The sequence below is a fragment of the Rhinatrema bivittatum genome, chromosome 9 (assembly GCF_901001135.1).
Source record: "Rhinatrema bivittatum chromosome 9, aRhiBiv1.1, whole genome shotgun sequence".
Classification (NCBI taxonomy): domain Eukaryota; kingdom Metazoa; phylum Chordata; class Amphibia; order Gymnophiona; family Rhinatrematidae; genus Rhinatrema; species Rhinatrema bivittatum.
In genome coordinates, this window is record NC_042623.1 from 191903140 (window position 1) to 191975228 (window position 72089).

Here is a 72089-nt window from a genome sequence, read left to right on the forward strand (position 1 = left end):
GGTCTGCATGGCCTTTGAAATGAAACTGGCCATTTCCACAAAAATTTCCTCTTTCCTTTCAATTTGTTTTTAAAATGAAAACAAACCAAATTTCATTCACTTTTGTTTGTTTGTTTTTTTAAATTAACACAATCACCTCCACAAACCCTCCCCCCCCAAAAAAACACCTGTAGGCCACCCCAAACTACAGCCCCGGCCCCTCTTACCCTGTAGTTGTAAATTACCTTCCCACGGCAGTGCAATCCCCAGTCACTGGTATGGGAAACGGTGCTGGCAGACAAAGGCCGGTGCCATTGTTCATTTTTGATGTACAAAATGGTGCCAGCCTGAGCCTTACCAGCTCCATTTTGTTTGGCAAAATTTAACACTGTGCCAGCCTCAGTCTTCCAGCACCATTCCCCATACCGGCAGTATCAGGGCAAGAGCGAACCGAGATTGCTCCTGCCCTTGAAAACATTCTGAAATTCAAGCTAAGAGAGTCCAGGGGTGGGACAGAAGAATGGAGAAGGCCCTAGGAGGGGCTTTTTTTTTTTTTGACTCAGGACTTAATATTTTCTTTTGGGTTTTTTTTTATTTTGATTGTTGGAGGTTTTTTTCATTTAAAAAAAAAAGAAAATGTTAAATATAACAAAAAAATAAAAGAATAAAAAACAAAACAAAACAAAAAATGTCTGTGTACACCCCTACAATTTATCACATGTGTGGAGCTGTCACAGAAACACTAATATTTCCTGCCCTCACCAGCCAGCATGAAAACGTTGGTCACCCCTACAGCACAGAATCTGACAACGTCAACACCTTTCAACCTGTAGCCCCCCACACTTCTGGTACACCTCTAAAACTGGTGGGTACACTCAGTACCTGACTCATTCTCCCTTACCCTGCATGGATTCTTCAGCAGGGGGAAGGGGAAACAGATTTAATCTCCAAGGCCCAAGGTGCTGAATTGAAACAGTTCCAAGGAGACACTTGATACAAGGCTGTGGCGTTCCAAAATAAAGGGGGTAATTTTCAAAAGGATATATATGCTTGAAATTGGGTTTTACATGTGTAAATACACTTTAAACATGAAGTGGCTTTCGAAAATCGCTATAATATATGCCACTAAATCGTCAATAGGTTTTATCCATGTTAAGTGCACTTTAAACACATAAATAGGCTTTTGAAAATATCTACTAACTATAACACGTTACATCTACATGCGTAACCCCCTTGGAAAATTACCTCCTTAGGGGCAGATGCAATACAGTGTGCTCAGCCGAGCGCAGTGTTTAACCAACAGTTGGACACGGGTTGTGTAGGCGCATCCACAGCCCCTCATGCAATAAGGGGATTAGCGCCTCCACAATGCGCATCCAACGCACCGGAAACTAATGGTGCTCATCACATGCAAATGCATGTGAATGAGGCTATTAATTATTCACTCCCAATGCAAAAAAAAAATAATTGTGCATCCTATGGGGCAGATTTTAAAGGATTTATGCGCATAAAGGGGGGGGGGGGGGGGTTACGCACGCCGGCCTATTTTCAAAAGGCTCGGCGGTGCACGTAAAGCCCCGGGATGCGTGTAAGTCCCAGGGCTTGAAAAATTGGCCGGTCCGGGGCGTGGCCAGAGGCCTCTGCAAGGCCGCTGGGATGGGGGATCGCGTGCCGCAAGTTACGCCTGCCTCTGGGGGGGGGGGGGGGGGGGGGGGCAGGGGGGGGGGGGGGGGGGGGGGGAAGGAAAGTTTCCTCCAAGGCCGCTGCGATTTCGGAGTGGCCTCGGAGGGAACGGGGAAAGCCAGCTGGTCTCCCCGAGGGCTCGGCACGCACAAGGTGCACTTAGTGTGCACCCCCTTGCGCGTACCGACCCCTGATTTTATAACATGCGCACGGCTGAGGAGCAAGGTGGATATGATACAGTCTTTCAGATACTTGAAAGGTTTTAATGATCCAAAGTCAACGACAAACATTTTCCGTTGGAAAAAAATCAGCAGAGCCAGGGGTCACGATTTAAAACTCCAGGGAGGAAGACTCAGAACCAATGTCAGGAAGTATTTCTTCACAGAGAGGGTGGTGGATGCCTGGAACGCCCTTCCGGAAGAAGTGGTGAGGGTGTGGGATAAACACTGTGGATCCATAAAGTCTAGAGAATGTGAATGGAATGAAATGAAGAGAAGAGGCATGGGGGTGGCTTACGGGAATGACAGCCACTACGCTTAGTCAATAAACATACACACGGTTAATGCAACTCCAACATTGCTCTATGCTTCAACGGCAAGAGGAAATGTGGGAAAATGGATCTGCATTCACAAATAAGCGTGGGAATAGCTTGCTTGTTACAGCGGTTACTACCCCAAACCAAATTAGCCTGATACTTCACTTTCAATGCATATCCAAGCAGCTCTCTGCTTCAATGACAGGGGGGGATGAAGAAAAGAGGATTCATATTCAATCAACCAACAAGGACTAAATTGCACAGGCTGGAAAAGCAAATAAGGGTGGGAGTAGCTTGCTTGTTATGGCGGTTACTACCCTGAACCTATCAAGCCCGATACTTCACTTTGAATACATCTACAGCACAGCTCACTGCTTCAATGGCAGGAGGAATGAAGAAAAGATTATTTATATTCAGACAGCAACCAACAAGGACTAAATTGCATAGGCTGGGCACACAAATAAACATGGGAGTAGCTTGCTTATTGTGGTGGTTACTACCCCTAAACAATTAGGGGCGGATTTTAAAAGCCCTGCTCGCATAAATCCGCCCAGATTTACGCGAGCAGGGCCTTGCGCGCCGGCGCGCCTATTTTCCATAGGCCGCCGGCGTGCGCAGAACCCCGGGACGTGCATAGCTCCCGGGGTTTTTGGAAGGGGGCGTGTCGGGGGCGGGGCCGATCGACGCAGCGTTTTGGGGGCGGGGTGAGGCGTTTCAGGGGCGGGACCGGGGGCGTGGCGCCGGCCCGGGGCGTTCCGGGGCGTGGCCGCGCCCTCCGGAACCGCCCCCGGGTCGGGTCTCGGCGCGCCAGCAGCCTGCTGGCGCGCATGGATTTACGTCTCCCTCCGGGAGGCGTAAATCCGTGGATAAAGGTAAGGGGGGGTTTAGATAGGGCCGGGGGGGTGGGTTAGGTAGGGGAAGGGAGGGGAAGGGGAGGGGAAGGGGAGGGGAGGGCGAAAGAAAGTTCCCTCCAAGGCCGCTCCGATTTCGGAGCGGCCTCGGAGGGAACGGAGACAGGCTGCGCGGCTCGGCGCGCGCCGGCTGCCCAAAATCGGCAGCCTTGCGCACGCCGATCCAGGATTTTAGAAGATACACGCAAATCCAGCGTACTTTTGTTTGCGCCTGCTGCGCAAACAAAAGTACGCGAAAGCGCTTTTTTAAAAAATCTACCCCTTAGGCTTGATACTTCACATTGATGCAGCTCTAGAACTGCCTCAATGGCGGGGGTGGAAGGAAATTAGAATAAAAAAGCTACCGGCGGTCAGAGTAACAGATAAGTATGAGAAAAATAAGTATGAAAGCTTGCTGGGCAGACTGGATGGGCCATTTGGTCTTCTTCCGCCGTCATTTCTATAATCTTTGCTGTTACTCCCTCCTGGGATCTCCTGCCTCCTTTTCCTGGGTTTAAGGCTCCTTTAGACAGACGCTGCGCTCCCTGACTCGCAAGGTGAAGTTGCATCTGGATGAATGTTTCAGTCCATCTTGTTTTATGTGTTTTTAATATATTTTTTTTTCTTTTTTTTATACAGAAATAACATGGGTTGGTAAAAATCAAATAAAACATCATTATAATATAACATTTAAAGAAACTTCTTTTCTTTACCTACACCGTTCATCATAGCAAACATAATGGAGAGCGTTCTACTTAGCGACCGTAAACCAAGGGGAGTCTTAACTTAATATTACATAAGTAAATGCAATAACATAGAACCTGCACTAATTACAATTAGATTCTATTGATTAGACACTGCGGAAGAGGCTGGTAATCCCCTCTCTTCAAGAAAAGTATTTAGCTGTTCGGGTATGAAGAAAATAGATAGATCCTCTTGTTTTCTAATCATACATTTACATGGAAATCGCAGCGTAAATGAAAATCCGATGGAAATTACCTCCTGGCGGAAAGTCAAAAAGGATTTCCGTCTAACCTGTGTGGATACGGCCAGGTCTGGGTATATCTTAACAGCTTTTTCCAGAAACATAATAGGATATTTATTGAAATATCTCTTCAGAAGTCCCCCCCCCAAGACTTGCCAAATCCCTGGTGGTCCAGCGGGGGTCCTGGAGCGATCTCCTGCACTCGGGCCGCCAGTATTCAAAATGGCGCCAATAGCCTTTGCCCTTACTATGTCACAGGGACTCCTGGTGCCATTGGTCGGCCCCTGTCACATGGTAGGAGCACAAGATGGCGCCGCCTCGACAGAGGCGCGGATCCCCCATTGAAACGGGGTGGAGCTGGGAGGGCCAGCGGTGTTTTTAGTTGTGCTTATTGGTTATCATTGTGACTTTTGTTTTTAAAAAATTATGAGGTCATATGTTATTATGATTGTTTTTATGGAGACCTAGAACTGGTGATAGAGTGGTCTGCAAATATTTTAAATAAAGAAATAAGATAAGATTTATACACAAAGCATTTTCCCTGTGCATAAAACATGCTTTAAGAACAGAAAACTTGATTTGTGCACACAACTGTGTTTTATGCCCATAAATTCTGAGAACAGGAACCTCGCACCACGAACTCCAGATTCATCCCCACAGACTAACATTAGCATGGAGTAACTTTACTCCAGCTCTGACCAGGACTGTAAGGTCAATGGGGAGTCCTGTATCCTTGACCCTGGAGGTATGGGTCTGAAGCTCTACCCGATTACTGGGGGTACCATTGGTCTCTAGGTGTTCGGGGGTGGAGTTATGACAAAGCAGGTGGTCACTGGTTAGCAGGTGGGACCCACCCTGCCTGCTCGGAGAAGTTCCCTGCTGGCGCAATGTCTGGGTCTGAGCTGGGTCAAGCAGGATACTGGGGGCTATGCTGGATCTACCCCCTTTGCCTGTCTGGCAAGAGAATCCACATTACTAGACTATCTTGATTTGTTTTCGGGGAGTCAAGGGACCCATGTTTCGCTCTGAACGTTTTGCTGCTTCCATTAAACCTTACTGGAAAATGTGACTGTTGCATGGTATTTGAAGCAGACCCTAACAAGGAGTAACATTTCCAGCCTTAAGAAACCCCATGTTAATCCTCTCTGATCAGGATGTAATGCCTTCATTTACACAGGAGTGAAATGAAGGAGTGCTAATAATTTGTGCAGTTTTACAGGGGTTCATGCTCACATTTTCTTTTTTTTTTTTTTTTTTTTGCACACAAAAACTCCTTGCTAAGCCAGGAATAAAATCTGCACAGAAAGACTGTGTGTGCATTCACGGGCAGCAGCGAGGGCACAGGCCAGGGCACCTTATTATTACATTGGGCCCTCAATATGTCCTCCCACGGGCAAGGACCCCAGAGCGCCTTTTGCAAACGCAATCAGCTCTGCTCCCTGTGCCCTGCTCGACTCTTGATGTCACAGGCACCAGTATCTGCTCTTCAGGTATCTCCTGGGCTGACAGAAATAGCCTACAAAAACAGCACCAAGGATAACGATTGTGTGATTCATTCCGCGCTGGGTCGCAGACAAGAGACTGCTTAACACTCCCCTCCTGAGACGCAGAGGCCTGTAAGCCCCACCCTCGGAAAGTCCCTTTCCTGGGAATCATCTGAGCAGAAGGCAGTAATTCTGGGGAGGGTTTACCGGGGACCGCTTGGTATATAAAACAAAAAAGGGCTTGTAAACATGAACTGGATCAGACTAGAGAAGGAACTCTCATCCAGCTGATTCTGAGGCCTTGTCATGTGCGGACGCTCTATTTTAAACATAGCTGAAACTTGGTATTTTGTGAATTTTCTTTTCAATTCTTGGCTAGTGCTGACTTTTCTGGGTTTCGGGCCAGAGCCGTAAGCCAGGCAATTTGGGGGCCTACGACTCAACTGAAAAAGTGCGCCCTCACCCTGTGCACAACACGACGCCACGAGCTGGAAGACTTTTACATTTTTTTTTTTGTTTTATTGAAGGCATAAAATACTTTTACTATTATAATCTATAAGTAAACACAAGTGCGCCCTTGGCTCCCAAAAGTGTGATCTTCAGGTCTGTAAGGATGTGATCCTCATTTTCTACATGGACTGACCCTTAGTTCTTGCTACATGAAAGATAAATAAATAAATGTAACATGAGAAAATAAATAAATAAAACCGAGAAATAAATACAAATAAAGTAATAAAAAGCACTAACTGCCAGTACTTAAACAGTAACAACCTTACTCATAAAAAGGCAACACTGCAAATATTACACCAGGCCCTAAAACACTAATACACCTCTTATTAGGAAAGCAGAAAAAGGCAGGCTACTATAGATCCCTACACAGAAACTACAGACTAGCAAAAAATGCATAATGCAGGTAGACCCTCACCACATGGAGAATAAAAAGAACATAACATATAAACAGAAATGTGCAGACAGCAACTGAACTGGAAACCACAAGAAGCCACTCTCTGTATGCAATGCAATAATGGAAATACAGAATAATCACTATTCCTCAGAAAACAATAAAATCAAGAATTAATCATTAATAGTACATTTCCTGTTCAATGTTTGGCACCATAATTGATATGTTAATGCACAAGATATTTGTCATATGTTCACTTGAAATGCTGCTGGTGAGAAGTCTGTTACACAAATAAAACTGCATTTAAATCCTTTAGAAAAGTGCATATTTCAAAACAGCTGACCAACAGAATAATATCCAATAATTAAAAACTCATTTAGATAGTTTTAAAAAATTTCCCAAACACCAAGAAAATATTTCAATACACATCAAATACCCAATAAGTAAAACTAATAAGGATTTTAAAAAGCTCTTTATACCTGGGAACTTGTAATTTCAGCCACCGTGACCCTGAGATTGTTGTGGATTAGTGTGTGCGTGTGGTATGTGGTGTATGTGTGTGTGTTGGAGCATGCACAAATTTTCTCCTCTCTCTCACATACACACACATGCGCTTGCTCTCTCTCTCTCTCACACATGTGCTCGCTTTCTCTCTCTCTCTCTCACACACACACACACACACTGCTCTCCCTCCTCACAGACACATGCTTGCTCTCTCTCTCTCACACATGTGCTCGCTTTCTCTCTCTCTCACACACACACACACACACACACACTGCTCTCCCTCCTCACAGACACATGCTTGCTCTCTCTCTCTCACACATGTGCTCGCTTTCTCTCTCTCTCTCTCACACACACACACACACACTGCTCTCCCTCCTCACAGACACATGCTTGCTCTCTCTCTCTCACACATGTGCTCGCTTTCTCTCTCTCTCTCACACACACACACACACACACTGCTCTCCCTCCTCACAGACACATGCTTGCTCTCTCTCTCCCCATACACGCTCATGTTATTTCTCTCTCCCACAGGTGTGTACACACACACACATGCTCTTACATCATCATCCCCTCCCCCAACCATGTCCCCTTCTCTGTTCCTGCCTCCCCCCAAGCAGTACCAGTATCCCTCTCTCTGTGTCTCCATTCCCTTCCAAGCCAGCACCAGCAGTATCCCTCATCCCCCCCATCTGTTCCTGCCTCCACGTTTCTTCACACTACCAGGAACTTTCGCCTCTCTCTCTCTCCCCCAGGAACATAGGACAATACTAACATCCCTCCCCTCCCGGACAACTTTATGTCTCGCTGCCCTCTCCTAACATTATGAACATCCCTGGCTTAAGTTACCCTCCCTCCCGAAGTCTTTTCTTACCGGGTGGCCTGCACTGCAGCGCTCTCTGAGCCGGTCTCCTCCGAAGCCGTTGCTGCAGTACAGCCTCCCCTGTCACTTGCTCCGTTTCGGCGCTCGCTGCTGGATCGGTTGAGCCTAGGGGTTTCGTTTTTGAGGCTGCAGCCACCGTATCCACTTTGCTCCCTTGCACTGCCTGCCCTGCCTCTGCGCGCCACCAGCTTCGCCCTGTGCCCGCGCGACTGCAAACGCCTCAGCACGCCACGTGGGAAGCGCCATTACTTTTGGGAGGCAGGGACGTTGTGGCAGGCGCGGCACGAGCCGCCGCGCGGGAGTCTCCACCGTGGCTGGCGGTAGTGGTGCCGACGCAGCAACGTCCTTTGGGTCTGGCACCTATGGCCACTGCCATATTGGCCATAGGCTAGCTACGGCACCGTTTTGAACTGGTAGCCTCTGGGATTCCTAGTTGGTGGCCCATGTACTGTAGTATGGGGCCTGGGGTGTGGAGGGGAAAGGTGTATAACATCACTTGAAATCAGCTGAACAGGCTGATCCAGTCCTGAGTTTTGCCCTGCTGTTTGCAAGGATTTGTAATTCTGATTTTCTGGTTCTGCCTGTGGTTGACCTGGAGTGTGATGGTGCCTCTAGGCCTGGGTCTTGTATTTTGTTCATTCTCTATCTTAAGGGCAATATTTGAATTTGCTTATAATTTTAACAAACCGCCTCTATAGCTACCCCTGTTAGTCACGTCTGATTTACAGATAATTAAGAAAATTCCAGTCTACCCCCTTCTCAGAAAGCAACCAAATGCTTCCCCAGATTGTCTGTTGTGTTGCTGGCTCGTTAAGATAAAAAGTAGATTTAATTCATTTCCATGTGTATGCTCTAGGTTATGACCTCCTACAGGGAGCCATAGCCTGACAGTGGCCCTGCCAGTGATATGCAAAGGTTACTCCTAGTATGCAAAGCCTTGAAAGCCTGAAGCTTAACCTTGCTATGCCCTCACCTAAAGCCTTTCTGGGGCTTGAGATTAAGGAGATCTGGGTTTTGGCTGGATTACTGGTCGGACGGGAATCAAGGATGAGGATGGCAAGGCCCGGAATGGCCTAAGAGTAGAGGTGGTGGAGGCCATCACTCCAATGGGTTTTGGACATGGACGGGACAGATGTGGAGGGCAGCGGTGGAAAATGGGTTGAGAGGTTGGGTAAAAGACAGGAGGATGGAAAGTGGACATATTCCATCTGGGCAGACCGGATCTTTACCTGTTGTCATTTACTTTGTTCCTATCTACCCCAATAACTTTGTAGCATCCGAACTCTGATCTGGATGATTTTGGCTGCTAAGCCTACGCTGACTTAAAATGAAGATGAATGTTCCTTTCCATACAGAAAATCTTTGTGTAGTCTCTTTTTAAAGCTAATTTAAGTATCTAATTCAAACAAACAGGTGCAAATTGAGGGTTAGAAGTTTCTACTAGAGTAATAAACAATAACGGAAGGAAAATGAATATTAATTTTTTTTTCTTTTACTTCGTTTTAAAATTGTACCACTGGCCAACAAAAACTCCCGAGCTGAGTCTCCAATCCCCTCTTACCATAAATTTTCCACAGGGCAAGAGCCATCCCTGGTCACTCGTGCTCTGAGGGAAACAGGCTTAAACTGACACCATGAAAGGAAATGAAACAAACAACAACAACAAAAAATTAAAAAGGACAACACAATGAAATAAAACAATCTCTGCGCATAAACCTATTGTAGTACAGCAATGCCTTAATGTTTGTATAGCAGGGATGGCAATTCAGTTCTTTCATTTTCGGCACATTTTCCAGCTGAATTTCGTTTAGTTTACTTTTTCTTCTATGGATTTTTGGGATAATTCATTTCAGAAAATTGTGTGCACAATCTGAAATTTATGCATGCAGTTTGTCAAAATGAATGAACTAAAAAAATGTTCTGAATTTTGGGACAGAGTTAAGTTTCGGTTTGGTGGCAATAAACAGAGCCAAATATTGGATCGTTGGAATCAATTTTCAATTTTGGATCATCCGCATGCACATCCGTATTGGAGAGATTTGTAGACAATGGAGTTGGTGCCAAAGTGAAAGCAGTCCCCTTTTGTTCACCGCGGTTTCTAAATATTTTTTTAATGAAATAAACCTGACACTGCTAACTCTGAGAATTTAACTGTAGCTGTCTTTCTCTTTATTCTGACGCCAGTCCATGTCTTCTCCGAGGTATCTCCCTCACTTATAGTGGGAACAATATTCCCAATAAACTTCCCTCTACTGATACAAGGAGCAGGCCCTGCCAGAAAATTCTTTACTTCTCCTGTCCCTGGAGTCCTCTTTCTGCATTACAGCGGATCCTGGTGCCAAATCCAGTAAGAATATTTGTAAGAGAAATAATCTGGACATTTGCTGTTGGAATAGCTAGAAATCTTTCATTCTATGAGTAAATACATTTTGAGGGTCAATGAGCTGTAGTGAGTATCTGTGGTAAGAAATAGCTGATCACCGTATCTCCTGGAGGTCACCATATCACCAGGCATAAGAAATAGGAAGCCAACATAGCTTTTGGAGACCTCCATAACTCCATGTGTAAGAAACAGACTGGCTTAGAAACTCTAGGTATAAGAGACAGTATAAAAATATAGACAAGGTCTGTAGGTCAATATCCTCCTTGTTCCTATAATCTTGCTTGTACAGGGTTTACTTCCTTGGCGTGATTTTGAGAGCAGCGCGGTAAGGTGGGGGTTCCAAGCTGCAATGGAACACTATTCACTATGGGGTAGATTTTAAGACCTGTGCGCGGGCGTACATGTGCGCGCACTACCCGGCGCGCACACGTGTACGCCCGATTTTATAACTTGCACGCGCAAGTTATAAAATCGGGGGTCGGCGCGCGCAAGGGGGTGCACACTAGTGCACCTTGCACGCTCCGACTCCTGCGGGGTTCCCCCATTCCCTTCCCTCTAACCCAGTGGTTCTCAACCCTGTCCTGGGGACCCCCCCAGCCAGTCGGGTTTTCAGGATACCCACAATGAATATGCATGAGAGGAAATTTGCATACTAGTGTATGCAAATTTTCTCTCATGCATATTCATTGTGGGTATCCTGAAAACCCGACTGGCTGGGGGGGTCCCCAGGACAGGGTTGAGAACCACTGCTCTAACCTAACCCTCCCACCCCGTCCCCTAACCTTTCCCCCCCCCCAGCCCAACTCTAACCCCCCCCCCCCCCAAATTCTTAGCAAACCTTTTGCGCCTGCCTGGAGGCAGGCGCAGGTTGCGCATGCCAGCAGCTTGCCAGCATGCGATCCTCCAATACAGCGGCAAATGGTCACTGTGTCGGAGGCCTCTGGCCCCATCCCGCCCCGCCCCTTTTTAGACGCGTCCCGGGGCTTTACGTGCATTGCCAGGCATTTATAAAATAAGCCCGGCACGCGTAAGGCGATTTACGCGTGTAGAGCTTTTAAAATCCGGCCCTATCTGCGTGATCTTTAAACTAGAAAAAATCACAATGAACAAAGCAAGGCAGCAAGAGTACAGTTTGCTAATTATTTTAATAAACAACAGTAGACCTGTAGAGAAAGCATGCTTTTTGGTCTTTATCTGCCGTCACTAAGTTTCTGTGCACCACTCTATTCTACCTCTCTCCTCTTGTACAGCTGGTGAGAAGGCAATGCTTTCTGTGGGGTCTTAGAGAGGCTTAGCCAGGAGCTGCTGTGCAAAAACAGAGGGTTCCCTCGCAATGAAGACAAATTTCCCAGAATACACTGGTTCCTGCCTTAGATTTCACCAGTCAAAGTAAAGGTTACAATCTGTATGGATACCTACACAAAGCAAGTGCAAAGGCAATTTCCCAAAACAACCATCATGTGGCAACATAACACATAACTACTACTACTACCAAGAATAGCGCCATCAAATGCACATAAGGACAGTTCTCTGCTCGTGGAATTTACTATAAAATGAAGACATACACATAGGACAAGCAAGAGGCTTTGGAAATGTTAGTATACAAACATGGATACAAAGCCAACAAAGGTTATCATCGGCTAAAGTTAGGGTTGAAGACAAAAGCAACCTTGAAAATGTGCAGTTTTTGGTGGGATTTGAACATGGCGAGCGAGGGAGCACGACGCATTGACTCAAGAAGCCTGTTCTGAGCATACGGTGCAGTAGGGAGGGAAGCACGGGGCGGGAATTAGCGGTGAAGGAGAAGGGCACAGATAAGAGCGAAGGGTGTATGGAGAGAGAGAAGAGGAGAGGTAAGGAGGAGCTGCAGAATGAATGCATTGGTAGCCGAGTAAAAAAGCCTGAACCGTATGCAGAAGTGAATTGGGGAATTGATGTAGTGACTTGAAAGGTCGAATGACTGTGGAAACGTAGACATAAGATCTGTGCGTACGGGACAATAATTTCTGTGGAAAGACGCATTTCCACACATAACTGCAGGGTCGCGGAGCTCCAGGCAGATCAAGCTCCTTGCTCAGCCTTGTTCTTCGACAATGGGAAGTTTTATATTTTCCCTCCCTCGTTCTTTGCCATTCTAGGCTGCTGACCTCCAGGCCAGGAGGAAGGGTTTATTTAGCCTTTTGTGTTACTTTCTAGGAATGCAAGGAGGTTATCAGGGATGGTGATTCGGATGAACTGAACCAAATCACGGTGAACCTGGAAGATGTGGTAGGCCAGATTGAGAAACTGAAGAGTAATAAATCACCTGGACCGGGTGGTATGCACCCCATGGTTCTAAAAGAACTACAAAATATGAAATTTCAGACCTACTACAATTAATTTGTAGCCTATTATTAAAATTATCAGTTGTACCTGAAGACTGGAAGGTGGCTCCAGGGGCGATCTGGGAAACTATAGACCGGTGAGCCTGACTTCAGTGCCGGAAAAAGTCATGGAAATTGTTGTAAAGAATAAAATCACAAAAGATTTAGATAGACATGGTTTGATGGGACACAGCCAACATGGATTTACCCAAAGGAAGTCTTGCCACACAAATCTATATTTTTTGAAGGGATGAATAAGCATGTGTACATAGATGAGCCGGTAGATGTGGTGTATTTGGATTTTCAGAAGTCCCACATGAGAGGCTTCTAAAGAAAACTAAAAAGTCATGGGATAGGAGGCGATGTCATTTTGTGGATTGCAAGCTGGTTAAAACTCAGGAAACAGAGAGCAGGATTAAATGGTCTGTTTTCTCAGTGGAAAAAGGTAAACGGTGGAGTGGCTCAGGGATCTGTACTTGAACTGCTGCTTTTCAATATATTTATAAATAATCTGGAAAGGGGTATGATAAGTGAGGTAATCACATTTGCAGATGACACAAAATTATGCAGAGAGGTTAAATCTCAAGCGGATTGTGATAAATTGCACGAGGATCTTGCGAGACTGGAAGATTGGGCATCCAAATGGCAGATGAAATTTAATGTGGACAAGTGCAAGTTGATGCATTTAGGGAAAAGTCACTCATGTTAAAGGCAGATTTTAAAAGCCTTGCGTGCGCAAAAACGGCCGTTTACCCGCGTAAGTGGCCTGAGCGGGAGCTACACAAATTTGAAATAGCCGAAAAGGGTGTGTGTGTACATCAATGTACACACGGCCAGAAAAAGGGGCGGGGAATGGGTGTGCCAGAGGCGGAGCCAGCACAGACACATGTAGTCTCTAATTTTCCTCAGCCAGCACGTGTACAGGAGAACATCGGAGGAAAGAGAAAGAGAGAGAGACTCTGATTATATATGGACCATTGTAAGGGGGCACTTTGATTCGGGCTGACTTTTTTTTTGGATGTGGTTGATATTAGGGGTGTGGTATTACAGATACATTCAGAGGTATCCCCTGTAAAATTGATCTCATTAAAGATTGACTTTTTGACTCAGTCTGTTCCTGAGTTCTAGTTCATTCTTACCCCCTGCCCCCCCCTCCCCCCCCCGATGTTCTCCTGTACCTAACAAGGAGCAGTAGCAAAGTGGCTTGCATATGTATGTGGAGAGTATTTACACAATTACATAATTTTAGACCCATTTCAAATTTGTCTTTTATAGCAAAAGTTTTAGAAAAAGTTATTCAAAAATAAATTGATAATTTTTTTAGAGTCTAATAATATTTTATTCCCAAATCAGTTTGGTTTTAGGAAGAATTTGAATACTGAAAACACTTCCAATTGCATTGACAGATACGGTTTTAAGAGGTTTTGATACAGGGCAAAGTTCTTTTTTTTTAAATTCTTTTAGATTTGTCGGCAGCCATTCGATACCGTCGACTACGAAATTTTAATCAATCGTCTAAGAGAAACAGGAATCACAGATCTAACTCTAAAGTGGTTCACCTCTTTCCTTAATAACCGCTCGTTTCAAGGAAAAATAAAAAACTCCATTTCAGATAAAATTCCCCTACAAACGGGAGTACCGCAAGGGTCAACTTTGTCAGCTACCCTTTTTAATATTTATGCTCTACCAATCTGTCATCTTCTTACCGGATTAGGCTGAGAATTTTACATATACACAGACGACGTACAATTCTTGGTCCCTATTGAAGATTCAATTGAACACACGTTTAAAATTATCAAAGTTTACATAATCGCCATAAAACAATTATTACAGCACATGAAATTGATCTTAAATATGGAAAAAAACTGAAATAATTTTACTTGAGAGTAAATGCAGTCATAATAGCATTCCAGATTTGATTTTTGAAAATAATGTTAAAATAAGACCATCCTTTTTTGCATGAGATCTTGGGGTCATCGTAGACACAATTGAGTCTGAAGAAACATATTGCCACTAAATTCAAAGATGGATACTTTAAATTACCGACTCTATTGAAACCATTTTTAGAATAATATGATTATAGAACTGTCCTCCAAGCTCTAATATTTGCAAATATTGATTATTGCAATACTCTGCTTTTAGGCTTACCGCAATCTACTATCAGACCCCTCCAGGTTTTACAAAATTCCGCTGCCAGAATCCTGACTGGTACCAAAAAAAAAATGTGATCATATCACACCAATCTTAATCTCTTTACAGTGGCTTCCGATAAATTACTGGATACAATATAAAACAGCATGCATAATACATAATATAATCCATGGTAAAAGAACCGAATGGTTAAATTCAACTATACGATTGCACATCCCACAAAAAAAAATTGAGATCAGCAAAGGACTTTTGACAATTCCGACAATAATGTCCGCCAGACTTAGGCCTGGATTCACTAATGCCGTAAGGCTTAGTGAATCCCGGCACTAAGGGGGGGGGGGGCAAAGTGGGGGGTGGTCTTGCGCGGTGCGTTCACTGCCAGCATCGCGTCGAATAACTACACCATAATATTGAACTGCGCTAAGGTTTCTAGCTATCGCACGCTTGCGCTGGTAGTGCAAGCATGCGATAGCTTTAGAAAATAACCCCCTTAGTCAAGTAAGGAACGAGTAATATCAATAGCAGGACCGAAGGTTTAGAATACAATACCAATGCAATTAAGATTACAAGCAGATAAGAAGAAATTTAAGGCAGAGCTTAAAACATGACTTTTTAAATGCACTTATACAGAAAACGAGTAACAGGCACACGTGCAGGCATAACCCTTGCTTTTCTTTTTATTGTCATATCTTTTAATTCTTATTTTTGATACTAATATTGAAGTCTAATGTTTTGTGTGTTCTTAGCATCTGCTTTTAGGAATAGTAATGCAGTATGTTTTAGATTTTTAAATTTCTATTTTAACAGCTAAACTATAAAATTTCTGTACTCTTCTTTTAAAATTATTTTTAGCTGTTATTACTATTTATTGACTGTATTATTGTATTTGTCTATTTTATTCGATTGTAAACCGTTGTGAAGGCTGTTCCGATGTGACGGTATATAAAAAATAATAAAACCATAAACCTACGCGTAGGTTATAAAACAGCGTGTATTTTTGTGCGCGGTGAGATGTGTGCATTTATGGGCATGCGCGGGGCACTTTTAGAAGCTACCACGCAGGAAGGAGATCTAAGTGTCACAGGGGATAATGCATTGAAATCGTCGGCTCAGTGTACTGTGGCAGTCAAGCAAACAGAATGTGGGGAATTATTAGGAAGGGAATGGCAAATAAAACGGTGGATATCATAATGCCTCTGTATCGCTCCACGGTGAGACCGCACCTTGAATACTGTGCACAATTCTGGTTTGGATAACTTCCTAGAGGAAAAATCCATAAACTGCTATTAATCAGTAAAGAATAGTAGCTTGAGATCTATTTAATGGTTGGGTACATGCCAGGTACTTCTGACTTGGATTGGCCACTGTTGGAAAACAGTGGCCAATCCAATGGACCCTTGGTCTGACCCAGTATGGCATATCTCATGTTCTTATGAGGTAGATGAGTCTACCACTAATACAATTTTTGTATGATCCAGTTTTCACAGGCCTTTGTGACTTAACCTTGTGAACCATGATCAGTGTTTCTCTAATCCACAGAACACTCGTGGTGGCAGCCGCCCCTACTGTTTGTGGGTAGCATCCCTTCACGAAGGTGAGAGAGAGTAGATTTATTTAATATTCTTATTAACTGCCCAAAGTGGTGAACAAAAATCAATAAAAAGTACAACATATACAACAGACCCTCATGATGCATTCACAACATCAACATTAAAAACTGACCAGGGACTGGACAAAGAATCCTCCACCATGCTCAGGAGCTCATAAAGTCAAAGTCGTTCCCCACAGTTTCCGTAAACTATCCAAACCAAAACCTGACAGAGAACATTCCTGGAGATCTGATATCCAGGATGCCCCCCACCACTCCCACGAGTTCCTTCAGCCTCGAAGGACTTGCACCAGGATCCCTGGCCTACAGCCCTACATTTCCACAATGACCACTCAAAGTCTCAAAGGGCGAACTCCACTGTACCTCACACCCCCATTGTTAAATACATCTCTACCCCAAGGGGCCATAGCAGATTATTAAACCCAATCCCCAAGGCACAGATCTGGAAGGATCCACGTCTTCAGCTTTTCTCTAAATGACAGGTAATTCAATCCAAGCCTAATTTGCACTGATAGGGTTGTTCCACGGCATGGGAGCCACAGCTGAACAGTAACTCCTGTTGTGTCTAAGGCAGTTTTGTTTGAACGGAGCTCTCACCCTGAGCTATAGCAATGACGTTTCCTCTTATTCTGCTTAGGGTTCTGGGTTCAAGGCTTTAAAAAAAAAAATCTGATGATTTTTAGATGCTGTTTAAAGATGTGATTGATTGCTTCACCACAATGAGAAGACCAACTCTTTTTTTTTAATTAGAATCTGGATTACAGGATGGAGCCAGCAGAAATGGCAGGCCCTGGGTGCACCACAAGAAGTAATGAATCAATAACATTGGGAAGGGGAGGGTTGGCCATCGGCTGCTTTTACAGCTTGGATGGCGCCTCCTTACCCTCCGGGTAACCCGCATGGAGCAGAAGTTACAACCCCAAACACCTTGCTGGGCAGACTGGATGGACCATGTTGGTCTTTGTCTGTCGACATTTACTATGTTACTATGTATTAATTAGATTTTTCCTACTTTAGTTTTTCTCTAATTGTGGAATTTGGTTTAGACTTACTGTTGTCTTTTTACTGAATTTGATGAATTGCCTTTCATTTCAAGTTAATGAAAGCAATTTACAATAAAATGACAAAAACAATGTTTACAATTACATTAAATAATAAAACAAATAAGACATAAAAGAGCATATACTTTGAAACATTTGATAATAAAACACGCAGAACTGATAAAAATAAAAACGTAGTACAGCAAAACAAAATAAAACCATAAGTAGACTAACAACACGGAATCTGTGTTACGGTTCTGGCTGCTGTGCAGCCTGCCTTCCAGCAGGGGACGCCAGCAAGCTCCTCTCTGAACTATACTCTCTGATACATCCCTGGTCTCATGTCTCTGCTGGCCCTACAGCCCCCGCTTCACCAGGGGACCTCCACAAGCTCACTTCCCCGCCTGGCCAAGCTCCTGCCTGCACCACACCCAGTCTGCAGCACTACTTAACCCAGTCCATCCCTTGCCTCAAGGCTTCAGCATCGAGTTCCATTGGCTCCTTGATCTAGCCACTTCTGCCTTGCGGCCTTCTCAGGATTTTCCTTGTTTTGCTTCAAAGCCTTTGGGCCTTCTGATCTCAGCTTTGCCTCGTCTTACCTTGTGGCCTCTCTTGGCTGCTCCCTGTCTCTAGGCCCCTCCTGTCTTGCCCCTTTGGGGCCTCCCTTGTCTCCACTGCCTTTGGACTTTCTTGTTCCATATTCTATACTGTTGTCTTGTCCTGTCTGAGTCAGTCCCAGCTCCAGTCTCCTCCTGAGTTCCAGTTCCACTCTTACTGCACCCAGCTCCAGTCTGTCCCTGAGTTCCAGGTCACTCTTACCTGCACCCAGCTCCAGTCTGTTCCTGAGTTCCAGTTCCATTCTTGCCTGCACCCAGCTCCAGTCTGTTCCTGAGTTCCAGTTCCATTCTTGCCTGCACCCAGCTCCAGTCTGTTCCTGAGTTCCAGTTCCATTCTTACCTGCACCCAGCTCCAGTCTGTTCCTGTGTTCCAGTTCCACTCTTACCTGCACCCAGCTCCAGTCTGTTCCTGAGTTCCAGTTCCACTCTTACGTGCATCCAGCTCCAGTCTGTTCATGAGTTCCAGTTCCACTCTTACGTGCATCCAGCTCCAGTCTGTTCCTGAGTTCCAGTTCCACTCTTACCTGCATCCAGCTCCAGTCTGTTCCTGAGTTCCAGTTCCACTCTTACGTGCATCCAGCTCCAGTCTGTTCATGAGTTCCAGTTCCACTCTTACGTGCATCCAGCTCCAGTCTGTTCCTGAGTTCCAGTTCCACTCTTACGTGCATCCAGCTCCAGTCTGTTCCTGAGTTCCAGTTCCACTCTTACGTGCATCCAGCTCCAGTCTGTTCCTGAGTTCCAGTTCCACTCTTACCTGCATCCAGCTCCAGTCTGTTCCTGAGTTCCAGTTCCACTCTTACGTGCATCCAGCTCCAGTCTGTTCCTGAGTTCCAGTTCCACTCTTACGTGCATCCAGCTCCAGTCTGTTCCTGAGTTCCAGTTCCACTCTTACGTGCATCCAGCTCCAGTCTGTTCCTGAGTTCCAGTTCCACTCTTACGTGCATCCAGCTCCAGTCTGTTCCTGAGTTCCAGTTCCACTCTTACGTGCATCCAGCTCCAGTCTGTTCCTGAGTTCCAGTTCCACTCTTACGTGCATCCAGCTCCAGTCTGTTCCTGAGTTCCAGTTCCACTCTTACGTGCATCCAGCTCCAGTCTGTTCCTGAGTTCCAGTTCCACTCTTACCTGCACTCTGTTCCTGAGGTCTAGCATTGCCTGCCTTGCTCCTGTCCCACCAGTCTGTCCAAGTCTAGCCCTAGCCTCATCATGCCACCCTGTGCTACTCTGGAGGTGGTGTCCACCAGGCTCCCCCAGCACCAGAGCCACAACAATCTATACTAGGATTAAAACCACAACAGAACTTATTTATTTATTAGGTTGTAACTCACAAATTTGCAGTCATTAGATTGCTTACTGTGGCTTATAACTGTAACAGCCATAACAGATTAATCCCATACTGACAGACAACTTCATAAAATAAATAAATACGCACATTTAACCATCATTTAATTTCATTAATATGATTTTAAAATCAATTATTCCTCTATATTTGTAAAGGTCTCATGAAACCATTTGCTTTGATTTCTTTGCTAAATCTTAAAATACTTGGCCAACTGATTTCTTGCAGTTCATGTGGGTTTAATATAATATTTCCGACTGCTTGTATTGTTACTGTTGCAGTAGAACTAGGGGTCACGAAATGAAACCCCGAGGGGGAACGACTCAGAACAAACATCAGGAAATATTTCTTCATGCAGAGGGTGGCGGATGCCTGGAATGCCCTTCTGGAGGAGGCGGTGAAGATGAAAGCAGTCAAACAATTCAACGGCTAGAGGGCGGAAACAAAGAAAAGAGTGCATGGGGGTAACCTGCTTGGTACGGCAGTTACCACCCTTAACAGAAGGCTTGGGGATTACTGCTGCCCTTAACCGAGAAGCCTTGATGCTTTTGAAGCAAGTGCAGCATCGATTCGGCAAGGGTGGGGGAGGGTAATTGGGTTCGGACAACAAACAACGAGGGCCCCGACTGATACACAGACATAAGGGAAAATGCCCAGGACTGCTTCTACGGCCAAGTCGAAAAGCAAAGCACATCAACCAGCATTGTTTGATTTTTCAAGAAGGCTCCTCGCCCAGTAAAAAATGTTGCTTGCAGTAATTTTTTGATGGGTTTGTCAGTTGCTTGGTTTTGATTGTTAATATTACTACTCTTGTCATAGGACTTGGGGATAACTGCACAGAGCAGCAGTTACTACCCTTAAGATAAACATGGGGTAACCTGCATAGCGTGGCAGATACTACCATTAGAAATTTGCTGGGCAGACTGGACGGACTATTTGGTCCTTTTCTGCCATTATGACTTTGTTAATGTTACTATGCTACGTCGATAATATTGTCATCTGTTGATCATAGTTATGCTATGATGGCATCTGTTTATCGTGTAACTTTATTTATGGTTTTAAATTCTATTCATTTATTCCTAACTTGCATGTCCATGCCACCTAACACAGTTCCAGGTGGTCTTACATTGACTAGTAACACGGGGCTGCTACCTCCTCCTGCCTTGATCCCGAGATCTGGGAGAGGAGACGCCGCCACAGGCACCATCACGGCTACCCGACTCTGACGACATCCGAGTGCTGGGGGCCTTTAAAGAGCGGCGATGTACCTAGGGCACGCCCCTTTGTGTTGGATTTACCTGCTTAAGAATAGGAAGAAAAGGAAAATGAACGATTGCGACTCCTTCCCAGACATCTACGCCACTTTGAGGGTCTATGGATCTTCATTGTAAATCATGATAGATCATCAGTGCAGCTTGACCTGAGTAAAGAACTGGACATCTTCTTGAGCCCCGGGTCTAATCTGCCTCTTCCCAACCCTCAGCCTCTACTGAAGGTAAATTGTGTTGAAGTTACGAATTCTCCACAACAGCAAGATTTGGTAATTTCTTCACCTAGACAGAGCCGTTGTAGAGGTATCTCCTGGAATTATATCATCTTTGGGTTCTGGAAGGACTTTAGTTGATATCCCTGTTCCGGTATCCTTACCCCAAGAGATACAAGGGGGTGGGCTCTGATGGAATGGGGGACTCTGGAGATAGTTCCTTAAGGGACATCTGGAATGTAGTCACCCCTATAGAATCTAATTTGCTGAATGCAGTTACTCAGCTGTGTGATTACTCTATAGGTGCTTCCAGAAAGTTTTTTGATTTGGAAAATAGGTTGAATACTTTGGAGACACAAATAGGGGCACAGTTAGGGGTAACTACAAATCTGCAGTCATCAGTAACTGCGGGTATTAAAGATAATTTATTTATAACTACAAAATGCTGGAAAAAAAAAGTTAAGATCCAGTAATCTGCAACTGTTGAATTTTCCCTACTCTCGTCTAATTTCAAGGGAATGAATTGTTTAAGAGATTATGCAATTGAAATCCTTCAAATTTCTGCTTGATAAAATCTTTTCGCTATCCGATTGTTGTTATATTTCTGACAAGTAGAGAGTTCTGGCCATTGAGGAGGATGCCACTGATGCGTTGGCTCCCTTCTCGAGTTCAGATCTCACCCCTTTTTCTACAAATGTGATTACCTCTAGATCAACTCTTATCGTTTCTTTTGCTTTGGAAAATGATAGAGAGATTTTCTTTAGACATTATTTTAAGTATAAAGATTCATTGTTTTGTGGTCAAAAAGTTCATATCTTCCCAGGTGTCTCTAAGGAGATGCAGGTGAAGAGAAAATAATTTCTTCAGTTAAACTCTGGCTCTGTCTTAGCAACATTATTCCTGGAATTTCCTTGTAAATGCACAGTAGGCTATCAAGGTAATAAGTTTGTATTTGTAGACCCCCCATGCATCTGAAAACCTTTATTGTGGATAAGTCGGCATGTTGATTATTTGGGGTACTGCGTGTTGTTAAGGTTAACTGATCAGGCATTGTAGTTTCCTTTATTACTATTTAAATTAGTGGCTCCACTGTAATGTGGACTTATTCATGTCAGATGAGAATTGGCATTTGCTTTTATGATCTTTTTCTTGATTTCCTTAGTTTTTGCATCATATATTATAATGATTTAAAAAGCTTAATAAAGTTTAAACAAAAAGAAAATACTAGTAGCACAAAATTACAATAATAAAATAAAGGATCACAGGATTACAGTAGATAAAACATACAAACAAATGAACATTTAAAAAATCAAGTATACAAAAAAATATATTACAATTTTGTACCCCATTCTGAATGTATCATGGCAGGTCAGGAAAGAAAGCAGGATAGATGAAGAACAGAACCATGCCTTTACTTAAGTTGATTTTCTAAGTAATTTTTATCAGTTCCTTCCCACACAGATGAGATACAAAGTGGTAATGGAAACTGGCTGGGTATTAACTTGATTTCCTATCCAGGCTGAGGAAATTACATAAATCCTGGCTGGCTGGCTACTTCTGTGCGTCTGTGAGATGTCTTGTGATGACTTGACTTGTGACCCTCTCTCCGTTTGTCTCTTCCAGCCAGGAAAATGATCTACCTCTGTTTACTGTAATACTGTGCCGGGGTGATATGATCTGGCAACGCGGGGGAATGAGAACAAGCCATCTCTGGCCCCAGACTCTGTGCTGATGGACTGCAGCCTGACGATTCTCCAGCTCATACATCTAGGAGAGCATCTTCTAACCCATTCTAAGGTCTGTTTATGTGCCGGGTGTCTGCCCCTGTTTTATATTATGTAAGGATATTATTAACTGGGAGGGGCAAGACTCGCTTTCCCTTGCACCCCAACTCTCCCCTTTATAATTCCCCCCCCAAAAATCACAACAATATTTGTTTTGGTTACATAAAGGCCGCAGTTTATTATAACATGACCGGAGCCCCTAACAATTCAAAATATACCCCACCCCCATTTATCACATTCTTAATGACTTGCTCCCCACCTCGACCCAGTGGTAGAGCTACCCCGCCTCACACCAGCGTGGGTAAGTACCCTGACCTCTGAGCATCGCCCCCCCCCCCCCCCTTGCTCAATGGCCATCTCATGTAGCAGCTCCACGCTACACAAGATCATCCCCCCCCCCCCGAATGCCTTTTAACAACACAATAACAAAATCAACCATATTGGGCTCGGGTTACCTGCCACTGCGACAATTAAACAAGACAACACACAACACCGAATGATATACAATAATTCCACGATAAGGGAGGGAGGGAAATTATTCTTGCCTGCTCCCTCGGCCGTCCCGCACCCAACCGAGGCGGGAAAACGGCAGTCCTCACCCAATAACTACTCCCCCAGCCAATCCCTGCTCCTCAATTCAAACTGCCTCCTCTCTATTGGCCTCTAGCTTTCTCCTTCCCCACTAACTTTATTACATTAACCCTATCCTACCGCTCTCGCATGCCACCCGTTATCATCGGCTAAGCAATACAAGCTTGCATAGCCTTCGCATATGTGAAGGACAAACCATGTGTGAAAGCCTGAATTTAAAGGGAGGAAAGGAGACTGCAGGGACCCCCCTGGACGCCCCCACGAGTGCTCTGGTCCTGCAGAATGAAGTGGTCTAAACAAGGGGAAACAGAGACTCCTGTAGAAGAAAGAGGCAAGTTGTTAGGAGTGTGTTCTAGGAGAAGGATAGGGTAGGATTTCTCCACTCAGGAGAGGAGAGTGCCTTATCACAGAGAACTGTAAGAAGAAAACCTTCCAGGTGGAGAAGAGGGGTCTGCAAAAGGTCCCCAGGTTCATTCTGGAAGATTCAGAAAGCAGGCCAGCTGTAAACTCAGGTGGTGAAGGCGGGAATTTACTAAGCCGGTCATATTCGACGAGTGCCTATTTGGCACACCGAGTGAGAAAGAGAGAGGTTTTGCCTGCAGCGTGAGAGGAATTCAGAGCAAGGTGTTGGGGGGGGGGGGTCTTTTGCAGGAGTCATGACAGACGAAATCCCTGAATTGTTTCGTTTGGGGAAAGAGTGGCATGGGGGTAGTGGGAGATGCACAGATCCCTAATCACATTTCCCCAGCACGCAGAAGGGTACGCTCTGGGTCCACAGTGCTCCCAGTCGATGGGGCTGGCTCAGGTACCGTGCATGCATGCTGTGGGCGATGGGCGTGGCTGGATGCCACCCGAGATGGAGGGACTGCTGGGAAGGTTACTGCCACGAGAGGCGTTTCTGCTGAGTAAGGCATGCTCCTCGGATGCAGGCCTTGCGTGGTGAGTGCACACTGGCTGCCTTGCCTCTCTAGAGCCCCTAAGTGTAAATCTTCCGCATGACCCCCCCCTCCCTTTCCCTCTTCTGATAAAGGGCATAGGAAGGGGGGGGGACCACATTAATACTGAAAGGGTCTTCAAAAATACACAAGAAAAATACTGCCCCCTCTGCTGTGACTGGGGGAACATTTCGGGGCCTCTCTAGTTAATGGTTCTTCTCCTTTAAAAATCAATCTGCCGATTACTGTGTTCATTGACCCAGAATGTTAATGGATGAAAAAATGTTAACCTTCCCCCCCCCCCCCCCCCCCAGAGACATCCTAGGAAGAAGGTGGGGGAGCACTGTGTGGCTCTGAAAGGTCATTAAGAGAAAAGTCCATGCACAGCCCTTACATTTGTTTTTGTTGGTCCCAAGAATCTATGACAGGCTTCAAAGTACCCTGTGTGATTGCTGTGTGATTAAGGCTTGCTACCGTGGACCAGCTCCTATGGTCAGTGCAAGGGTATTAGAGACCCTAGGTGAACCTTACAGCCTTGCACCTCCCATCCCCCCCCCCCCAATTAAAAATTATGCATTTATAAATAATAGATTTTACCTGAAAAGGGGCATTCAAAATGCAGGTTTCTGAGGTAATAATATCACTTGCAACATATATATTGTATTTACATGCACTGCTGGGGTGCCAACCAGAAAACACTGCACAAAAGCAAGAAAAGACACTTGGAACCCACATGGCATTAGACCTATTGTAACGCTTGTTGGGTGAGAGCTTGGGCCTCAGAAAGCCGTATGTAAACTGAATTACAATATAATAAACCTCCCATACCAAAACAGCACTATCTGCCAACACTCAAACAGAAATAACCCTACCTATGAAAATGCAACACTACAAATATTACACCTGGCCTTAAAGCATCCATACATCTCCTATTAGGAAAACAGAAAAAGCCAAGCTGTTAGATGCCTACACGAAACATACACATTAGCAGAATATCTCGCCTTGGTCATATATGCAGAACACAGACAGACTCTCACCAACCACAGAATAAAGAGACCATACAATATAAATACAAATATGCAAATAAAAATTGAACTGGAAATTACAATAAGGCAGACTCTGTATGCAGTATAATAATGCAAAAACAGAAACATCACCAACAGACAATACAGTCAAGAAACATAAAATCAATAGCAGTATAACCACACTAATAAAATGAATAAATATTTCAAAACAGATGTCAAATAGAATAACATCCAATAATTAAAAACTCACATTTTCCAAACACTTATAAAATATTTCAAAACAGCAGACACAAATGCCCAAAAAATAAAAGTAATAAGAATATAAAAAATTCCCCCACTCTCAATACCTGAGAACTTTTGATTTCCAAGTGGCCTGAGATGGTTGTGGATTAGCAAGGGGAGACAAGTGAGGATTTTGCTCTCAAACTGTTCTCTCTCTCTCACATACACACACACATCCTTAATCTCACACACATGCTCTTCTTCTCTCTCACTCACTCACACACACACTCTCATGCTCTCTCACTCACTCACACACACACTCATGCTCTCTCACTCATACTTTCTCTCTCAGTAACTCCCCACCCCCACTCATTCAGAAGTACAAGTGGCAACACAGCCCCCACAGCTGTTGGGGACACTTCCTCTTTCTTTGGCCTGCGAGGACCGGTGCTGCTCTGCCTGCTGCTTCTAAGGCTGTACTGCTCCTCCTGCTGCTCATGACCACCGCGCAGGCTCAGGGCCAGTGCTGCTACTTCCTGTGACAGGGGGCCACAGTGCTGCTCTTCCTCCTACGTCTGATGGTGGCAGCCTGGTCTCTCCTTCTTCCTACCCGTACAAGCTCATGCCACACCACTTCTTCTTGTAGACAGCAAGGGCAGGAAGGAGAGACTATCGTTGTACCACCCCCAGAACAGAAGCATTCTAGGTGGCCACAAAGTGCTTCCACTGGCCTTGCCAGGTCCTAAATTCTGGTCCCCATGCCACTAGTAAGTATCTTTAAACTTTCCCTCAACTATTCTCTTAACCTCAACTTTTGGTTATATTGGGATTAAAGTTGCACAGAAAAAGAAAGGCACTGTTTTGTCTATTCCCGTAAGTTAGTATATGTGCCCTGTACAAATATAATCCCGAGTTCTGAGTGGGAGTTGATGATTCTGCAGTGTGATTCAGAGGGAAAAGACTTGAAGTGATTCTTGGGAATCCCTCTAGACCTGCTGGTTATTTTTGTCTGTCAGGACCATCTGTTACCATGGATGCTGCTGTGCTAAGGGAATACTCCTAGGCATTTGCCAAGTGGCACCTGGGAGAAGGTACGGACACTAACGTACGTTATGAGGGATCGTTTGATCTTCTCTGGAACATATCTCCTCTGAAGAATTCAGTGAATCTGTTTGAGTACTGATTAGATTATGTTTGCAGAATGTCGACTAGTGCACATGGGTTGTTAGGAGATAAATATTGATCCTGATACACTTTACCCTTCCCCTTCCTGTAACAGTGTATTTATTGTTGTTGTTGATGTTATTTCTGCTATGGAATTCCATGATTCATGTTTTTGTGATTTTTTATTGTTGATTGACTGCTGATACTCCAGAAGAACATAAGTTGCGAGAAGTTGAACAAAAGGCCATTAAGTGAATAAGTAACCCCAGGGCTGTGCGTTGAAGGTTTATTGGTCTGCCAATGAATGGAAAAAGAGAAGACAGAGGATTTTGTGCATGGGGGGGTGGGGGGGGGGGGGCAGTCTGATGGTCACAGAGGAAACAAAAAGGCTGATTTGTAATTCCCTTGTCCAGCAGTAGACAATTATGCCCTTAAGCCTCTGAGCTAAGACCAAATCACCATCTGCTTGACCATTTTTTTTAATCCTCAGAACTGCCAGAATCACAAAAACCCAGCATAAGATCGCTTATGTGCCCCTAATTGGAGTTACACTAATAAATAAATAAAAAGAAGTATTTGTAAGCTGAATGGTAAAACAAGGCCATTGTTTACAAAAAGCTTCCTAGGCACTTTTCTGCGCCCTTCCTGATTGGACACAAATCAACCAATCATATGACGTAAAGGTGAATTCCGGGAACTGGAGTGAAGCCGGATCGGTCTATTTGCCATTTTTTTTCTGTACTTCCCAAGTATCGATACCAACAACTCAGCTAATCAGAGCACAGCAACTGATGGATGTGTGTGTGCAGTTAGACTAATTGTCAATAAGGAGTGAAAGAGGTAATGATGAAGATTGGAAACAGCAGCAGTAAGGCTCAGATTGTTGCATTGTGTTATTGTCCCCCGGCAGGGGTTGCTCGGTACTCGGATCTCTACAGCCCCGACCGTGAGGAGAGGGGGGGGTTCCTTGTCGCCGGACCCGAAAAACCAAACAGAAAAACAATCTCTTGTAAACAACAGTGAAACCGCCTATCAAGCAGAGCTCATTTTTAATTGGAAAGGCGAGGTCCTTTCATGGCAGAGGTGTGAATAATTTATCCCTCCCCTCCAGAGACCACGCTCTCTCGTCAGAAAAACAAGTGTTCCCATTAACCATGGCAACCGACCGGAGCCTGGCTCGTGGTTCTCTCCCTGGCTGAAATGTGAGTCAGGAAAGCCACCAGGGGGGGGGGGGGGGGGGGGGGGTGTGACCTGGCGGCAGGACCCGGCCGCCCAACGCGGTGCATCCTCTTCCCGCTTGTACTTGTGGAAATGCTCCAGAAAGACCCAGGAGCGCTGAACGAGACCCCCACATGGTTTCCCTTTATTTATTGGAGCCCGTTTGCGGTGTCATCGTCGTGTGAGGATTTCCCCGAGCCCCCCCCCCCCCCGCCCTTGTGACGTTCCAGAAACGACCGACGGTGAATATCTTTTTACTGTACCACAGCATTCGTCTACGAGCAGGTGAAACAAGGGTGGGGAGGAGGGACACGGGCCAGGCTGCTGGAGGTAGAGTTCCCTTGCCTGCTCAGCAAAGGGGGGAAGTTGCTCTTTCCGTTAGTGGAAAGAAGAGCAGAAAATGGGGGACCCCCCCCCCCAAAAAAAAGTAAGGCCGCTCTATTCCAGGAGTGCTGGGGGAAGAAAGGGGTCTTCTCAAAGAGACCCATCAAGGGCCAAGGGCAACAGGTGTGAAGGTGCCTCGGCTCTCGGCCATCCAAAAAAAAAGCCCCATATTGAGCAGGTCAAAACGATCATGGGGCTCTCTCTGACTCCGTTGCCTGCTGAAGAAGGTGGGGTCGGGCAGGTCCCATGCGGACACCGCTGTGAACGTTGTGGCCGGGGGTTTTTCCGGCCTGGGCCTTTTTCGTGGATCTCTTGCCGCTTCAGCAGGCGAAGGAGTCAGAGAGAGCCCAATGATCATTTTGACCTGCTCAATATGGGGCTTTTTTTTTGGATGGCCGAGAGCCGAGGCACCTTTGCACCTGTTGCCCTTGGCCCTTTATGGGCCTCTATGAGAAGACCCTTTTCCTTCCCCCAGCACTCCTGGAATAGAGCGGCCTTACTTTTTTTGGGGGGGTTCCCCCCATTTTCTGCTCTTCTTTCCACTCACGGAAAGAGCAACTTCCCCCCCCCCCCCCTTTGCTGAGCAGGTAAGGGAACTCTACCTCCAGCAGCCTGGCCCGCGTCCCTCCTCCCCACCCTTGTTTCACCTGCTCGTAGATGAAGCGCCGAAAGCGGGAATGTAAAACTGAGAACTGTTTCCTTGCAGAAAGGGCGGGAAGCTCTCAGACAGCCCCTTCTCCAGGGTAAATGGCTTCTGAAAACTGCCCCCTGCTGCTGCTTTGTATCCAGCTATCTCCACCTTTATTTTTTAGCCCAAATTTCGGCATTTTGCTTTACTTAAAATAATCCAACAGAAAAACTGTATTTTCTTTCACAGGTCCCTTGGTTTTACTAGTCTGCAATACCCAGCACAACCGTTTCCCTGAATCAGGAGAATAAGATTTGCTGTTTCTTTTGTCGTTTGTACCGGGCCTTGATCTCCCTGTGTCAGGTTGGCTAACCACAGGATATTAAACACAGGTTTCTTCTGGTTCAGTGCGGTCTTTAATCATCACATATGGCTAACAGGTTCTCCTCACACTCATTAACTTAAGCGTGCTATAGATTCAGATCCCTAGTACTCAGTCGGGCTTGGTCCGACCTGCGTCAGATTATTCGATTACTTTTATTCAGACCCTCACGTTCAGGACACACAGATTCAAACAGGGCTACGGAGTTTCACGTCGGGGCTCCTGGACCATGACTCACGGCCCCCATGTTGCCAACTGAGGACCAATCTGGATCTTCAAGGCCTGGAAGGGCATGGCCCTGCTTAAGCCCCTCTAGGCAAGCTCTTTCGGGAGGCTCAACTTCTCTACTCAAGCGAGCCATGCTCTGGTTCCCAGGCGAGACACCAGAGCTCAAAGTGCCCTTACAGCCTGCCTAAGTTTGAAGAAAAACAAACTTTAACAAGCTATTTCACAATGGTGTGCCTCAGGGATCTGTACTTGGACCGGTGCTTTTCAATATATTTATAAATGATCTGGAAAGGAATATGATGAGTGAGGTTATTAAATTTGCAGATGATACAAAATTATTCAGAGTAGTTAAATCACAAGCAGACTGTGATACATTACAGGAGGACCTTGCAAGACTGGAAGATTGGGCATCCAAATGGCAGATGAAATTTAATGTGGATAAGTGCAAGGTGTTGCATATAGGGAAAATAACCCATGCTGTAGTTACACAATGTTAGGTTCCATATTAGGAGCTACTACCCAGGAAAAAAATCTAGGCATCATAGTGGATAACACATTGAAATCGTCGGCTCAGTGTGCTGCAGCAGTCAAAAAAGCAAACAGAATGTTGGGAATTATTAGGAAGGGAATGGTGAATAAAACGGAAAATGTCATAATGCCTCTGTATCGCTCCAAGGTGAGACCACACCTTGAATACTGTGTACAATTCTGGTCGCCGCATCTCAAAAAAGATATAGTTGCGATGGAGAAGGTACAGAGAAGGGCAACCAAACTGATAAAGGGGATGGAACAGCTCACCTATGAGGAAAGGCTGAAGAGGTTAGGGCTGTTCAGTTTGGAGAAGAGACGGCTGAGGAGGGATATGATAGAGGTCTTCAAGATCATGAGAGGTCTTGAACGAGTAGATGTGACTCGGTTATTTACACTTTCGAATAATAAAAGGACTAGGGGGCATTCCATGAAGTTAGCAAGTAGCACATTTAAGACTAATCGGAGAAAATTCTTTTTCACTCAATGCACAGTAGAGCTCTGGAATTTGTTGCCAGAGGATGTGGTTGGTGCAGTTAGTGTAGCTGAGTTCAAAAAAGGTTTGGATAAGTTCTTGAAGGAGAAGTCCATTAACTGCTATTAATCAAGTTTACTTAGGGAATAGCCACTGCTATTAATTGCATCAGTAGCATGGGATCTTCTTGGTGTTTGGGTACTTGCCAGGTTCTTGTGGCCTAGTTTGGCCTCTGTTGGAAACAGGATGCTGGGCTTGATGGACCCTTGGTCTGACCCAGCATGGCAATTTCTTATGTTCTTATGTAATGGTGAAAGGAGGTAGACCCGAGAGAAAGCCGAGGCAATATATATTTACAGAAAGGGTGCTAGACGACCTGTGGAGGTGGTGGCGACAAGGACCGTATCAGAATCTGTATCCATACCATGAGACAAGCACGTGGGATCCTCCAAGGAGAGGAAGGCACTATAAAGCTGAATGGGAGATGTGGATGGGTGGATTGGATGGACCCTATGGTCTTATCTGCCATCATGTTCTATGTTTCATACCTGATCCTCAAAAGGGCCAAGGTAGCAAATAGCTGTCCTCTGTACCACAAAATCAATCCTTGCTTTGGTGGTTCCGTGGCTGGCACTGCCATGCAGAAGGCCTGGCTTTGTCTCCCAGAGCTGGGTTTCCACTCCCCAGGCAGCCGAGGTTGGGACTGATGCGCTCACGGTCAGCCATTGCTCAGCAGGGAGCCTGACATGGGGATCACATTAGCTAGGTTTTGGAGGGAGCTATGATTTGTGGCCCCTGGCTGACCCACGTTGAAGGAAGGCTACAAAGTATAGGAATGAGAATCCCTGGATCGTTTGTGGATGAAGACTCTCCGTACTGCAGCCCAATAGAGGCTGGTTCTGACTGAGCTAGAGAAAACTGCCAAGCAAAGAAAAAAAATCCTCGCTTTGTTAATAATTCTTTGCAGCAGTTCTGTTTATAAAAAAAAATTTTTAAAGCCTTAAAGACCTGGCTTTTCGAACAAGCCTACACAGACTATCTCAAGAAAGGCTAAATTAACAGCCAGCTCTAAAGATGAGCTCCATATTTTTTTATTTTTACTTTTATTTTATTTTTTGCTTCTGTATTTTGTTTTGATATTAGTAACATGCGTACTAGAAGTTTTATGATGTACCTGTTGTTTTATGTTTCTTTTATGTAAACCGATGCACTGTGAACAACGGTATACAAAACTTTTTAAATAAATAAATACATTTTCCCTGGGAAATAAAGCAGGATTTCCAAGTCATCTCTACGGAAACGTAGCCAGCTTCTCGGAACAGTGGCACGAATGTTATAATGGCAGATAGAGGCTCTGTTGCTCGTATTCTTTGACTATAAGTGGCTGCTCACCTATATGATCCTCAGGACGCTGGGTGAGGCCAGACTCGTCACTTAGATCCTAGCTCAGGAAGTGCCAAAAGTCGATCTCTCGCTTTGTGGTTAATTATATGAGAATGTCACAGCTTTTTTCCATCCTTTTGTGAAAGTTTTTGCTGCTGTAGTTCGCTGCTGGACTCTTTTTTTTTTTTTGCATAAGCAGTCAAAACCAGGCAAAAAAAATTCATAGAAAAGTTAAAGAAATGACAAATTAAGGCAAGATGAATGAAAACTCCGTGCCAACTTCTCACCAATCCTTGTGAAAAAAATACACCAATGGGGCCATTTATAACGCACGTTGACAAAACGTGAGGCAAAATAAAATGAATGTCATTTTATTTCTTCACAGATAATTTACCAGGGGGAGAAAGCCACTTTGCATTCGTGATGGACAATGTTTCGTCACCTCTAGCGAAAATCGTTGTCATTCATATATTAGAACGCTATATGGACCCTCCCACAGGTGCACTGGAAAAGCAGGTGTGATTGCAGTTTTTTGCCTCTGTTATAACAGTCACTTGTGCAAGAAACTCTGGGTTCTCGTGTGTTCACAAATGACAGCATCCAGTTGGACAACAATGATGATGACCTCATCACCAAACTGTGGCACTCTTAAGACAGGGTGGGCCAACTGCAAGCCTGGAGGGTCGTTAAAAACCATATTCAGGTTTTTAAGATCTCCTCAATTGGTAAGCAATGGACATATTTGCGTGCACTACCTCTGAGGTATGCAAGCAAATCTCCTGCATAGTCACTGGATACATCCTGACAAACAGACTGGTTTGTGGCCTTCCAGGATTGCAGTTATATATCCCTGCTCTGAGTTCTGATAATATTCTAGGTATTATTGTATATTACAGGTGAGATTAAAGTCTAATAGTGTTCACTGGAACCTGATTTGTCTCCCTTAAAGAGAGCAGGAGAGGCAATAAAAGTGAATTAGTGCACCATTAGCCGAGGACTGCTATGCACCAGAAGCACCAATTGCAACTGAGCTTTTATGATCAGGTTAGTCTGAAACTAAGATCAAAGAACATATTTTAGCTTTGAAATATCGTTCCAAGAATGACAAAGTATAGGGCAGTAATTCAATTTCTTTGCATGTTTTGCCCGCACAGTCTTGCTTAGGCTACAATGCAAAGGGGAAAAAAAATGACAATCAGTATAAGTCAGCAAGGCTTTTGTTTCCTTCTAAAAATGAAGCAAACTCTGCATGCTGGCAGCATCAGGAAACAAAGCAAAATACAACGAAGGCAGCTGAAGATGTGCTTTATAGGAAAACACGTCAGGACAGATGTATCCACATTTTGTCCCAGTATAAAAAAAATCTTTCCAGATTTAGCAATGAAAAATGTCACAATGCGGAAAAGGGCAGAGGACAACACTAACGCTAGTTGTCGAAAATCTCCATAGGTCCAAACTGGGAAGCAACTTCTTGCTTTTAGCACCGTGAGAATATCATCCCGTCCATGTCAAGAGCAGGGACATCGCTAGGCACAACGGTTGCCCAAATCCAACCAGCAGTAACCTCCTGTCCCCAATTCCAGCGAGGATAAAAGCACGGGAATTCTCTCTCTCCCCCCTCCAATCTCTGATATGGTTTTGCCTCTTCCCTCCCGCAATCTCCAGGGCAATGCTCTGCCCTCCCCCCCAATCCAACTCTCTGCCCTCACCTCCTCTCCCGATCCTCCCTCGCCCAATGCTTAAAATATAACAATTTTACAGGGGGACAGTTGACTAGAAGCCTCTCCCCGCTTGCTCACCTGTCCACTACCAATGGGATCTGGCCGCACCTCCCACACCCCCTGACTGGAAGCGGCACCGCGGCCCCGCTGCCCCGCACGCACCCCTCCCTCCCCCAGTCTCTGCAGACCCACAACCAGGTAACTCCCTGGGCTCTTCCCTAGCTCCCACTCTCTGCCCCCCTCCAGTTCCTGTGAACTGTTTTAGCCCAGTCGGCTGCAGATGCTCAGTCTCGGTTCCTGACACTCGATCTATATAAGCAAGGCAGTTAAGACTTTGGGAGGAACAAAGTCACAACACCACCCCCCCCCCCCCCCCCGAGGGAGTCACACTGCCAAAGTGCACCGCAACAAGACTCACAACAACACCCCTCCCAAGGGAGTCACACTACCATAGTGCACCGCAACAAGACTCACAACACCCCCCCCAAGGGAGTCACACTGCCAAAGTGCACCGCAACAAGACTCACAACAACACCCCCCCCCAAGGGAGTCACACTGCCAAAGTGCACCGCAACAAGACTCACAACAACACCCCCCCCCAAGGGAGTCACACTGCCAAAGTGCACCGCAACAAGACTCACAACAACAACACCCCCCCCCCAAGGGAGTCACACTGCCAAAGTGCACCGCAACAAGACTCACAACAACACCCCCCCCCCAAGGGAGTCACACTACCATAGTGCACCGCAACAAGACTCACAACACCCCCCCCCCCCCAAGGGAGTCACACTGCCAAAGTGCACCGCAACAAAACTCACAACAACACCCCCCCCCCCAAGGGAGTCACACTGCCAAAGTGCACCGCAACAAGACTCACAACAACACCCCCCCCAAGGGAGTCACACTGCCAAAGTGCACCTCAACAAGACTCACAACACCCCCCCCCCAAGGGAGTCACACTGCCAAAGTGCACCACAACAAGACTCACAACAACACCCCCCCCCCCCCCCAAGGGAGTCACACTGCCAAAGTGCACCGCAACAAGACTCACAACAACACCCCCCCCAAGGGAGTCACACTACCATAGTGCACCGCAACAAGACTCACAACACACCCCCCCCCAAGGGAGTCACACTGCCAAAGTGCACCGCAACAAGACTCACAACACCCCCCCCAAGGGAGTCACACTGCCAAAGTGCACTGCAACAAGACTCACAACACCCCCCCCAAAGGGAGTCACACTGCCAAAGTGCACCGCAAGAAGAGAATCCGTAGGGAAAAGGCATCGCTTGCAGCCTGAAGCCTCCTGGAAGGCACTAGAGGCTGCCAGGAAGTAAGGGGGTTGTGGGGTGGGAGTGGAGGGAATCCCGATTGGTGAGTTAAATTATCAGAATCTCAGGTGGTGGAGAATGTTATAGGGAATCTTCCAAGTACCTAGCCACACCTCTGTTCATTTTAGAAGTTGCTCTACTTTTGTAGCGATCGGCTTGATATTCTGCATCGGTCGCTCCGTTGCCTCATCCAGACGGCTTCCCTCCTTTCATCCAATCGCAGAAACAAATTATGATGGCAGATGAGGACCATGAAGCCCACCCTGTCTGCTGACAATCACCTTCCAATTATAACAGCATAGGTCCCCACTGGATCTCACCTTCACTTCCTAATTATCTTTTACTGTGCTCAGCCCGGGCTTTCTTGAATTCTGTAACTGGCTTTGCCTCCACCGAGAAGTTGGATTCGTGCATCCTCCACCCCTTTTCCATGAGGAAACGTTTCCTAATATCGCTCCCTAGTCTGCTCCTTTCGTATTGCCACGTCTTGCTCCAGAAATCTCTCTTTTCTCCTGAAAATTATTTCTCGTGCGTTATGAACACTTCTTTCAGGTTTCTCCTCTCCCTGAACTCCTCCAGGGCATACGTATTTTGGTTCCTAGCTCTCATGGGGGCTTTCGGTCCAGACTCTACACCATTTTGGTAACCCTTCTTTGTATTCTTTTGGAAGTGTGAGGCGTCCAGATGCAGCATCCTCTCTCTCCTCCAGTCTCTGGATTTGACCCATCAACTTACTCCACGCTATGTTGTCGTCCATTGTGTGACTCTTTTCCTAGCTACTTAATTTTGCCCTCCCCGCCTTTTACCCTTTTAGTAATCACGGGACTAATCACTGATTGTATCGCCACTGTATCTAGCGCTATCACTGTTTCGGTCAGTGTGCTAGCTCCAGCTCAATTCACAGAATGCTCAACAGACAGATATAGTGCTACACATAATCTAAGCACTATATTAAACCTATGTTATATTTCCTGTAGGAAATGGTAAATGGGTTCATTGGCATCTCAGCAACGCAGCGGAAACCCACTCCGTAGCCTTCCTCTAAGCAGTGATGAAAAAGAGGTTGTGGAAAAGCACAGGCTGCCACAGCAAATGCCGGAAAGCTGTATCAGTCAGCGTAGTGAATTGAGTCAGTTTTCCATTCTCCCGGCAACTTTTCCTCATATAACCATCATAGCGATGTGCTAGCATTTCGTTTTCTTACAAGTGCAGCCACGAGATATATTGATACAGGCATGCTTTTATGGCATAGAGCAAAAAAGAAAAAAAAAAAAAAAAAGGAGTAGTTTTTAATTCAACACAGCAAAGAGTTAAAATAATGAAAGCAGCTTTTAAACATCTTGTTATTAAATCACTGGGACAAGAAGTGCAAGGCAGGGGAAAAAATAATGGTACATCAAGGCTTAGTCATACACGCCTAAGTCATTATCAATCAGCAAGTCCAGTGCAGCTTCTGTGCTACAGAAAGGCAACAGCAAATCCTTGTTATACAATTCCTACCCTATACACTCACCAGGAATTTAAAGCACAGGTATTTTCATCAGCAGGGGCTTAAGCCTCCTGCTCTGGAAATGGTCGTTAGTACATTGCAGTTCCCTGGCTCAGCCTGTGGCTCAGAGCATGCACCTAGGTCGTAGCCGAGAGGAGGTCAAGACACTTAAATAGACTTTTAAGAAGGCTGCAAACCAATAATTCTGATTGACTCTAGCTCACCTGTTTCCTATCACACGTGAACGGAGCTTCTGCATCAGCCATTTCTGTAATCTTTTCCATGGGACTGTTGGGATTCTCATGGACATTGTCAAAGGTAACCGAAGAAAGAGCATCAAACATCGGGTCAGTACCCGTCTCACTGTTGGGAAGACCCCCCCCCCCACTAACCGCCTGGGTGTGGTTACTTATATAACGCAGTCTCCTGAGCAACACAACAGCAGGGTTCCCCAATACTTGCATCTTCACCTTTACTGCAGGCCTGAGATTTTAAAACTCTGGGGTAACTCGAGATCCACTAAAGCCACAGAGATAATTCTAGGACCGGGGGACAGACCATAAACTGGTAGATTTACAACAAATTTCAAGAAAGCATTTCTTCAGTCAATGCACAATTAAAATACATTTGCCAGAGGATGTGATCAGGGCTGGCTCTATAGATGGGTTTAAAAAATGTTTTGACAAGTTTCCGAAGGACAGGGTCCAGTGATAAACATTTATTAGCCAGAGAGACTTGTGGGATTGTTAACTCGTACGTTTGGGACTGAGCAATATAGAATGGAACTCCCTATTAGGATCTGTCAGGTACTTTTAACTGGCCTGAATTGGCCACTGTCGGAGACAGGATGTGAGACTTAATGGACCCTGTGTCTGACCCAGTAATGTACTTATGTTCTCATGTAATTCTTGAAAGAAGATGAAAAGATGGTGCACCCCAGTGGAAAACATAGGACAAATGGACTTCTGTTTGTTTTAAGCGAGAGTAAATTGTTAAGGATTACATCATAAGGATTTTTCATTTAACCCTGCAATATTACAATTGTGGTGCGCTATAACTTTCAATATTTATTAGTTTTCATAGTTTACACCCACGGCCCAGCCCTGTAACAAGGAACTCCATTTCCTACCCCCCGTAAAGGAAATGTGAATAATTTAAAACAAACCACGTACTAGATAGAGGCAAACAGAAATTTTTTTTGGCTAACAAAACTGGTGTGTGTGCGTGTGTGTGTGTGTGTGGGTGTGTGTGCGTGTCAGCTATCATTCCAAAACGAAAAATAAAAAAAACTTTTATTTGAAGAAAGCAATGGATTTCTGGAGGAAAGAAAGGGAGCGTCATGCTGAGCAGGATTCTGGATGGGCCTTGTGATCTTTATCCGCCCTCGTGTTCTAGGTTTCTATGGCTGTGACCAGGCCTAGTTTCTGGAGAATGCAGGGACCAGTTAAAGGCAGAAGAGGCAAGACCCAGAGGAAGACTGCCATTCTTGTACCCCCTTAAGAATTTTTACGTAACTTATTTTCGAACAATGCCCATCCGACTTGCTGCCTCTTCTGCAACTTTCTGTATAGCCTCTTGTTAGCTCGATTTTATATTCTTGCTTTTATTGTAAATCACCTTTCACCATGGCAGAAAGCAATTAATACATTTGTAATAAAGTAAAGAAACTCATGTTTAAAATAAACCGCGTGCACACGGAGTGTAACCGAGGCCTAGGGTTGGGCCTAACGGGCCCTGACGCACTAAGCAATCTTCCCACAGATGCAAAACGGAAAAAAAAAAAAAAACCCTAGCGCTGCACTTCTGGCCCTACGTGTTTATTTCATCTGTAGGGAAAACGAAGGTATGCAAGCCCTGATGCAATCTCCACAGCGTTCTGTAGCTCCTTACCGCGAAAGCTTCATTTCAGGAAACTTTTTTTTTTGGCTAGGGGTGGAGGTGAGGGGGGGGGGCAGGTAGGAAGGCTACAATAAGGGAATGCAAGGCTCAGAAGCCAGCAGCAGAATCCTGGCCACTTGGGAGGCTACCTCAGCTGCTGTACTGAATAAAGTGAACAGGAAAGGTAGAGAGAGAGTGAACTTGTTCGACAGATTACCACCAGCCACAAACTGCCCTTTATAGCCCAATGCATCTCAACCTTAGTTCTTTTTAAATCCACTGCTGATCCAGGGCCAAAGTCCTGAAACTCAAGTCACCTCCCAATCAAATCACCAAGACGTCGGGTCCTCCTATAAACATTTTTTCCAGCAGGTTGTTTCTTTAGAGAGTTTTAATATAAACACTCTGAAAGCTTACTTGGGAGTTAACAATGTTCTTTATCTTTAAAAAAAACCCTGCAGTTTTGAATTTAGCGGGACCTGTAATAATGAGTGCTGAATGCAAACTTGGAAACACGGCTGTAGCCTGGCAGCTGGTCTTCTTGTGGTTTCATCTCGGTACCTTCCCTCCTGGGCTGCTGCTCTTTTGGGCTTCCAGCTCAGTCAGCACCAGGGCTGGGATCTGCTGCTATGGAGCCTTCATTCACTCCCACCTGGGGGGAGGGGTCCCCATTTCATATTCCCTCCCAACTCCTTCAGCCTAAAGTCGCTGCGGTGACGGTTCTCAGCCGGGGGCTGCACATAAGTGCAGCGACTGGGACTCCCTCCCCCCTGCCTGCCCCCCCTCCCCCCCCCCCCGAGGACTGTGAGCACTGCCTCTGCAGCATCCCCAGCGATGCAGATCTGCCCTAGGAATGCAACCCAGCCCCCCCCTCCCTTCCCCCGGTGTGGACGTGTCCAGCACTGCCACCAAGTCATCAGATCCACCTCTCTCTCTCCTCTGATAATCATATACTAACTTCTGCTTATCCAGAGCCTTTGTCCACAGCACCCGGCAGACACGAGGGCCTAATGCAAAAGTGGGTTTCTCCCATCCTGTGTCTCCTGGCAAAATCAGGCCGGTAAGACACACAATTCTCATCACACATTTTCAACCGGTGATCATTTTTAGGAACCAGAAATGAAGGTGAATGCATGGACTTGGAACCCCCAGAACCACCAGGTTACGCACCATCTAAACTGAGACAAATGCAGCAGATGCCTCGGCCCCTTCCCACCTAATCTTTAGAGCCACTGGTTCTGTGCCTGCCTATTGTTTACTGTGAAATTTCATTGAGACAGACTGAGGTAACCAGATCTGCCCATGTGATAAGAGAGAGGGCGGGCCAGGTCTGTTTCTTGCTCCCACTGTATCTAGGGACCTGTAAGTTTCCTGTATCTTCTATAAAAAAAAATTGGAACTACAAATTCAGAGATGCAATGGGAACATAAGAACATAAGAAATTGCCATGCTGGGTCAGACCAAGGGTCCATCAAGCCCAGCATCCTGTTTCCAACAGAGGCCAAAAACCAGGCCACAAGAACCTGGCAATTACCCAAACACTAAGAAGAACCCATGCTACTGATGCAATTAATAGCAGTGGCTATTCCCTAAGTATAATTGATTAATAGCCATTAATGGACTTCTCGTCCAAGAACTTATCCAAACCTTTTTTGAACCCAGCTACACTAACTGCACTAACTACCTTCTCTGGCAACAAATTCCAGAGCTTTATTGTGCGTTGAGTGAAAAAGAATTTTCTCCGATTAGTCTTAAATGTGTTACTTGCTAACTTCATGGAATGCCCCCTAGTCCTTCTATTATTCGAAAGTGTAAATAACCGAGTCACATCTACTCGTTCAAGACCTCTCATGATCTTAAAGACCTCTATCATATCCCCCCTCAGCCGTCTCTTCTCCAAGCTGAACAGCCCTAACCTCTTCAGCCTTTCCTCATAGGGAAGCTGTTCCATCCCCTTTATCATTTTGGTTGCCCTTCTCTGTACCTTCTCCATCGCAACTATATCTTTTTTGAGATGCGGCGACCAGAATTGTGCACAGTATTCAAGGTGCGGTCTCACTATGGAGCGATACAGAGGCATTATGACATTTTCCGTTCTATTAACCATTCCCTTCCTAATAATTCCTAACATTCTGTTTGCTTTTTTGACTGCTGCAGCACACTGAGCCGACGATTTTAAAGTATTATCCACTATGATGCCTAGATCTTTTTCCTGGGTGGTAGCTCCTAATATGGAACCTAACATTTTGTAACTACAGCAAGGGTTATTTTTCCCTATGTGCATCACCTTGCACTTGTGGGCATGGGGAGGGGGGGAGGTTTGGAGGGATGAGAGAGGAGGGCCAAAGCTTTAAACCAGAGCTGGTTCAGGTTGTCCCTTATGATATGGAATTATCTGGCCACCTTGATATATCTGTGTACACAAAAGCATAAGCAAGGCCAAAGTTGATAGGTAAATATCTTCAAACACTGAGCGTCAAAAAGCAGAACTTAAGGATGATCACAACTATTAAGTTATTAATGAATTCTGATCATCTATGGAAAAAGGCCACACAAGGATTTGCAACTATTTTGGCCCCCTTTTTTTGGGATACTTCAAAGGGCCAGATGTGGGAAGCATTCTTCCCATAGACACAAATGATGAAAACAACCTCCTGCAGCCGACCCTAAATAAATTCAGCTCTCTGGATTATTCATCTTAGAGAAAACCTAAAGCTGCAAATGAAATTACTAAAAATGTGAATTTAAATTGATAAAGCCTGTGATTATCCTGTACAAACAAACTGAACAGCACCTACTTATCATTTTTATAAATTATGTTTTCTTTCTAGGACACAGCAGAGTTCAGGCATGGCAATTAAGAAACAGTGAGTGTTCAGTAGGTAAGACTCATCAGTAAACACACATGGTTATCTGCACATACTGTGAACATTTCAAAGAAAACGTATTTAAAATGCTTAGGTACCAGGCATATCCTCTTTGGTGCATCAATAAAATCCTCTACCTACACCCTCTCTCATTTTGTCATGCGCTTGTTGGATGAGCCAGGACTTATACACTACAGCCCCACTTATGATACCTAATTTTAACAATGCCATCTAAGTTATAGGTACATTTTATTTGCTATGATTACGAAATGTTTGTGGTTGTCGAGAGCCCTTAGTAAGCGCTCTGAAATGTCCTGGCTGACCCTCAAACATCAACCTGAATAATACTGGGATCATAAAGGAATTTTAATGCCAGAAGAGAAAGCTGACCCATGTTATAGGTCTTGGAATTATGTCTCCAAAGTTAATAAGGTGCCTACAGATTTAGTGGAGTGGAGAAGTATCTGCCTAGTGGTTAGAGCAGCAGGCTGCTCTAACCACTAGGCAGATACTAACCAGAGTTCAAATCCTATTTCCACTCCTTGTAATCCTGGGCATTTCATCCTCCATTTATTGTAAGCCCTCTAGGAACAGGGAAATACTTATAGTATCTGAATGTAACTTGTCTTGACTGTGCAAGCCTATAGATTGCATGTATATGTATGCAGGACCAGTTGCGGTAACAACTTGGTTATACACGATCAGCTATAGCTTTACATAGGAAACAACAATATTTTGCCCTGACCAAAACAGAATCAAATCACAATCAAGGAATACAGCAGGAGTGAAGTAAAATGCACTTCTACATGGCGGACAGCACTTGCAGCTTTTGGACTGTGTGCGACTCTTTCACAATGTATTCTGTGTGGTTAAAAGGCTGCGCTCCCACGAAGCTGCACCCTGAAAGGCGGCCGGAAGAGGAGGGCCACGCCCAAGCCTGGAAAAGCTGCGTGAGGCCGTGATTTCAGCACCATGGAGAGCGACTCGAGCTGAGTGAGGCCGTGATTTCAGCACCATGGAGAGCGACTCGAGCTGAGTGAGGCCGTGATTTCAGCACCATGGAGAGCGACTCGAGCTGAGTGAGGCCGTGATTTCAGCACCATGGAGAGCGACTCGAGCTGAGTGAGGCCGTGATTTCAGCACCACGGAGAGCGACTCGGCGTGCTCTCCCCCCCACCCACCACTGCGCTCACGAGCCCCGGGCCCGGACTGAGAGGCGCTGCAGAGCCAGGCATATTCTCTAGAAGATTACTCAAAAGATCAGCTTCCCTGTTTCTGGGTCCCCCTTGCTTTCTGGTTTGAGTTTACTCCTAAGACAGCTAAAAAAAAACCAAACCTCTTGCATCTCCAAAGTGGATTGTCCTCCAAAGCTCAGGCCTCCTTCAATGTATCAGTCTATAAGGTGGCCAGGGTATATTTCTTATCTTTCTTTATACTTTCCTGGAATCAATGATGATATGGCCCTGTCTGGGCGGTGTTCATGCTTCCCGCACCTCTGCGTGATGCCCGCAGCAGGCGCTGCAAGGAAGATCCACCCGGAGGGAAAACGGCCTAGTGGGTTCGAGCAATGGGCTGAGAGCCCACTGGTGATCCTTGTGAGCCCGGGCAAGTGGCTTCAGCTCTTTCTGGTGGGGAGACACTGTTCCTGACTACTTATCCTCACTGTACAGGGCTGAGTATGCTATAAAAAAGCAGAAGTATTATTATTACGAGGACTACTAAAAATGCAGCAGAACATTCTTTAAACTGCCGATATTGCAGTTACATTGAACGGAAATAAGGAATCTCCATGGCTTTGCTTTAATGGCTAATTACCGTGCAAGACTCTGTTTTAAAAATAAACTTTAGGAGCAACCCACCCCCACCCCACCCCCGGCTGTCCTGCCCACTTCCTAACAAACCACCTGTGGCACAAAAGCCGGGCAATCTCTCTCGTGAACTGTGGGTCTTGAGAAAACCAAGTCGCAACCACGAGGCTAGAAAAAGAGCAACATTAAGAACATAAGCTTGCCTTCCAAGCCAACTCCAGCACCGAAGTTTTAAAATTAAGTACAAAACATCTGTACGGGGGGGGGGGGGGGAGGTGCATGGACCTGTGCATAACCCAATTCTGAGAAGAATCCACTGAGTAAAGATAACAAGGGGACTACAGCTGGAGTCGATGAAAAGTGGTGCCTGTGACTGCCAGACCCATCCAGAGAGAGGGGGGGGGGAGCTAACTCACCACTAGCCTTCTTGCTCAGCTTCAGGCGTTTTCCACATAGACACTGCAGCATATGCACTCCTTTCTCCAGGTAGAGCCGAAGAATCTTCATTGATTGTTTTTGTTTTTTTGTTTTACTTTTGTTCTGATCTCCCGGCAGATTGGCGAGCTCCAGGCTCCGAAGGAGGAAGTTACAGGCGCAGGAGCTGCTGCTGCTGCCAGCTGAGTAACTGAGGCATGGAGGCGGTGGGGGACGGAGAAAGGGGCGAGCGAGATCCGCAGGTAGCAGCCGCCGAGGAGAGAGGATTACAAATCGCTCCAACCTGACATGTTGGGACTTTTCAGGGGGAGGGGGGAGGGGGAGGAGGAGGCAGCTCGCCCAGTGGGGGCGGGGCCCCGGAGAGGACACCGCCCCCCCCCCCCCCCAGCGACGTAAGACGGGAGACACGGCCGAGGCCACGCCTCTTCCACGCTTGCAGCGGGAGGGGAGGGGCTCCTGCCGCCGCCCTGCCCCCAGTCAGGAAGCCCCTCCCCCCCTGGGGAATGCCAGTGCACGATCGGTGGGGGGGGGGAGGCGGCTCCCCCTGCCGGCTCCGTTAACTGTCTCGGGCCTGCGATCTGGTCGAACCCGTCCCCGTTTCGAAACCTGGGGCCTCCCTAGCGTTCCTGGCCTGGGATCACAACCTGCTGCTTCTGGTTTTCCCTGTTCATTGAGAGCTTTGGAAAGGTGCAGGGAGGGATGTTTCAGGCAAGGCATCACTGGAGCTGATTCAGAGAGAAAAGGAGCGACTCTGCTCCTCCCTTCCCACACTATCCAAGTACTGAGGCTATGCGCAAGAGAGCTAAAAGCGTGGCACACTAAGACAAAGGTACACACATATACTAACACACTGCCACACTAACATACCATCACATTAACACACTGCCACACTAACACCCTGCATTATACTGTAAGGGTACATAGGTGCATGCAGGGGTGAGATAAATGGACCTCTGAATATATCCCCAAAACAGAAGCCCATATACCTCCCCTATCCCCACCACCCTCAGAAAATGAAATGCTGCTGGGGTTACCTGCAGAGTCTCCGACCCACTTGGAGGGGAATGCAGGAAAGCAGCTTGGGTTTATTCTATGTAGATCTAGGACAAGATATATATATATATATATATATATATGTGTGTGTGTGTGTGTGTGTGTGTGTGAGAAAGAGAGACTGTAGCTGCTGCTTCTGCCTGTAGGAACTAGGGTTCCTGGGGAATGAGGAGCTGCATGCAGGAGCTCAGCCACAGGAACTTCATTGGGGAAAGTCGTAGAGATGCAGTGTGAGCAAGCAGTCTCCCTCTCCCTTCCTGGGAGGTACTTGGAGCTGGGGGTGTCTCATTAGGTGACGCCTCAGGCAGATCCTGACAGTCGTTTTTCATTGCTGCCTGTTTTCTGCCACTCAGCAGCCCCCGGGCCTGAGTCATTCTGTGATGAGAAGCAGCAGCGAGGGGAGGTGGAGGGAGATGCCGGGGTTGTGAGAGGGACAGAGTCACGCACAGCTTGTGACAGACATAGACTCTTTAATAAAGGGGAGGGACAACCAGAGCACTTATACAACCTGTGGACCTCTTCTACAAGAAGAAAAACTTGTGAAGGTCCACCTGCGTTTCTGTGGGAGGTCGCTGCAGGGTCTGGGGCCAGTCCCGGCTTTTTATATGCTGGTTTGTTGCGGAAGTGGACGCTTAGGCCCAGGCGGGGTTGGCGCAACCTACAGCGAGGAGCCCTGCATGTCCCCACCATCGACAGGCAGACCTGTCTGGAGTAGAGGCCCGACTGGAGCTTTACCAGTACCAGCTCTCATTCCCCTTAGGTTGAGCCCTCGGGTACCGGGGCCGGCTGGACTTTGGCATGGGCCCTGGTGGAGGTGAAAGCCCCAAGTGTGGTAGATGAGGCAGGCCAGTACAGCAGGGAACACAGAAGGGTCAGGCCTCAATCTGGACAGGGGACTGGCAGCGGAGTCTGGGCGAGGCAGAGGTCAGAGGCAGACAATCGAAGACGAGGCACAGGCTGTGGCCAGTGGCAGGAGGAGGTCAAGCAGCGTTGGGGTTTAGGCCAAAGTCAAAGGCAGAAGATCATTCTGAGGAGGATGACGCAGAAGAAGGGAGATGAGGGACCACAGGAACATGAGGAGATGCTGAAGACAAATGACAGGAAGACTAACCACAGACGAAGAGATACAGAGACAAACCAGACAGCTGGAACCAAGGGCAGAAGACACGGACTCGGGAACACCACAGTGGCGACAGGAACCAGGATGAAGGATTAGGAATGCTGGCAATGCCCTTCTCCAGGAGGAGTCAACCTATTGCTGAGACATCTGAGAAGCACTGGAGGGAGCCTTTTATAACCAAGAAGTCCTGACATCATCAGGAGGCGCTGCAGGAATTTTCGCACCACAGGCCCTTTAAGAGACAGCAAGTCCAGCGCACGCGCGCCTAGGGGAAGTCCAGAATAGCTAGCGGCGGCGTCCCTCTGCATGGGTGTGGATCTGTTCAGGCATGGCAGCTTGCCATGCTTCAGCCTGGGGATCTGCCCCCTCCGCTAGGGAACCTAGTTGGGGCTCAGGGCTGGAGGTAGGAGCAGCAGGCCGTGGCACAAGCCCACGGACCGCTGAGCACAACAGTACCCCTCCACTAAACTGCCCTCCTGAGGGTTCAGGTTGCCTGGGGTGTGTGGCATGTAATTCCCTCAAGAGATTCTTGTCTAGGATATTGGAAGCGGGCTCCCAAGTGTTCTCTTCTGGGCCATAGCCCTCTTACAAGATAAGGTACTCCCATTTCTTTCTTCATCAACAGACGTTGAGAATTTCCTTTACCCGATAGCTATCGTCCTTGGAGGAAATTTCTTGCGGTTTGGGTGGTCTCCTAGAGGGCCATGAGAGAATTAGTGGTTTCAGGAGGGAGACATGGAAGACATTGTGGATTCCTTAAGAAGGAAGCAGACGTAGCTGGTAGATCACGAGGATGGGGAAAGGCCCAATGTATCCGGGAGCAAGATGCATAGAGGTCAGCCGGAGCCAGACCTTATCCCCCGGCTTAAATTGTAGTGCAGGCATCCGGTGAGCATCAAAAGTCTTTTAGGATCTGTTGGCCACTTTCTGTATCATCTCCATGGTGCGTACCCAGAGTTCCTGGAGCTCTAGGGCCTTCAGTTGGGCTGCAGGTGATGGAACAGTGGATAAGTGGAACAGTGATAAGGATAGGCAATGGAGATAGTGGTTGTCTTTCATACACACTTTGGAAGGGTGAAGATCCTGTGGTTGTGCTGACATGGGGGAGTTGTGAGAGAACTCTGCCTAGGGCAGAAGGAAGGCCCAATTATCCTGCTGGTCATTGGTATAGGCTCTGAGAAGGCTCTTCAAAGTGCAGATTGTCCGCTAAGCATGGCCATTGGCATGTGGGTGGTACACTGTCATGAAATCCAAAGATATTTTACATTTTTTTGCATAAGGACTGCCAGTTCCGGGCAGTAAATTTGGACCGCCAGTCTGAGAAGACATGCTGGGGTAAGCCATGCAGGTGAAAGATGTGCTGAGTAAAGAACCAGGCCAGCTCTGGCACCATGGGGAGGCCAGGAAGTGGAACAAAATAGGCCATTTTTGAGAAACAGTCCATCACAACCCAAACAACAGAAGCTGTTTGAGAGGGGGCAATCCACCACAAAATCAGTGGACAAGTGGGTCCAGGATTCACTGGGCAAAGGCATTGTCAGTAATAGCCCCCCATAATCATTCTGACAGGGGTTTCTGCTTTGTGCAGGTGAGACAAGAGTCCACATAGGCTTGGACGACACATATGAGACCACTAGTAGTATTGTTGGAGAAGGGCGAGCGTCCAAATCCTGCTACATGGGAGTTGTGGGACCACTTTAATACCTTTTCGCAGAGTTTGCATGGGACAACTGTCTTTCCTGGAGGAACAGGCAGGATGGAGGACAGGAGGACTCTAGCTGGATCAATGATCTGCTTGAGTGCTTCTAAGATGTCCTCCATCTGGAAGGAATGGACAGGGCATCCACCCGAGTATTCTTGAGTGCCGGTCAATACCTCAGCTTGAAATCAAAATGGGCAAAGAATAGGGACCAGCGAGCTTTTCAAGCGTTCAAGCATTGGGCATGCTGGAGGTGCTCCAGATTTTTATGATTGGTGTAGATGGTTCTGTAGTCTTGAGCACCCTCTAACCAGTGGTGCCATTCCTCTAAGGCTAATTTGATTGCCATGAGTTCCCTATTGCCAATTCCATAATTGCATTTGGCGGGAGAGAATTTCCTCGAGAAGAAGGAAATGGGTACAGGGTGCCCTTGGTGGAGTGCTGACTTAAGATGGCCCCCACCCCCACCGAGGAGGCATTCACTTTAACGATGAAGAGGCAAGTAGGGTCCGGATGATGGAGACATGGCTCTCGCAGGAAGGTGTCTTAAGTTACGGAAGGGTGTCACGGCCTCAGGTGGCCAGATCTTGGCGTTAGCCCATTTTTGCACAAGGGCAGTGAGAAGAGTGGCAGTCTTGAGTATTTATTTATTTATAACTTTTCTATACCGAAGTTCAAATAACAGAGTTAATTATCACTCCGGCTTACACTGCAACCATAAAAACAGTGACAAAGTTGTCTTACATAGAACAGGGGGAGAGAGTAGTTGGTAATTAAATGTCTGTAATAGTTGGTGAAGCCCAGGAACCTTTGTAGAGCCTACAACCTGCTTGGCTAGGGCCCACTCCCAGATATTTTTGAGTTTTTCTGGGTCCATGTTGAAGCCTTTACTGGAAACAATGTACCCTAGGAAAGGAAGGCTCTCTTTCTCAAACAGACACTTCTCTAGCTTGGCATATAACTGGTTGACATGGAGACATTGGAGTATTTGGTAGACATCACGGCGATGAGAGATGAAATCCTTAGAAAAAAATAAGGATGAGGGGGACAAGATCGCGGCGTAGAGTTAGGTCAGAGAAACGTCTTCTCTTGTGAATCTGTTTTCCCTCTAAGATGCCTGCGAAATGGAAGGGCAAGGTACGCTTCTACCCCACCGAAGCTGCTATGCCATCCGTACAGCATCTAATAACGTCTTACTGACCTACTCCTGCCTTGGAATTAGGGGGTGAATTCCCCGCTGTAGAAAACACAGAGGGAGCGGCACAGCTACCAGGGGAGGTGACCTTAAGCCCCCCCCCCCCCCCGATCTTCAACCTCCGCAGGTCCCGAGATTGGTTGTTTCCTCCCTTTTCCCTGCGGCGCCGAGAGATGACATCCTTCATGCGATGTGGAAGATGGGGGGCCAGAGGGAGAATTTGTCTGGCCAAGAAGATGTTTCTCCGTGGGCAGTGGAGCTTGTCGATACTGATAAGGGGGTATTGATCCTCTCCTCGACGCCGGGTAGAGACACTGGAGTGAGAGAAGGAGTGGCAAGCCATGGAGGAGGAAGACTTTGCTCTGCTGGAAACTGAGGGTGAGTCTTTCCAAATACCACCTAAACCTGCGGTTGTAACGCTGGAAGCGTTGTGGGACTTGGTGGCTGGGTTAAGCCACTCATTTAAAGAACAAGGGACAAAGTTGGGGCGTTTAAAGAAAAAAATACGCTGGAAGAGAAAGTGGAAAAGCAGGCGGCTGAGCTTAAGGCTTAAATTGAAAAAGTTGAATCAATAACTACAAAGGATTCAGACTGTAATGTTAAATTAATAAAGGACTTTAGTTATGCCAGTAGAAGGCTGGAACAACTCAAAAATTACAATAGACGTTTAAACCTATGTCTATTGAATTTCCCTAGTCCTAGGAGAAGATTCATATATAACATTTAAGAAAATACCTGAAGTTCTGAAGTTTGATGATTCAAAAATACCAGTGGTTAATAAGATGGTCTTTTTGGCATTACCAACTAATAAGAGAAACATTCAGAAACAATCGGAGGCTCTGGAGAACTTAACTCAGTTTCTGGAAAGCTCTTCAGAAGAAGTATATGAGCGAGCTACCTTGCTGATAACTCTTATGACAGAGCATAATGTTAGTCAAATAATGCAGAGATATTTTAAGAATATATCTGCTATGTTTTCTCTCAACAGATTAGAATATATCCAGATTTTACTCGAGTTACCTAGGAGAGAAGGAGGGAGTTCCTCTCTTTAAAGCCTCAAATTATATCGCTTGGTTATAGTTTCTCTTTACGATACCCATGTATGGTTAATCCATTTACAAAATGAATCTTTCATCTTTTTCTTGCCGGAACAACTGAAATCTTTTATATACGTGAGGAACATAGCTACCCCATCCTTAATAAAGATCTGACCTTTGAAGAAATAAATATATATAAATATAAGGCAGGATACGTAAAGCCTGTGTCATTGTAATTGTTAACGTTTCCTTTTTAACTCCCATAAATTCTGTCCCTCACCATACCTGTATTTTCCTTTAAAGAAAGGGGTATGAGCGATAGAAGATATACTGAGGTTTTCTTTATAAATTGATTAAATATAGATGTAATGCTCTGCTTTGGATTATATTGGAATATGGAAATGTAACTCTTGCTCCTTTTTCTTTCTGTGTTTATTACTTAAATGTATTTGAAAATGAATAAAAAGAAAAGAAAAAAAAAAGAAAAAATAAGGATATTGTCAAAGTACACCATGACACAGGGGTAAAGAAGGTTTCTGAAGATCTCATTCATCATCTTTTGGATCACTGCCAGGGCATTACACAATCCGAATGGCATCATGAGCTACTCATAATGCCTGTCTCTCGTTTTGAAGGCCGTCTTCCATTTGTCATCCCATGGATGAAGACCATGTTGTAAGCTCCTCAGGGTCCAATCTGAAAAAAATTCTCACCCCTTGTAAGAAATCAAACAATTATGATTAAGTGCAGTGGGTATTGGTCCTTTCTGATAACTGTGTCGAAGCCCCAGTAATTAATGCAGGGGTGGAGTGTCCCATCTTTTTTGGAGATGAAGAAGAATCCTGCACCAGCTGAAGACATGGAAGGATGGATGAACACCCTGTCAAAGTTTTCACGGGTGTACTCCAGCATTGCCTTTGTCTCTGGGAGCAACAGTGGGTATACCCTGCCACAAGGTGGCTTGGCATCAGGTAACAGCTCGATTGCGCAGTCTTAGAAAAGACGTCTGAGAAATCAGCGTACGGTGGGGGAATGCCAGCCACCGTGATAGCCATGGGCAGGCATGGCGGAACCTCCACTTTTCCTAAGCAAGAGTTGTGGCTGTTGGGACTCTATTTGGAGAGTTGCAGGGAAGTCCAATCGAACTGTGGAGAATGAAGTTGAAGCCAAGGAAACCCCAGAACCATAGGGAGAATCACTTTATCAATGACATGGAATGCAATTTGATCGACGTGTAGAGTGCCAATGCGCAGGTTCACTGGTACCTTAGTAAGTGTAATCCTACCAGGTAAAAGATCTCCATGAATGGAGGACATTTCTACTGAAATCTTCTTGGGGATGGTTGGAATGTGCAGATGGTCCACCAAGGCCTTCATAAGGAAGTTCCCACCAGCGCCAGAGTTCACGAGTGGCCAGAGTGGAGAAACTCAGATTAGCTGCAGAGATGGAGTGTCAATTGGGGAGCTGGAGTCATGAAGCCTTCGGTCAGCCCCCCACTGGACTCTAGGCTCGAGAATTTCTGGTCTGATCAGGCACTGTGATATACGGTACCCTGGACCACCACAGTAGAGCCATAGTCTGGACTGACAACGTCATAGGCGTTCTTCTGGGGATAGGTGTCCACGTCCCAGCTGCATTGGTTCCTCTGTATGCACCACTGGAGGCGGATCCGAAGTGGGTGGCAACAGGGGTGGTAGTAAGCAGGGAACTGCGGTGACGGGCCTCCGAGGCGGACAGAGCTCCTGGGTACACACTTAGAGGTGATCTATCCTGCCAGCCAGGTCAATGAGGCCCTCCAAGGATTCCAGGAGATCCTGATATTCAAGTCTTCATCTCCAAAATTCTAGTTTTGTCTTTGTCTTCAAGTTCCAGTGTTCAGGTTTCCTGTTCCTCGTCTCCAGCCCAATGTCTTGAGTTCCTGGCTGAGTCCAGTTCCAAGTCCCCAAGTCCTTTTTCACTGATTCAAGGCCTCGGAGTACTTCCTTGCTTTTAAAGTCTTGTTCCAAGTTCCAAATTTCAAGGGCCAAGTTCCTAGTTCATGAATTTCCTGGTCTTGTGGAGCTTGTCCCGTCAGTGGTCCTCCTTTTTCCTGGTGCCTGCCCGAACCTCGTCTTCAGTCTCCTCTGGTTCCTAGTCCTCATCTGCATCCCCGTCTTCCATCCATGTCGGAATCCTTGTCAAGCCTGGACCTCCATCAAGCCATGTTCCTGTCTGCAAGCCTTGTTCCTGACTTCCAGCCATGTTCCTGTCTTCAAGCCATGCTTCAGCCTGCATCATGTCCAAGTCTTCAGCCTTCACCACATCCAAGTCCTCAGTGTCTTGTCCATGTCTCCAGAGTCATCTTCAGATTCCTCAGCCTCTGTCTGTCCTCTCGCATGATCTGCTACCAAGCAGTAGACCAGTAGGGCTTTCGGAGAGACGAGCATGGGTTGCTGGTTCTCAGTTCTTGGATTGTGCTGTATGTCAAGTGTTCCTGTTCCTAGTTAAGATGTTTCCTATTCCAAGTCAAGAGTGTTTCCTGTTTCAGCCAGCCCATGTCTGGATGTGCTCACCACAGCAGCGTGGACCATGGCCCGCCCTGGGGTTGTGTCAGTTGTGCCACAGCACAGGGGCTCACACTCTCAAGCGCCTGTCCACCCACAACATATACTTTCCCCAAGGAATCATGCAGTCCAGTAAGTGGAACAATGGTTGCATGAACCAGGACCTCCTTGCCTGCAGACAGGTTTATCCCTAAAAGGGGAAAGAATATCTCACAAACCACCACAAAAGTGTAGCACCTCTGCCAACTGGAACGGAAATTAACCAGAATCTTCCTCATTGAGGTAGGGTCTCGCATACAAGAGTGACTGGCAAGAGCGATCATCCGAGAAAACCACCTACTGTGCTTGGCAGATATCAAAAAGGTTACTCCTGTGTGTGAGAAACCCCTAATCTTTGCAGGGGGACTCCCAGAAGAGGAGACCCTGAATACGACGGGGAGACCAAATTTGGAATAACTCCCTTGTGAAACAGACCTGCTGCACCTTAGGATGATCTAGCTAAGAGCATTAATGCCCGACTTACTCTTGGATCCCCCACAGTGAACAGAGAGTGACCAACAGTCCAAAGTAATAACATTTATTTTTTGGGAAATGGAGAATGACGTCCACCCCTGGTAGGGGTGGACAACTCAGCATCCAAAGGCGAAACCTTAAGTTCTGCCTCTGGAAACCCTGCCACAGCTCTCCTTTCTGATGGAACAGGAAAACAACAGGATTCAGGGCCTCCCAATCCTGAAAAACCTTCCTACTCTCCAGGAAGAGTGGGTTACTGTCACTGATCACTGAGATTCATAAGCGACCAAATCGGCCGCAGGTGGCCACCCCGTCAAATAGCGAGGCCACTATAGTAATCCATGGACCAGCAAGAAAGGTCCAACAACTGATGCTGCTGTCCCTCTAACGCCTGCAGGTCCTGGCCTGCAAGGAGGTACACCTATTTAAAAGAATCGAGGTTCCAGCTTAGTGATGGGCCTGCAAGGGATGGAGCCCCAGAGACTTCCCCCCTAAGGGGATTCAACATAAGCTAATATGGGAAGGATCAAAAGGCATACCCCTCTTCTGTGGGAGGGAAAGACTCCTGACACTACCCTCCTGGTATCCATGCTCCTAGTGGTTCGACCAGGAATGCAGTCTTAGGTCAATCTTGTGGCAGTGGCACACAACCTGTTGTGCTTGCCACAAGGGAAACACACATATACCTACACTAGAGTGCAACTGGACCCTCCATTTTTACAAGCGCGATGACCAGTACTCATGCAACAATTACCCCAACTTGTGGATGGCGGCGCACATATGTACACCATCGCTGCACTTGTGAGTAGAATCCCACAGCACAGCAGGGACCAAACACCACCTCTTAGTTGGGGGCTCTGCACTGTCAAAAACAATCCAAGAGTATGATGGCACCCTTCTCGACAGTGTCCCATTGCATCCTAAGGTGAAAAACAATTGAGGAAACTGATACCTTGACACGACGACGACGGCAGTCTTGCTATCGCTGGCACAGCTGTGCACAGCACTGACAGAGAGAATGCCACCCACCAGCACCTGAGGCATTTGGAGGAGTAGACGACCCCAGCACATACCCAACCGTGCATGATGCACTCCACTGTTGCACTAATCCTAATAGAGTCAGCATTACAGCATAATGATGGTGTCCCCAGTGCCACTGGAGTTCTGACTATGGCCATCCCTGTGGTGGGCAGCATTGCCCCCATGGTGCTCACGGTACCTGATAATGCTCCAAGAGGCTAATCAGAGCCCTTGAATTGGTGTCATGAATGGCTCATTGCCCTTTCTGTCACATAATGGCGGAAGGGAAGCCTATGGTAATCAACGGTGTCTATGGTGCTCTGCAGTGGTACCCTGCAGCATCCAACCACGTCCACCAGTGACCACAGTGGCAACAGCGTCCTCAGTGCTAATAGCACTTTCGGCGCTCATAAGTGATGGATCACATCTATGGCACCAACAACACAGCATCTAGGGATCTGCTGCTGTTTGTTCATGCCACAGGCATGCTTGATGGCATGCAGCATCGTTGATAGCACCCCAGGTGCTTGCAGACGACGACAGCCAGGCAGTACTCATGGCATGCATTTTGCAGACGACGACAGCCAGGCAGTACCCATGGCATGCATGGCATCTGAAGACGCCAATGACTTGCGAAGACCACAGGCCAAAAAAAGCCTGATGGTTAGTGGCACCGATGGATACCAATGCCTGAAGGCATCGATGGTCTGGTGGTACCGATGACACCCATGGTGACCAAAGACAGAGGCCTTATGGCACCAACATACCACCGGGTGCCCAAAGGAAATGTTGACAGTTGGCATCCTTGACGGTTCCCCTTGGCTCAGCAATGCATTGGAGGGTGTCGATGCTGCGGGCTCAATAGCATCGATACCAGTGGCTATAGCTGATTCTAGCCTTGACAGCAATTCTGATGCTCAGCAGCACTAATGGTGCTCAAAGCCCCGTGGGACCTCAGGATTCCAGTGCCTTTGGTGCCGTATGGCAACTCCAGGCACCCAAGAACATCAGTATCCATAGCATCCGACAGTCTTTCGCCATCGATGGCACACCTCAGACACTGCCAAGGGGGATCGTCAGTTCCCCCAATGCTCAGTAGCCTTGAGGGCATCGGGCTGTGGTGTCCCTGGATTCCTTGGCGCTCCAAGGTGCCTTGGGTTGATGGCGACCCCGGCGCTTGATAGTATCATTGCTGTCCCAGGCCCGAAGTCCCTGTCAGTCAAGAACTTGCATGGAGCTCGAGGGCTCCAGGACCCCCGGGCCCCGAAGATTAAGGGAAACCAGGCATTCCATGGTGATCGACATCATCGAGAGCAGCCATGAATGGCATCATTTGGCAAAACACGTCTGATAGCCTCTATGGCATTCAATGGCGGCCCCACACCTCGATAGCATTGATGGTGGCTCATAAGAAGAACATAAGATCATAAGAAATTGCCATGCTGGGACAGACCATCAAGCCCAGCATCCTGTTTCCAACAGAGGCCAAACCAGGCCACAAGAACATGGCAAGTACCTAAACACCAAGAAGATCCCATGCTGCTGATGCAATTAACAGCAGTGGCTATTCCCTAAGTCAACTTGATTAATAACACTTAATGGACTTCTCCTCCAAGAACTTATCCAAACCTTTTTTGGACCCAGCTACACTAACTGCACTAACCACATCCTCTGGCAACAAATTCCAGAGCTTAATTGTGCATTGAGTGAAAAAGAATTTTCTCCGATTAATCTTAAATGTGCTACTTGCTAACTTCATGGAGTGCCCCCTAGTCCTTCTATTATCCGAAAGTGTAAATAACCGATTTACATCTATTCATTCAAGGCTTCTCATGATTTTAAAGACCTCTATCATATCCTACCTCAGCCATCTCTTCTCCAAGCTGAACAGCCCTAACCTCTTCAGCCTTTCCTCATAGGGGAGCTGTTCCATCCCCTTTATCATTTTGGTTGCCCTTCTCTGTACCTTCTCCATCGCAACTATATCTTTTTTGAAATGCAGCGACCAGAATTGTACATAGAATTCAAGGTGTGGTCTCACCATGGAGCGATACAGAGGCATTATGACATTTTCCATTTTATTAATCATTCCCTTCCTAATAATTCCTAACATTTTTTGCTTTTTTGACTGCTGCAGCACACTGAGCCGACGATTTCAATGTATTATCCACTATGATGCCTAGATCTTTTTCCTGGGTGGTAGCTCCTAATATGGAACCTAACATTGTGTAACTACAGTAAGTGTTATTTTTCCCTTTATGCAACACCTTGCACTTGTCCACATTAAATTTCATCTGCCATTTGGATGCCCAATCTTCCAGTCTCACAAGGTCCTCCTGTAATGTATCACAATCTGCTTATGATTTAACTACTCTGAATATGTTTGCATCATCTACAAATTTGATAACCTCACTCGTCGTATTCCTTTCCAGATCATTTATAAATATGTTGAAAAGCACCGGTCCAAGTACAGATCCCTGAGGCACTCCACTGTTTACCCTTCTAGAGATGTGAATCGGAACCAGAATCGGTTCGGATTTCAGTTCCGATTCACATCTCTATAGATGTGAATCGGAACCAGAATCGGTTCGGATTTCAGTTCCGATTCACATCTCTATAGATGTGAATCGGAACCAGAATTGGTTCCGATTTCAGTTCCGATTCACATCTCTATTTTCCACTGAGAAAATTGACCATTTAATCCTACTCTCTGTTTCCTGTCTTTTAACCAGTTTGTAATCCACGAAAGGACAACGCCTCCTATCCCATGACTTTTTAGTTTTCTTAGAAGCCTCTCATGAGGGACTTTGTCAAATGCCTTCTGAAAACCCAAATACAGTAAATCTACCGGTTCACCTTTATCCACATGTTTATTAACCCCTTCAAAAAAATGAAGCAGATTTGTTAGGCAAGACTTGCCTTGGATAAATTCATGTTGACTGTGTTCCATTAAACCTTGTCTTTCTATATGCTCTACGATTTTGATCTTTAGAATAGTTTCCATTATTTTTCCCGGCACTGACGTCAGGCTCAGTGGTCTATAGTTTCCCAGATCACCCCTGGAGCCCTTTTTAAATATTGGGGTTACATTTCCAGTTTTCAGGTACAATGGATGATTTTAATGATTGGTTACAAATTTTAACTAATAAATCAGGAATTTCATTTTTTACTTCCTTCAGTACCCTAGTATGCATACCATCCGGTCCAGGTGATTTGCTGCTCTTTAGTTTGTCAATCTGGCCTACTACATCTTCCAGTTTCACAGTGATTTGTTTCAGTTCGTCTGACCCATCACCCTTGAAAACCATCTCAGAACTGGTATCTCCCCAACATCCTCATTAGTAAACACAGAAGCAAAGAATTCATTTAATCTTTCTGCAATGGCCTTATCTTCCCTAAGAGCCCCTTTAACCCCTCGGTCATCTACTGGTCCAACCGACTCCCTCACAGGTTTCTTGCTTTGGATATATTTTTAAAAGTTCTTAATTATGAGTTTTTGCCTCTACGGCCAACTTCATTTCAAATTCTGTCTTCACCTGTCTTATCAGTGTTTTACACTTAACTTGACAATGCTTATGTTTTATCCTATTTTCTTCAGCTGGATCCTTCTTCCAATTTTTGAAGGGTGTTTTAAAATAGCCTTTTCCCCTCACCTTTTAACCATGCCAGTAATCGCTTTGCCTTTCTTCCACCTTTCTTAATGCATGGATACATCTGGACTGCGCATCTAGGATGATATTTTTAAACAATGTCCATTCCTGTTGAACACTTTTAACCTTTGCAGCTGCACCTTTCAGTTTTTTTTCTATTTTCCTCATTTTATCAAAATGAGGAAAATAGAAACACTAAACTTTTGAAAGTTTAGTGTTAGAGCTGCAGATTTACTTATTGTCACCCTTCTAGTTATTAGTTTAAATTTGATTGTGTTATGATCACTATTGCCAAGTGGCCCCACCACCGTTACCTCTCACCAAATCCTGTGTTCCACTAAGAATTAAATCTAAAATAGCTCCCTCTCTTGTTGGTTCCTGAACCAATTGCTCCATGAAGCAGTCATTTATTACATCCAGGAACTTTATGTCTCTAGCAAGTCCTGATGTTACATTTACCCAGTCAATTTTGAGGTAGTTGAAATCTCCCATTATTATTGCACTGTCAAATTGGTTAGCTTCCTGATTTCTCTAAGCATTTCATCATCTGTCTGACCATTTTGTCCAGGTGGACGGTAGTATACTCCTATCACTATACTCTTACCCAACACACATGGGATTTCTACCCATATAGATTCTACTGAGCATTTAGTCTCTTGTATGATCTTTATTCTGTTGCACTCTATATCCTCCCAGATATACAGTGCCACACCCCCTCCAAGTTGATCCTCCCTATCATTGCGATATAATTTGTACCCTGATATAGCACTGTCCCATTGGTTATCCTCCTTCCACCAGGTCTCTGTGATGCCAATTATGTCAATCTCATCATTTACTGCTATACACTCTAACTCTCCCATCTTACTTCTTAGACTTCTAGCATTGGCATACAGACATTTCAAAGTGTGGTTTTTATTTGTATTAACAACCTGCTTTTCAGTTTTAGGGATAATTTGGAAATCTTTAGCTCAGGTGATTTTTTTACATATAGGCACATGACTAAGTTTGCTTTTATTGGAACTTCTCTGTTGGGATGCCCTAACTCTCCTGTTTCATTAGTATCCTTCAACATTCTCCGAACCATGCACTGCTGAGTAACTGTCAGCTTTCCCCCTTGTTCTATTTTCAAAGTTACTCTATCTCCTTTTTAAAAGTTAGTGCCAGCAGCTTGGTTCCTCTCTGGTTTAGGTGGAGCCCATCCTTTTGGAAAAGTCTCCCCCTTCCCCAAAAGTTTCCCCAGATCCTTACAAAACGGAATCCCTCTTCCCTGCATCATCGTCTCATCCACCATTGAGACTCCGGAGCTCTGCCTGCCTCTGGTGACCTGCACGTAGAACAGGGAGCATTTCAGAGAATGCCACCCTGGAGGTTCTGGATTTCAGCTTCCTACCTAAAATCCTAAATTTGGCTTCCAGAACCTCTCTACCACATTTTCCTATGTTGTTGGTGCCCACATGTACCACGACAGCCGGCTCCTTCCCAGCACTGTCTATAGTCCTATCTAGGTGATGCGTGAAGTCTGCCACCTTCGCACCAGGCAGGCAAGTTACCAGGCGGTCCTCACGTCCACCAGCCACCCAGCTATCTACATTCCTAATAATCGAATCACCAACTATGATGGCTGACCTAACCCTCCCTCCTGGGCAGTAGCCTTGGGAGATTTGTCCTCAGTGCGAGAGGACAATACATCAACTGGAGAGCAGGTCCTTGCTACAGGATCACTTCCTGCTACACCAGGGTGATGTTCTCCTACTGGGAGACCTTTCTGATCCAAGGCAGCACTGGGGCTGCCAGACTGGATTTGGGACTTGGCTCCAATGGCAATGTCTGTGACAGCTGTGCTCAGTAGCAATCCTGGTCCCCAACGTGGTCCGGACTGCAACACTCAAGGTCGGTGCTGCTACTCCACTGCATTGAGGCCCATGGCACTTGGTGACACTTGGATCAATGCCATTTCTCCAGTGCATCGAGAGTCCATGGTGCTAGATAGCATCTATGGCACCCACGGGCACCTGACGCCTACAGCATGGAAGGGCTCCAGCCCCCAGCCAGGGCAATCTACAGCATGCACGGTGCTCGATGGCACATATGATTGATGGCCCTTATGGTATCGAGGGCAGCCATGCACCTCAATGGCATCGAGGGCGTCCTGGCAGTCCTGGTCCAACACAGTATTGATTCAATGTGTCAGACCATCGGTGTGCTGGCATGATTCTGCATGGGTAACCGTTACCGGGCTGGCATCAAAGGTGCAGCAGCAGTGTTGCTTGCCCAGGCTCCTGCTCACCATCTCTCACAAGACTATGCTGCCATCACCGGCAAGCAGGAGGAGAGGCTACATCGTCCAGGGTTTCTGCCATGGTGATTAGTTCCTTAGGATGTGGAGAGGATCTCTCCCACTCCACAGGAATGGTGCGGTCCTGATCCCTTCACTGTCTGTACCTCCATCGATGCTGATCAATCAGGGAAATGACAGGGAACTCCTGCCTGGGTAGAACTCAGGTGAGTCCACGGGCTCAGTGGGCTACATGAATGCTGTACTCACACCCAGGGCCCGCACCGGGCCCTCCTCCCGCGCAGCTTCCCGAGGCCGCAGGGCCTCCATCACTGCTAATGCTGGCGCGGGCCTGCCGGCATACAGGACGCCGCCGGCGCCGCTCCCGGCCGACTCCCGGCCTTAGGCGCGCATGCGCCTTCTGGAGAGATTTAAAGGGCCGGCGGCAGGAAGATGCCGCCGGCCCTTCCCCTTGACGTCAGGGCTCTGCCCTTTAAATACTCACTCCTGACGTTCCCTCTGAGACTTGGCACCAGGTCTGCTTGGCTGTGCTTCCGGCGCCGTGCTTATTCCTGCGTTCCTGCTTCCAGGACTCCTGCTCCTGTCTCCCGAGTTCCTGTTCTGGTCTTCCTTATGCCTGCTCCTGCCTCCTCGCCCGGTTCCCGCTCCTCCTCGGACGGATCTTCCTGGCTTTGACTTCTGACTGGACTCTTGCTCATCGCCTGCCCTGGACTTCGGATCGGACCTCTCGCCTCTCGCTCGCCACCTGTCCTGGACCTCGGATTGGACCTCAAGCCTCTTGCTTCCTGCCAGCCCAGGACTTCGGATCATCAATCGTCAGAGCTTCCCAACAGGGGCCCACCTAAGTCCAGCCGGCCCCCGGGGAACCCAAGGGCTCAACCTGCGGGGAACGGGATTGGTAGTGGTGAAGCGTCCGCCTTTGGCCCCTGTCGCCCGTCAGCCTCGCCTCCTGATGTTGGGAACCTGTGGTGGGTCCTCCTCCCAGGTAGCGACAATCCCAACGCAGGCCAAGGGTCCACAACTCTGGTCAGGGTCGTAGCAATGAATCACCCACAGACTGCATTCTGTTAGTCCTGTCAGCACCAGACAGAGGACACAGAAACTAAACTGCAGATTCAGTATTTATTTATTAAGGAATAGAATTTGACTCTGCCAGGCTGCACAGCGACTAAGGCCTGCCATGTGGCTAGCAGAAAGTTGAAAGGAAGAGAAAAACAAAATAAAAACTACCGATAAAAAAAAAAAAAACCAAACAAACCAGCAGCAGCTCCAGAAAAAAAAAATCACAACAAAAACTGTGAGGAGAGAGCAAACTGTGAGGAGAAACCAAACAGCTCCATGGGAAAAAAAAAGAGACTGAGGGACTCTGCCTAGTGGGCAGGGTGATAACTGCAGCTGCACATGCTCAGTAGGGCATGTTTGAAAGCTCTAGAATCTTTGAGGTCAAAGTTCCGGGCGGGCTCCATCTGATGATGTCACTCGATCTCGGAGAAAGGGGGTTCTGTGCAGCTGTTTGGGGGTTGCAGCATGGCGTGCTGCACCCTCGGCACCTGATGGGAAGAGAGAAGCCAGCGTAACTGACCCTGCTGGGGGGACGGCCTTTTCCTCCTCATCCACGCACAGTACACACCGGTATTTCACTCTGCTTCAGCCATGATTCAACCATGAATTATGCTCTCTTTGTACTTTCAGCTGGACTGCAGCGAAAACACGAAGGATTACCTTAATGATTACAAGGATTCTACTCCACGAGGAAAAAAGGCTTTTGGGACTAAATAACAGTAAATTACCCATGACAGAGTCCCATGGTGCACATTCACTGCAGGTGGCTGAGAGTACAGAGCTCGGAGGTTTTGAGTTCCAGGTGCAAATCACACCTCGCTCACTTACTGTGTGAACTGGATCAAGTTACTTAGTCTGGTGCTCCACCCTGAGATGATAAAACTCTTTTGAGGTGGCATGTCAGCCATCCAGCCCAACACTAAAATGCACTCAGCCAAGATGTAAGATGAGACCTGTGAGCAGAAGAAGGGGCAGAGGGGCGAGGGGGGGTTCCAAAAACCCCGGTGCATCTTTTTCCTTTCTGTGGATTTCAGACTTTCATTCAACGTCTTGGTTTATGAAGCTTGAGATAAGGACTGAGGCCTCCCACTTCCACTCTCTCCACCCCCTCTTCTCCAATATGCATCCTTCCACACCATTCTCCTGTTCTCCCTCCTCCCCTTCCTTATTGCCTCTTTTCTCATCTGGACCATCCTGCCGGATTCCAGCTCCTCCGCCCCTTCCTCTCTCGTTTCTGAGAGCAGGAGACGTTCGCTCTCAGGTGTCCATAAGGAGGGCATCGCTTCCATATGCTGTGCCCTGGGGGGGTAATTGAGGCTAGAGACAAAAACAAGGTGCTGTCAGGCTCCTGGCGAATGCGTTATTATTCAGACAGGTACACAGATCTTGGAGCATGTTATTATGCTTATGAAATGGATATAAATAAAAAAACAATCTATTTATAATATTTCCCAGCTGCCCTTGGGCTGTGCTGGCACACCCAATAGGGATTTCTCTTTCTCAGTTAATAGAACCTATTGCGAAGTGCAATGCAATGAGCTGTCAGCAAAAGCCAATTCTATGGCTAAAACATAAAAATAATAGTACAAAAAACTCCTACTATAGCTTACTTCGAATATATAAACAAGAAGTGAATAAGGCAAAGAAAGGTTTCTATGCGAATAAGATTTCGTTAGCAAAAAAATAACCCAGCTATATTATTTCATATTTTCAAATCTTTAATCACACCAATTCAAAATCAAAATATAGTCAATGTAACTTGTAATCAAATTGCAATGTATTTTCGTAGTAAAGTAGAAAAAAATAACTTTAGAATTCTCATATTTTCCATTTCCAAACTATAAAGACCAAACACCTATAAATACGTGGTCATCCTTCTCAAAAGTTACGATATACGACATCCAAACCAACATGGTTTTCGGAAAGGATATTCAACAGAAACTCTTTTGTTGTCCTCTTTTGATACTTATTTAAGAGGCTTTGACTCATACACTGATTTCATACACAGTAATAGCCGGTGATTTCAATGTTCATTTCAATAATCAACTAACACAACCAACAGTGACAAATTTAATAGATGCATTAACAGGCCTTAATTTGACAACATTAATAAAAGAACCCACACATAAACTAGGAAATACTCTAGACCAATTTTGTTATAACCATTCACTTTTTGACCTATCTACAGAAATTTCACCTGTTCCATGGTCTGACCATTTTTGATAAAAATCATAGGAAAAAATAAACTTACTAAAAATAATAACACTGATATAATACAAAATAATATCAGCATTTTAAAACGAAAGAAAATTGACATAGACACGTTTATTGAATCAATAATTCCTGCAATAAATCAAAATCCATATGCTGAAATCTCAGAAATGCTAACCTATTGGGACAACACTATAACTCAGACTTTAGATAATATAGCACCTTTAAAAACCTATAAAAAGTCTACAAAAACCACATCTCTATGATACAATGACGCTTTAAGATCACATAAACATAAATTCCGTAACCTAGAATGTCGATAGCGAAAAAATACTTTACCAGCACAAAAACAGGCATATTATACATTCCTACAGCAATATAAAAAGGAAATTATAAAAGCCAAAAGAACATACTATGCTACAAAAATTAAAGCCGCCAACGGAAATCTGAAAGTATTATTTAACATAGTAAGAAATTTAACAATGACAACACACAACTCATTACAAATTATGACTGATGAGCTATGTAGTAACATAGCAAGACATTTTGCAAATAAAATAGTATATCAGCAGAATTCTCAACATTACCTATACCAGTATCGACACTCCACTCCACCATTTGCTCTTTCTCTGACTTCAGTACAATAGATAGTAATACCATAATCAAAATATTAACAAAATCAAAACCAAATAGTCCTTTTAACTCGTGTCCTGGATACTTGTTGGAAAATGTCAAAGACATTATCGCTCAATCTATTTCTGATATTGTAAATGCATCTCTAGTCCAAGGCGTTTTTCCAGCATCACTCAAAAAAACCTCCATCTTACCAATTTTTAAGGACAAAAATCAAGATCCATTAGGTTTCCAACTACAGACCCACTGCTTCACTTCCTTCAATATCAAAAATCATTGAATCAGTTGTTTTTCGTCAACTCTCCGAATACATAGAAGATAATAATCTACTTCATGTAAATCAACACGGTTTCCGAAAAGAACACATCACAGAATCTCTACTGATCTCTTCTTTTGATACAATTATTAGAGGTTTTGGTTCAAATACAGACTATATCATGGTATTTCTTGACAGATCAGCGGCTTTTGTCACTTTGAATCATGATATCCTACTGTGTAACCTTGAACAAATAGTGGTATAGTAAAAAAAATGGTTCAGTTCTTTTATTTCAGATCGCTCGGTCACAAAGAATTACTGTTGGTAACTCAAAATCAGAATGGTACACCACTAAATCTGGCGTCCCACAAGAGTCTTCATTATCACCGCTACTTTTTAATATCTACCTGCTACTTTTGTGTCATCTCTTAACTGGTCTCAACCTATCATTTAAAATATATGCAGACGACATTCAATTCATTGTCCCTTTCACTGACACCTGGAAAAAAACCTTCTCATTGCTTCATTTATACTTAACAGCAATAAAAACTTGGCTATCACATAATAGACTAAAATTGAATACCTCAAAAATGGAATATTTCTATCAGTAGTACCAGATTCTGTATTTCAACCACCTGCTACATTTACATATGAAGGGCAAGAAATTGCAATAAAACCTCATGCAAAAAAACGGTACTATAATAGATGGTAGACTCTCTATGACAAACAATATATCAGTATTAGTAAAAAAAATCATTTTTTAAGCTCCATATGCTAAAAAAACTAAAACCACTTTTATTACCTTCTGATTTCCGTTCTGTGACTCAATCCCTCATCTCAACAAGTCTAGACTATTGCAACGCTTTGTATCTAGGTCTGACTAAGTTCACTACATACCCTTTACAACTTGTTCAAAATGCCAGTGTACTGTATTATATCCCACGCAGAGAACATATTATTCCGGTTTTGCAATATTTACATTGGCTACCAATAACCTACTGCATTACTTATAAAATTCTCACCATAATACATAATTTAATACATAACACCAACTCAGTATGGCTCTGCGCTCTTCTTAGAATCTACAAATCTACAAGGCAATTACATTCAATGAACAAATGGACAATGGAGATACCATCAGTAAAACTAGCACACCTGGAACTGACACGTAAATGCGCATTTTCAGTTGCCGGACCAACCCTTTGGAATGCTACTCCAGAAGATATTCGCTTAATAGCAAATACTAAAGAATTCAAAAAGGCTTTAAAAAATATCTTTTTACCGCAGCCTATAAAATCACTTAGCAAATCTTTCATAAATTGTTGACAGCCTCAATAGCAATATTACCAAAATGACTGCCATATGTATTTTTAGTGTTCTGAAGATTAACTTATAATGCTTTTAGTGCTTTTGAAGTGTAATTTTAATGATGTATATTGTTTGTCTATATTGCTAATGTTTAATTATGTATGTTTTATCTTTGTAAACCGCTTAGCCGGACAGGTCTCTGCCCAATTTTGCGGTATATAAATCTTTTAAATAAATAAATAAATAAATATTGATTCTGTTAGACATTTCCACAGCGTTTGATACACTAGACCATAACATCTTATTGTCCAGTCTCCAGTCCATCGGAGTTCAATCTACTGTGTTAAATTGGTTCAAGAGTTTTCTCACTAATCGTTCTTAACAGATTAATATTGGGTCGTGTTCATCATTACCATACTCCATGCCTACAGGAGTTCCCTAAGGTTCATCCCTCTCTCCAATCTTGTTTAACATATATTTAATTCCATTTTGCAAAATCCTATCTGCATTAAATATTCAATTTAAAATATATGCGGACGATATCCAACTCTTCGTTCCATATAAATCATCCTGGTCAAAAACCCTTTCTGCAGTTCAAATTTACATCAAAAACTATACAAAAATGGATGGCACACAACCGTCTAGAATTAAATGCGAAAAAAACTGAAATTATCCTATTAAGTTTTGTGGAGAACCCAATCAACAGTCCACCTTCACATATGATTGATAACGAACTCATTCCAATCAATAAACAAGCTCGTAATCTAGGAGTCACATTGGACTTTACTCTTTCATTATCTTGTCATATTTCCAAAGTGGTTAAAAATGCATTCTTTAAATTGCACTTATTAAAACATCTAAAACCTTTGCTATATGTGCAAGATTTTTGCTCTGTCCTACAGTCTTTGATATGTTCAGGCTTAGACTATTGCAATGGCCTATATTTGGGTCTACCAGAAGCAACTATAAAGCCAGTGCAGTTAATACAAAACACTGCACTCAGTGGCACACCTTTAAAACAACATATTTCCCCTATTCTATATAATTTACATTGGTTACCCATTAAATATCGGATTTTATACAAGTTACTAACCATAATTCACTCTTTATTAAACAGTTCTAATTCCATATGGCTCTGTTCTACTTTAAGAATCTACAAACCCTCAAGAGAACTCATATCTTCCAACAAGAACCTTTTAGATATACCATCTGTAAGACTAGCTAGACTAAATGTTACCTGACAAAGAGCTTTTTTGGTCGCAGGACCTACTATACACTGGAATGCCCTACCAAACTCACTATGCCAAATTTCCAATAGTAAGGATTTAAAAAAGTCGCTAAAAACATATCTTTTTAAAGAAGCGTTTAAAAGCAAAGAATAAGAAGCAAGGTATTTTTTTTCTCCTCAGTTGATATAATTTTATTTCTGTCTTTCCATTTTATTAAAATAGATTTATTAAATTCTATAGTTATAACATTTTATTTATATTGATATGTTATTGATTGTATTTTTGCTCTAACTATATTTTATTTTGTTTCCTAAATCTTAAAAAAAAATGTATTTTTATTTTATTCTTGATTTGTTAAGTTAGAATTATTTGTTAACCGTTTTGACCAAATTCCATTTGCTATGACATTATATAAGAAGTTGTAAATAAATGAATGAATGAATGAGTGAATGAGTGAATGAATATTGGCAAAACATTATTGAGGATAAAACTGTGTCCTTTGAAGACAGATTCGAGCATCTCCGTGAGGTCTTCCCAGTAATTGGCAAAACCTATTTTTCTCCAGTTTGAGTCTTTTTCGCCACAATTATTTTTGACTGCAGCTGATCCTTACTGTCTGTGTTCGGACATCTTTTTTTTTTTTTTTTATTGAGGGAGGAATATTAATTATTCAGGCTCACACAGCTGGGCCCCTGCTAAACCTCCCTCGTCCACCCCTGCACAAAGAAAAGCACAGATAATCTTTAGTGGGGAGAATAGGGCAGGCTCAAGGCAAATAAACACATCCATGCCTGGGGCAAACGACTGGTCAGAACCGCAATGCTAAGGGACAGACAGTATGGGTGCATCCTGTCCCCTCCCACCCAAGGATTTAGAAATGGTGTCCCCTCAGAGCAATCCTGCTGACTCACTGAGCCAACTTTACTATTTCTCCCCCCCCCCCCACACACACACATCACCCCCAACCTCCACCTGCTCAGCAATTTCCTGCAAGATTCCCCCCAAATACAGATGTGAGCAAATGTTCACACTTAAGAGTGACCAGTGGAGTTCTGTGGCAAGTGAGATGCACCCCCAATGCAAGCTCATTGGCCCTTGAGCTGTTTTAATATTAATTTTAAAACTACACCTGACACTAAACCTAATCCTAACCCGAAACTTAGCATCAAAGCCACTTTTAGCTTGAGCCCCTAGGCCTCTGCCAGGAAAACCCATGACGCCATGAGATGATGCCAGCAATAGGAAGAGCCATGGCAGAAGAGGCCCTGCTGGTCTGTTGGCATTTCCCCTGCAGTCAGCAGCGGAAGTAGAGGGAGAAGCCAAAGAGTGTGTGTGTGAGTAAGAGACTGTCTATGAGTGTGAGAGTGAAGACTGCCTGCATGTGTGACTGTGTGAGAATGAGAGTGCCTCTGTGTTTGTGAGAGAGTGCGTGCCTGTATTTGTGAAAGAGGACGCCAGCCTGCATGTGTGAATGTATATGAGAGTGCTTACCTGAGTCTATGTGTGCATGTGAGAGTATCTGCCTGTGTGTATGGTGTGTGTATGAGAGAGTGCCCGCCAGCATGTATATGTGTGTGATAGCCTGCATGTGTGCACATGTGAGAGTGCCCGCCTGCGTATGTGTGAGTGCCTGCATGTGTATGTGAGTGCCGGCATGTATGAATGTATATGTGAGAGTGCTTACCTGAGTCTGTGTGTGCATGTGAGAGTGTCTGCCTGTGTATCTGATGCTGACTAGGTCTGTATTTAAATACCAGTGCTGATGTCATGGGAGGGCGCCGTGAAGGCCGCGTGCCCTTTAAATCTGGCCATGGCGCACGCGTGCACCTAGAACCACCCACTTAACAGACCAGCATCTCCAGCATGGCAGGGCCCATGCAGTTGCCTGTCGCATCTTCTTAGCGGCATCAGAGAGACTCCGGACTGGGAGAGGTGAGAGCGGCCAGTCATGAGGCGAGTCCACAGTCAGCCAAACAAACAAATTATTTGCTTTGGTGTTTACTACTGAAGATGTTGGGGAGATACCCATTGCAGAAACAGTTTTCAATGGTGATGATTTAGATGAACTGAATCAAGTCATGGTGAACCTGAAAAATGTAGTAAGTCAGACTTACAAACTGAAGAGTAGAAAATCACCTGGACCAGATGGTATACACCCCAGGTTTCTGAAAGAACTCAAAAATAAAATTTCAGACCTATTATTAGTAATTTGTACCATCATTAAAATCGTCCAATGTACCTGAAGACTGGAGGATGGCCAATGTAACCCCAATATTTAAAAAGGGCTCCAAGGGTGATCCAGGAAACTGTAGACCAGTGAGCCTGACTTCAGTGATGGAAAAAATCATGAGAACTATTCTAAAGATCAAAATCTCAGAACATATAGAAAGACATGGTTTAATGGAACACAGCTAGTATGGATTTACCCAATGGAAGTCTTGTCTCACAAACCTGCTACATTTTTTGAAGTGGTTAATAAACCTGGATAAAGGTGAACCACTAGATGGGGTGTATTTAGATTTTCAGAAGGCATTTGACAAAGTCCCTCATGAGAGGCTTCTAGGAAAAGTAAAAAGTCATGGGATAGGAGGAGATGTCCTTTTGTGGATTACGAGTTGGTTAAAAGACAGGAAACAGAGAATAGGATTAAATGATTAAAAGGGTAAACAGTGTAGACAGGGTTTTTCAGATGGAATATCTTACTGCTGTGCAACATGACCGGGTCAATAAATTTTCTGCAATATGGGAACCATACCGAGTGTGGAAGAAAGCACAATGACTAACCTTTACTGCACTTAGTTGAGCTCGTATGTTTAGGGACGGGGGGGGGGGGGGGGGGGCGGGGAGGGGATGGGTGAAATGCGGGAGACAAAAAGGCTCATTATTACGCTGTTTGTTATGTTTCATTGATGACAGGACAATATGTATTAATCATATACTTTATTTGTGCCTAGGGGAATCACTAGGATCGTATTGAAAGGATCTGAGACCTGTTTTTTGTCATTTTATTTTATTTTTTGATCTTGTACTTAGAGCACTACACGGAATGTACCTGTACATGTCTATTTTCAATATGCACGTTACCTTTGCTGTATGTTTGATGAGCATAAATAAACAATTTCAAAAAAAAAAAAAAGGGTAAACAGTGGAGTGCCTCAGGGATCTGTACTTGGACCGGTGCTTTTCAATATATATATAAATGATCTGGAAAGGGGTACAACGAGTGAGGTGATCAAATTTGTGGACGATACAAAATTATTCAGAGTAGTTAAATCACAAAATTATTCAGAGTAGTTAAATCACAAGCTTGCGAGGCTGGAAGATTGGGCATCCAAATCACAGATGAAATTTAATGTGGACAAGTGCAAGGTGATGCATATAGGGAAAAATAACCCTTGCTATAGTTACACGATGTTAGGTTCCATATTAGGAGCTACCACCCAGGAAAAAGATCTAGGCATCATAGTGGATAATACATTGAAGTTGTTGGCTCAGTGCTGTGGCAGTCCAAAAAGCAAACAGAATTTTAGGAATTATTAGGAAGGGAATGGTGAATGAAACAAAAATGTCATAATATTTCTGTATAGACACATAGACACATAATATCTCTGTATAGACACATAATATCTCTGGTAAGACACATGAAGCTATAAAAACACAAAAAACTCAAATGAAGTCTAGGTCCCCTCCCCTGGCCACTAAACCCACTTAACCAAGGGACCCCATGACCCCAGGGAACCCCCTTCCCTAGCCGTTATCCCATCAGGGTCCTCGGGTCTTCTGGGGGCAGAAACAATGCCCGGTTGCTCCTGACGTGCTGCTTTGCCTGTCTAAAATGACTGCAGGTCAGCCAAGGCCAGCAGCATTAGGTTGTGTGGCAGATTCAAGCTATGGAAAATTGGCAGTGCAGGTAGCAGAATGCATCAGCAGGGCTGAAATCATGGACTGCCCTAAAATATCTCTCCTGCAAGTGGCTGCACTGGCTCTCTCCTCCTACTTCCCCCAGTCCTCCATGCTTTTTCCTCTCTCTACTCTCCCCATGGGCCCTCCCTGCTTTGCTCATCTCAGAAACACTGCCAGCTTCACTGTTCTGGCCCCAGCTCCACCTCTTATGGTTTTTGTTTGGCTGGGGAGGGCTGGGGCAGTCCACCAGCTCCCTCTGCCATTGCCCCCAGCTCGCTTCGGGTTTGCCCACCTGCCAGGCCCAGCCTGCGATGTCAGTGTCACTGACGGATAGACAAAACTGAAAGCAGACATATTGCTAACTTCCAAAACACGTGGTTAGTACCAACTACTCTGCAGTTAGCAAGTGCAAATGATGGAAGAAAACAAAAATTACAATCCCTTCCAAAACTATTTATGTAAATAAAGATTGAAAAATGATTATAAATAATATACTAAAACTGAAGGTCCACAAGATTCTTCTCTTTTTTTCAATAACAAGTACTTTCAAGTTTTTCAATATCAATCACATTAAAATCTATCAGTAGTGAGACGATGCTAACAAGATTACAAGTGATGAAGGGGCCAGTGTGGTCTGCATAGCTCATATGATGCAATGTTTTATGGTGTTGCGTTGTGCTTTGAGGATTTATGAGGGTGGATTTGTAATAATTTAGGGTGGGAATTTGGGGGTTTTATTTGTTTCATTTTGTATAGTGCTTAGAGATTTTGTTAAGCGCTATATCAAATTTAATATTAAGGTCTCCGCAGAGGCTCTGGCCCTCCTGCAGGTGCCGGCTGAGGTAGGGAAGTGAATTCCCCGCATTGCCCACCGGAGGGCAGCAGAACACCAGAGAGAGGTCGGGCTCGGCCACCTGGCCCCCAGGTTTCTGTCTTCGTTTGTGCCGTGTGGCTGCTGAGTTCTTCCACCTGAAAGCACGGGATTAAAGGTTAACATGTCCCAACAAACATAAAAATGCATATAAGGTGATATCTTTTTGCTGGACTAAAGTAATACATTTCTTTGATCAGATTTTCACTCGGGGAAGGGAGTGTTAAGATCCTGAAAGCTCCTCATGAAACGTATCAGAGTAGTCCAGTAAAAAGTGATATCTTTTTTTTTTTTTATTTGTTAACCTTTAACTTCTGTGTAGTTTTCTGTCCCTGTAAGTTTCCCAGCTCGTTTGCAAATGAAACAATGTCAGTACTGAATGCGCTGGATCCTCTTGTACAAATACTACTGGGGAAGAGACAAGTTTAATGGACGGTGTTTTGTTGTAGGGGGTTTTTTTTGGGGAGGGGGCTGTTTCACCCTTGATCCAGTGGCCAAATTGGTTTCGGCCATGGTTTTATTGCTAGAAGAATGCGCATCATGGAGACGAGGATAATACACCCGCAGCCCGCCCACCCACCCCTCTCTCCCTCCCGAGTGGAAGGCTGTACTCCATGAAGCACGCCCAATTTCCAAAGGCGCCCTGTACCCTGTGTGTGTATCTGCTCAATTCCCAGGCCTGCCCCCTCCCCCTCCCCGCCAAAAGCCTCAATCATCCACCTCGGTGCCCCTCCCCCATCTGCTATCCCCCTGCTCAGCCTCAATTTTGTGACACCCCCCCCCCCCCCCCAAGCCTCAATTCCCTCATTCAGCCTCAGCAGACTCTCCCTCCCCAGCCTTAATCTGTCAGCCAGGGTGGACCGACCATTTGAGCAGTAGAGACTGTGCCAAAAGCCCTAGGGTGCTCTCGCCTCGAATGGGTAATTAGGGGCCAACGACTCATACAGCCCGGGGCCCTAGATCACCAGTCCACCCCTGCTGTGGAGCTCAGTAGGGTCCCCTTGGAGCCTCAGCAGCTCATCCCCCAGGCTTAATCTCAAGCCTTGGCAGCCTCCCCCCCAGTCTCAGTTCCCCCTTCTTGTCAGCCTCCCCATCCCCCCCAGCATCATTCCCCCCCCCCCCAATGTCAATCTCTGTCCTCATCAGCTCCTTACCCGCAGTCCCTCATCATCCTCCAAGATTCAACCCCCT